This window comes from Carassius carassius, chromosome 27 (genome assembly GCF_963082965.1).
Source record: "Carassius carassius chromosome 27, fCarCar2.1, whole genome shotgun sequence".
In the NCBI taxonomy this organism is placed as follows: Eukaryota; Metazoa; Chordata; class Actinopteri; order Cypriniformes; family Cyprinidae; genus Carassius; species Carassius carassius.
In genome coordinates, this window is record NC_081781.1 from 29,504,276 (window position 1) to 29,560,637 (window position 56,362).

The window sequence follows — 56,362 nt, forward strand, 5'->3', positions numbered from 1 at the left end:
TAATGTTGTTCAGTTGCTTTGACGCAATGTATTTTGTTTAAAGCGCTATATAAATAAAGGTGACTTGACTTGACTCTATAGCTCTTAGGAATTTCATACAATGATCGAGCTGCACAGCACAAACAGCCAAAATCTGGATATTTTAGGCAATATAAAAATCCTGGCAAGGACGCATCCTGGGAAAATGGCTCATATGGTTACCCTACTTTAGCAAGTGTTCTAACAGGTGACAATCTCCTCTCCTTTTACCCTGAAGCATGGTACAAGACAGGGGTGTCCACTCTCGCCACTTTTGTTTTGTCTGTCTCTGGAACCTCTAGCACAAGCCATTAGGCAATCTACGGCCTCCCCTATGAAAACTGTTTCAATGGATTGGACCATTACTGAGTAGACCTTCTGTCTCTTTAATATATAGCGCACTGATTCAGCATAGCGCTAAGGGTTTACCAACTGAATCCATATGGAACAGGGAGTTGGGGAGTTTAAATATAAACCTAGATTGGGAGAGAATATTGTGCAATCTTCTAAGAACCTAGCCTAGCTCACCAACTAATTCACTTCAAAATCATACATAGAACCTACATCACACCTTATAAGAGATTACAGATGAAATTACAACCTATCACAACTGTCATATGTAACACTGCTTCACCTGGAACATTTTTACACATTTTAGGATTGTCTCAGGCTTTTAGGATTGTCTTTAGGATCTCTAAGTTCTGTTTGCATGTAAATTCAGTTTTAGCGGATATACTTGAAATTTTTTATGTTCCCAATCCTGGATTCTGTCTCTTTAAGGATAATTCGGATATAAATCTAAAGCAAATCCAGCTCAAAATGGTATTTTCTGGGTTTACCTCTGCAAAGAAAACAATTTAGAAAATCTGGTTCTTTCCGGATATGTATGAAATCATTCTTGATCCATAGTCTTGTCAACATTGTCAACCTTGAACATACAACTGCGCGGCTTAATAAGGCGCAACCAGTGTCTCTAAAAGCTTGGAACTCTTTTTCATCAACAGGGTCAACACCTAGACCATCATTGTTGTGAAACACCTTTTATGTATGGATTTTATGTATTGTCTTACAAGTGTTTTTTTTTTTTTTTTCGTAGTCGCATATGATTTTGGATATGTCTGTAACCCCCCTCCCCCCTTCATTTGGAAAACAATAAAAATGAACACCAGATTCAAGGACTTTATAAAGCACTATTTTATTAAATCAAGCACCTTTGAAATTCACACCCCCAGCACATAACATCATGAAAGTCCTTACTGTACTTACCATTTCACTTACACTTAATATTTACATAAAGAAATGTCAGAGTAATAATGATGTTTTGAATGTGTAGGTTTTAAAAAATTTAACCGTTTTAGACAGTCGTGTTTAATGGACTTGAAATCCATTAAATTCAATACTGGTAATATTCAAATGCAGTTTCTGAAATATTGATAAAAAATGCATTACACTGGTTTTTAAAGAGTTTTTAAATTAAGAATGAATTTGTCTCAGCTTTTCTTTTTTAATAAAACCTGTTAAATGTTTTAACATAGTAAAACCTGTTAACATTAAACATTTGCACATTCACTCAATAGAGACGTGCAGGGGCATAGCCATCTTTTCAGAAGTGAGGGGGACAGAAATTACGCGCACACACACACACACACACACACACACACACACGCGCACAAACACACACACACATATATATATATATATATATATACACACACACATACACACATAACATTACAAAATAATATAAAACAATATAACAATAAAACAATATAACATTTCTGTAATCAATATAGCCTACCAGTCATCAGTGTTTTTTTTATATAAGATTTTTAATGTTTTAAAATAAGTCTCTTCTGCTCACCAAGCCTGCATTTATTTGATCCAAAGTACAGCAAAAGCAATTGTGAAATATTTTTACTATTTAAAATAACTGTTTTCTATTAGAATTTTTTGTAAAAAGTAATTTATTCCTGTGATCAAAGCTGTATTTTCAGCATCATTCCTCCAGTTTTCAGTGTCACATCCTTCAGAAATCATTCTAATATGATGATTTGCTGATGATCAATTTTTAAAACAGATGAGTAAATTTTTCAGTATTCTTTGATGAATAGAAGTATCCAAAAATCTGCATTTATGTGAAACAAAAAGCTTTCACAACATTATACCATATACCATTCAAAAGCTTATACCATTCAAAAGTCTATTTTTTTAACGATTTAACAAATAAAGAAGGAGTCCCAAACTAACCTGAGCACAATGAGTAACGCTAAACAGAAAAACGTTACATCGCAATCTAAAAAGGCTAGCGCAGCTAGTAAATTAGCGAGCATGATGGCGACTTCGTCTCAAGAAGAAAATCAAGTTGAGGAGGGAATGATCAACGACTCCTTGTCAATGACTAAACTTGTTTCTGAACTGGCCAAGCAACGAGAAGTACTTAAGGAGGACATGGCTGCCCTGATACTGAACTCAGTAAAACCTCTGCAAACGTCGGTTGATGCCTTGCACAACACGGTAAATTCCTTCCAGAGTCGACTGACATCAACAGAAGTCATTGATGGTGAAAATTTTGAACGTCTTGTGGTGGCGGAATCTAGCATCACCTCCCTTAAAGTTCAAAACAGCCTGTTAATGGAGCGTTTGACGATCTGGAGAACCAATCCCGCCGTTCTAACCTGCGTATCTTGAACGTCCCGCAGTGGAGCGAGAAGGACAAGGATTCCACTGTATTTGTATCGGAGATGTTGGCTGAAGTTATGCCTGAGGTATTAACAAGTCCACCACCCTTAGAGAGAGCACACCGCTCTCCCGGTCTTAAACCTGCGGCCGGTAAACCCGCGGGTGCATTTGTGCTGTGTTTTCAGCGTTATCTTGACCGAGAGCTAGTTATGTGTCGTTCGTGAATGAATCGTTCTTTTTGAATGAATCTTTTAGGTGAACGAATCGTTCTCATTCACGTAATCCACTGACTCATATTTCTCGTTCACTGAAATTCCTTTCTCCACAGCAGCGCGGCGCTATTAGCAGCGCTATTAGCATTAGTTTCATCCTGTCAAAGAGTTACTCAACCTCGAGCCAATAGCCTTCGAGTATGAGATGTGACGCAGCATGTGATTTGTTGAATGTAGTGAATGAATTCGCCCTTCATTGAACAGTTTCTTATGAGTCTGAACGAGATCGTTCGTGAACGAAATGACTGAACTGGTACACGTCGTTCGCGAAACGAATTTAATGAACTGACAAATGCCGTTCGTGAATGAAATGACTGAACTGAAACCCATGTCATTCGTGAACGAGTTGAATGATTTAGTACGGTACACATGTCGTTCGTGAACAAGTTAAATGAACGGATATATGTCGTTCGTGAATGAAATGAACTGGTACATAGCTTATCTCGTTCGTGAACAATATTAATGAGAGTAAACCGGGTCAGTTGGCCATTTAGCATGTCAATCTCGTGCACATACGCTTGTTTTGATATTTAGCATAAAGAACTCCACGTTTAATCCCCGATTTATGAATGTGAATATATGATATATGAACTGTCTGACCAAACAATTAAAATGCTAATTATGCAAGAAAACCTTGTGCTTTATTCATTTGAACAACTTAAATAGACTTTATATATTAAATACGGTTATGCACACATTTTAATAAAGCCAAATCAGTTTTTGTAACAAGTGAATACGTTTGTTGACTTAAGACACTCTTTTTCACCATCTGCTGGCATATTTTGTGTCATACGAAGAAATGGTCACTGAACGAATCAGTGAACGAATCTGAACGAATCATTTTGGTGAATGAACTGAAAATGAACGAATCTCTTGAAAGAATCATAATTTCCACCACTACCGGGAGCTCACCTTATGATGGGCCAGGCAACATGAGGTTAAGTTCAAGGGGATTATGTTGAGGATATATCCAGATCTGAGAAATGCCCTTGCTAAGAAGCGTGCCGCATTTAACCCGGTAAAACAAGCGTTGTATAAGGAGGGCATTCGGTTTCGTCATTTCGGTTTTCGTCATTTCGGACAAATTTCCTCTTTTCTATAGCTATAGACTATATGGTTAAGTCACTACAGTAAGTATTCGTTGAACTGCAAAATGTTATTATTTAGTTATGCTTTCTAAGTTTGTGGAAAAATAAGTGAAGTATCAGAATCGGGAGACATCCACAGGAGAGTGAAGTGTTAACAGAGTTAACTCGATGAGTAAGTCCACGTAATTAAACGTAAAAAAAAATTCTCACATATCTCAAACAAAACAAATCAGATATAGCTATGCTGCAAGAAACCCACCTCAGTGCTGAGGAATCTGAGAAATTTAAACGGGGTTGGATTGGTCAGGTATACTCAAGCACATTTAATACGAGGAGTAGAGGTGTCGCTATTTTGATCAAAAAAGGCCTAGACTTTAAAGTCCATAAAACACATAATGACCAAGACGGCAGATTGATACCCTTAGACTCTAGCCTAGAAGGACAGAAATATACTATAATGAATATCTACGCCCCTAATGTAATGTCTCCAGATTTCTTTAATGAAATCTGCAAAATTATTAGAAATATTGGCAATTATAACATAATACTAGGTGGTGATTTTAATCAAGTTAGAAATAAAGACCTTGATAAGTCTAGTAACAAACAGGCCACTCCAATATTGCACTCATCAATAGACACTGTGATGGTTGAATGTGGCTTGATATATATATGGCGTACACTGCATCCCCCAGAGAAAGATTTCACATTCTTCTCCCATCCCCATCAGTCATACTCAAGGATTGACTATATTCTAATTTCAAAACAATTGGTGAGTCAGGTTCAGTTTGCTTCAATTGGGAATATTGTTCTCTCAGATCACGCTCCAGTAGACGTAGTCATTATGGCCGCGAACAATAGGAAAAACACAAGGTGGCGCTTTAACAATTATTTATTGCAAAATGAGACCTCATGTTCCTTTATATAAACAGCAATGGATGAATATTGGTTATATAATGAGGGCTCTGTTTCTGACCCTGGTATAACATGCGATGCCTTTAAGGCTTTCTTGAGGGGCAGGCTTATTCAGCATTGTTCGCCACGTAAGCGTTTGGAAAGTGAAAAACTAATTAAATTGGAAGAAACAATTAGGTCTCTGAAAAAACAACATTATAGTCATCCGGATCCTTTAACTTTTAATAAATTGAACAGTCTGAAATTGGAGCTAAATGATATTATACAAAAAAAAGCTGAATTTGCCCTTTTTTGTACAAAACTAAATTATTATGAAAAAGGTGAGAAAGCAGGAATATATTTGGCACACAGAGTCAAGCAGCTTAGTATAGAGAACTTTATTCCTTCTATTTTTGGCGATAAATCGGGTCGATAGACGATAGATCTCAAATCGGGTCGTTCCCCAGGGGAAGATGGCTTCCTTTCCGACTTCTATAAAAAAAAAATCAGATTTTTTAGCACCTAAATTACTCTTAGTCTTTCAGAATGCTTTGATAACTGGTAAACTTCCAGAGACTACGAGAACCAGTGTAATCACTCTTATTCACAAGAAAGGGAAAGACCCGCAATATTGTGCAAACTACAGACCCATTTCACTCGGTAACGTGGATGGGAAAATCTTGGCCAAAGTACTCACAAAAAGGTTAGAAAACATATTACCAACTGTAATGAATTAAACTTCCTAATCGTCGGGAAGAAGGAGGCGGGAACCGGCGGACAATCAAATAACATTTAATAATTCAAAAATAAACACAAAACAGCGCACCAGCCCCTCACGGACGACTGGTGCGCACAAAATGAAACCAAAACCTAAAATAACGCCCAGGCCTGGTCCTCTCTCGTCCTTCATTGTCGTCGCTCCAGTTTTATATCCTTCCATCTCCTCCGTGGGCCTCGAGACCGGTGGGTCGAACAGGTGTAGCTCATCTCCAATCACTCCACCGGCCTCGCTCCCATGTCCCTCGGCCCCGCCCCACTCGTCACACCAACCATTATACATCCAGACCAAGTTGGATTTATTAGGACTAGGTCTTCGGCGGATAACATGAGAAAACTATTACATCTCATGTGGAAAGCTAGAGATGTCTCAGACCCTGTCATGGCCTTATCCCTGGATGCGGAGAAGGCCTTTGACAGGGTTGAGTGGGGTTTCTTATTTGAGACCCTTAGAAGATTTGGGTTTGGATCAGTATTTACTAAATGGGTTAAATTATTATACACTGGACCCCAAGCCTCAGTGTTGTGTAATGGCATAACATCATCACGATTTAAGTTACATAGGGGCACAAAACAGGGGTGCCCCCTTTCACCCCTCATTTTTGCGTTGGTATTAGAGCCTTTAGCTATACGCAGTAACCCAAATATTAAGGGCATTGTGGCTGGTCAGCAGGAGCATAAAATACTTCTGTATGCTGACGATATTTTACTTATCTCTAGTAACCCACAAATAACAGTACCCACAATGTGCTCTTTAGTTGATAACTTTTCCCAAATATCAGGTTATAAAATTAATTGGAGTAAATCAGAAATAATGCCTCTGTCTAAAAACCATAATAATATGTTAGATGTACAATGGCCATTTAAGTGGGTCTCATCTGGGTTAGTTTATCTGGGAATCAAACTTGTACCTGGATTAGATAAAATTATGCAAGTTAACTTTCAACCAGTTATTCAAGAGATCCAAAATGTATTACAGAATTGGAGCAAACTTACAATTTCTATTTTGGGTCGAATTAATCTTGTTAAAATGATAATTGTTCCCAAAATTAACTTCCTGTCATATATGGTCTATCACTTCTGAAGGAATACAATAAAAATGTTGAATCCTTTATTTGGCAAGGAAAGAAACCCCTTTTTAATTGTACCAAATTATATTCTGATAAAAGCTCGGGTGGGCTCTCTCTGCCCAGAGTTGATTGGTATCATTGGTCGTTTTCACTTTCGCAGTGGACTAAAATGAATATGGCGCCTAATGTGGTCCCTATTGAAAAGGAAATGTTGGCCCCTTTTCCAAAAGAGGCTTTCTTGACACAACTTGCCCGACCAATACCTGACCAGAATCCTGTTCTGAGGTTTGTTAGAGAAAGCTGGAAATTGTATCACCAAAACTTTAAACAAACCCCATGGCTAACATCTAAAGCCTCGATCTGGTATAATACTAAATTACAAATAGATAAGAAGCCTCTCTACTGGACACAGTGGGCCAATAAAGGGATTTGGTTCTTGGACAATCTTTATGAAGGAGAGAGAACATGTGGTATCATTTAATCATTTGAAACAAAAGTATAACCTGCCTAACAATGACTTTTGGAAATACCTGCAAATAAGACATTGTCTCCTTGTGACTATTAGAAATGCGCATGACCCACCAACAGATATGCAATGCACCTTTGTTACAATTAGTCATAAAAAAGGAGGTTGTTCAGCTTTCTATGCCTTAATTAGAGATGCTAATGCACCTAATTTAAGTGGACTTAAAATTAAAAATGGACTTAAAAAAAAAAGAGATCGGGGGGAAACAATTAAGGATGAAAGGTGGAAGCAGGTTGTATCTAAATGGCATACTTGTGTCCGTGAAATTCAGTCCGAACTTATAAGCTATAAAATTTTTAACAGATGTTACTGGACTCCAACCAGGATGGCTAGACTTAAACTAAGAAATGATGATCTGTGCTGGCGATGTAATGCCGATACTGGTACTATGGTTCATATGTTGTATGAATGTGATAAGGTTAAAGAACTATGGGAAAAGATTGTACATCTCGTTAATAACATCTTCAGCCTAACATTACACAAAAATCCTGGTCTCTGTATGTTGGGTATTTTCCCAGAAGATACGGGCCTCTCCTGACAACAAAAGAAATGGTGTCGTCTAGCTATGGTGTCCGGATGTAGAATCATTCTGAGACATTAGAAATCTGTTACGCCCTCTTCGTTTGATGAATGGCTGGAACTCATGTGCAATATTGCTAGCTATGAACGTGTGATATTTAGAGTCTCAGGACGCCTTGATCTGTATATGAAAATATGGGGTTCTTTTCTTGCATTTATTGAGAAAATGGTATAAAGAGATAAATATAACGTCAAACATTCTTTGTCTCCTTAAGTGTGAAGGTAAAGTCTAGGATATCTCATGTGTCTAAACCCTAAATATGTATATATTTAATTAGATTTTTATTTGTGTATTTTATTTTATTTTTGGGGAAGGGTGGGAGGGTCATTTGTTACTGTCAATTGTTTTAATCGAGATTGGATTGTTTTGTGTTCAAAAAAGCAAAATAAATATAAAAATACAAAAAAATAAAGGATTCTTTAAATTGAACAAAAGTGATGATAAAGACATAATTTTACAAAAGATTTCTATTTCAGATAAATGCTGTTCTTCTGAATTTTCTATTCATCAAAGAAACCTGAAAAAATTCTACTCCACTGTTTTCAACAATATCATAATGTGTTTTTTTTAGCAGCAAATAAGAATATCAGAATTATTTCTGAAGGATAGTGCATGTGACTGGAATAATGATGCTAAAAATTCAACTTTAAAATCTCAATAAATTACATTTGGAAATATATTCCAATAGAAAAGTTATTTTAAATAGGCTAGTAAAAATGTTTCAAAATTGAACAGAAGAGAAAGTGCAGGGGACAAATTTTTGTGATATAAAGTGGGGTGTCATGTCCCCCGCGTAATGAAATCCATTAAATTCAATACTGGTAATACTCAAATGCAGTTTCTGAAATATTGATAAAATATTGCATATGCCTAATTCTCAAAAAATCAAAATAACAGCTGAAGTGGTTAAGAAAAACTGCGCTATTCACTGCACCTAAAATATATTATATTACAAAATAATACATACAAAATAATAAATAAAAAATATAATAAAAAATGTTTGTATTGACTATTAATGGAGAAACTGATTTAAATTAATTGGTGTAAAATAATTCAAGTTATTTGTTTTGTTTAAAAATCCTATAAATGTATGAGGTGGCAAGAGGGGCCTTTTACCCCACACACGGGGTAAAAGGCCCACACAGCCCCATAGATAATACTTAAAGGTTTAGTTCACCTAAATATCATAATTATGTCATTAATGACTCACCCTCATGTCGATCCAACCCAGTAAGACCTCAGTTTATCTTCTGAACACAGTTTAAGATATTTTAGATTTAGTCCGAGAGCTCTCAGTCCCTCCATTGAAGCTGTGTGTACGGTATACTGTCCATGTCCAGAAAGGTAAGAAAAACATCATCAAAGTAGTCCATGTGACATCAGAGGGTCAGTTAGAATTTTTTGAAGCATCGAAAATACATTTTGGTCCAAAAATAACACAAATTATGACTTTATGCAGCATTGTCTTCTCTTCCGGGTGTATAATAAACCAATAAACCAATATCCCGGAGTAATTCATGTACTCAAACAGTACACTGACTGAACTGCTGTGAAGAGAGAACTGAAGATGAACACCGAGCCGAGCCAGATAATGAACAAACAGACTGACTCGTTCATGATTTTGGTGGCCACCACCTCTGTACTTGCTCTAGGCCTGCTTCACATGTGGCCTCTCAAATTTGGGCTCAAAGCCTGTGTTCCATCCCACGCCTGGCACCTGGGATGGCTTTACGTCAGGATAGACCAGAGCAGTGGCTCCCTGGACAACTTCTCTTCTGTTTCAACCAGGCGTTCAGTTGGGATTGACCCCCAGAAGGAAGGTGGTTACAACAGATGCCTCCAACTTGGGTTGGGGCTCCTGGTCAGCCCCAGAGCAATACCTGCATATCAACCGTCTCGAGATTAATTTTCTTAACGCTAAAATAAATTATTAGGATACAGCTTTGAGTTTTCTGAAATTTAAGCGTTTATCCGTGGTGTGGTGCATTACCATGGGATGTGCGATATTTTCCAGTTTAAATTCAACCTGAAGCCAGAAGAACAGCCCTTGTTAAAATCTAAAGAAAAACGCCAGCAAAGGAGACGGTGTTTATTTCTTGTTTCATTTTTTATTACATTTTTTTTTTTTTTTTTTTTTTACAAATAACTTATCTATTACAAAGACAGTTTTCCCAACTAAGATCAATGATCTTCTCCCCCTTTTCTTTAAAATCCATAAACAATTGACAGACAAATCTGATTATTTCTTTGGTTTTCTCAAATGTAAGCACAGAGAGTAATGTCTTTGGAGACAAAAATAGCCTCATCTCAGAAACAGAGAGCAGAGCAATAAACATTCTCCACAGCCAAGTTATTTTTAGCCTGGATACCAGAAACCAGCATTTGGAAATTGTGTATTTATTGGTTTTATAAATAACAATCTCATTCAGCTTTTCAATGCACAATTTATGCATTAGCACTCTAATAACGATGGATGACAAAACATTTGTTTTAGTTCAATCAACTAATAAAGTCACAAAACTGCAACTTTATTACAGTTTAATAATAAAGTTTAAATTCTGTAACATCTGTAAGTTAAGGCACTGTGCATATTGCCACATACCATGATCCGTAACAGAGAACCACATAAAGACCGAAGGCACATCGTGAGATATTTTGCTGCACTCAGAGATGCGACGTCTCCTGTGCTTTGGCAATTTACAACACCTGAACCATGAAAGCCAGTGGCGAGTACTCGGTGTGTCAAAGCCCTTGTGAACACTCATCCGCTGACACAAACCCACCTTACTGCAAATAATGGGGAAAAGCTTCATCAATGCATGGCAAAGAAACATTCCTTTCATGGCACAAAGGCATCAGTTCCTCTAATAGTAAACCTACATTCCAGTTGTCACATAGGAAAGAGTTTGTTATCCGAGGGCTTTGTGAACTAAATGTGAACTGTGAACTGTTCACATTGTGAACTGCTCTGAGGTCAAGTACCTTGTTAATAAAATCTAGATTTTATTTTATTTTCTCAGTTAAGTTTTGCTGCGTCTGCAGCTCGTACGCTGAATAGAGTGCTTGACAGAGCTTTTTTTTTTTTATTATTCAAGGTTACGCGGTTTTAGCATCCCTTTAGGTTCTCACAAAAGCTCCATACACATCTGAGAGAAACAAACGAAAACAACAGCATAGAAATAAATGAAGTCTATAAAGCTATACTTACAGGAAATACATGTGAATTCTTGAGAAAGAAATGCTTGTTCTAAAACTATGTACAGTAAAATCTGTGGCGGAGACTCCTCTGTAAACTGTACATCTAAAACATGCAGGGTTTTTTTCTTTCTTCTTTTTTGCATTTCATTGATCAAACAAAAGAACTGTTAGTTGAGCAGATTCTTCCCATGATCCTTTGGGAACAGCATGGACAAAGCAGTCACAATCAGTTCCCATGAAAAAAAGGCACACTGGCATCCAAACCCACACTGTAAACCGTGTGTGGATGTAATAAATGTGTTAATATCACCGGCAACACCAAGCCTCTTCACGGATCAAGCGGGGGAAATTTCCCTTGATCTCCCACATGACACACACACACACACACACACACTGTACAGACACAAAGAGCTGTAAACATCATCCAGTCTTCAGTGGACATCACAAGACACACACACACACAATGACACTGTGGGCCGAGAGGACAGGCGTGGCTCAGAAATGCCGGGGGAATTCACACTCTTCACAGCGGATGAGGGCAGGGTGGTTGAGGAAGGTGCAGGCGGTGCAGCTCCACTGAACACCATCGTCCTCCTCAGGCTCCGACACGAGCCTGGCGCTCCGGCTGCCCTCTGAAACACACACACACACACGAGAGAGAGAGAGAGGGATGGTCAGAGCGGAGCGGGGCGGGGAGAGAGGGAAGAGTGCAGAGACCCACCGGTGGGAGGGACAGGAGGGAGAGATGGGTCTCTCTTCAGCTTGGAGCTGACATTGATCCTGCGCCCTCTCCTGTCGAGATCCACACCTGACCAGAGCACAGATCCAACAGAAGAAGAGGAAAGAGCCATCACAAACAAATGCAGAGGTACTATTTAAATAACTAGGGCCCCACGAATTCAGTTTTATTTTTCCCAAATTCAGTTTTTTGCATTTTACATTTTTTTTGCACTCATTTTTAATGGGTAAATTAAATTTCATTAAATTATATTAGTCTAAGCAATTAAAATCATGAAACATACAATTTCGTATCAATATATGAAAAGTTTTACAAATACTACGTTTAGAGACCTATGAAATGTTTTAGTTTTTTTTTTTTCACAATATGTATTATTGTCTAATGTCTAATTATTTAAATGCATAAATACAACTTAATTTATTCAAATATATTCTTAAAATAGCCGTATGAATTTTTTTCTCCTCAGAAATTATGTTATGTATTAAAATTTTTCTGATTATCAAATGAAGGCATAAACATTAATTTAATTTATCTTTGAACTAAAACTTATTTTTATGGCAAATAAAGGGGATTTACTATTACAATAATTTACTATTAAAATTAAAACATGGAAAGAAATGTTGTGATTATTTCTTATAAAGGGGTTAAAGCAAAAAAAAAATAATAATAAATAAAAATAAAAAATCCCTGAGCCTGAACTTTGAACTGGGGGTTGAGGGGCAGACACATACACAGGCTTATTTGGCGAACAAAAAAAGAAAATGATTTTCCTTGAAACTGTAACATATCTTCCATTGCCACTAGCCCTTCACAGGCTCAGACTACAGGTTATTATTATGGGATATTTGGAACAGCAATAACAAGAAAGGTTACTCACTACAATATGGTGCAAACACATGTAAGATTTAGGATGCTTTTGATATCAAGTTTTTCTGCTTAGCTTTGTCCTTGACAGGGTACAAGATGAACTACAATCTAAAACATGACATTTCTGAAATTGATTTGTTCAAGAGAAATAATGGTAAATGAAGTACTAGGAAATTATAAAAAAGGAAATATACAACTGTGTGTATATGATATGACACTAGATTTACTCAAATGAAATGGTAAAATGCTTCCTCATTTAGCGAGATGACAGATGCTGAAATCACCGCGAGCGTGAGTCACGCAAGCTTCAGTATGTGTGTAGTAAACAAAACCGTGCATCTGCGCCATGCGGTCATACTAGTCCATTTAACAATGTAATTTAAGTGTAATGACCTACTTCTGATTAATTTGTTTAAAGTTAGAAGTTTATTGGCATTCAGCGTTAAACTGTAAATTCCGCTTTTATGACTGGATTCCACGATTACGTCTGATTTTTCCACATCGCAGAAATCATAGGGCCCTAAATAACACTGTTTCATGAAAAAAGCAGGAGATTTTAGGGACAGAAAATGAAATAGAAAAGAGGAAGCAAAAAATGTGCCAAGATCGCATCAAAAGATTAAAACTAACCTGGTTTCGTAGGACCTTTGGGAGGTTTAGGAGGTACAGGACCCAAGAATCCAAGGTTATCATAAAAATTGTGAATTGCAATGGGATTGAAGTCTGGTCCTAAAAGTCAGAAGAACAATCGGTCAAAACATTTGCAGAGAGCACAAGATGAGCTGCTAGCATTTTAACGTCACTAATGTGTGTGAAAGAAAGGGCACTTTATAACAGGGCTGTGACGGTCGGCGTGTTGTCTGCTGTCTCCGGCGCTAGTGCACCTGACGTCACAAACTCTATAACAAACATAGCACCACGTGTTGTATACAAGTGTAATAACAGCAATAGTTGCAAACAGTTGTATTTAGACTATAAGTCTATGATCATTCACAAATGACCTCAAACGCCGGACACTGTTTCCTTTAGATTGGCAGGTTTGAGCGCAGGAAAATACAGATTTGTCATGTGTCCTGCCGCATCCAGTGTAGCATCACGGATTGTGATGACTTCAACAGTATTTGGTCATGTCCCGCCGGTAGACAGGGTGTATTTAACTTTCTTATTTGGGCTAATTTATTTATTTTAGTGTTTTGAAGGCTGCGTACTCACTGACCTAAGTGCTCAAATAAACACACACGTTTGTTAATAGATGATTAGCCTCATTTATTATTATTATTATTTGTGTTTTACATTTAGTAATTTAGCAGATGCTTTTATCCAAAGCGACTTACAAATGAGGAGAGTGCAAGCAATCAAAACTAACAAAAGAGCAATGATATACTGTATAAGTGTTATAACAAGTCTCAGTTAGGTTAACGCATTTTAGTTTAACACATTTTAAAATTATATAAGTAATATTAATGGTAAAAATCTGCCACCGTCACAGCCCTACTTCATAATTAATAACTGATAAATACTGCTGTGTGGAGTGCGTGCTGGCATTTCTTCACACAGCAGAGATCTGACTCACACACACACACACACACACACACACACGTCTTCATTTGAATGAGTCAGTCACAAAGTCTGAATCAGGCTGACAAACCACAGCATCACTGAATATGAAGTCACTTCCGGCTCGGTCCAGTTCATGAGACTTACATTACTCTGATTACAGAACGGTTCTATGAGTAGTGTAACTATTTCAGTTACTTTATTAATGCAACTGATTACATTTGATTACTGTTCTTAATTTCTAATGTTTTTAACTGTTAATGATTTTGAAACATGTAAAGCAGGCAAGGGTTAATCTTACAGCAGTGATTACTCAATATTGATTCCTGTCAGACTTTCACAATCCTTCATCACTTTAATTAAGATTTCATTTAAAGCACAGCCAGCAAAATCAGACTTTATCACCTCTTTTTACTTTGAGATCTTTCTGAAGTTTAAAATAATAAATTATCATTTAATAGTTGTGATACAGTCAAATATTTGCAAAGGAAACAGGAAAAACTGGAATCTAACAATGCCTTGGGGGAAAAAATTATAATCATTTATAAAAATAAAGCATTCACATAAACCTAAACCAGAACTAAAACGGTTATGGAATAAATGTGTCCTATTCTGTCTTAAACTCCAGGAACACATTGTCTCATATTTTACAGCAGTCAATGCACTTTATGAAAGTCCATTAAATCTGATCTGATAATATTCAGATGTAACCCCCTTTGTAATTGTTGAAATTTTCGTAAGTAACTGTAAATGAATTACACATTTTATTCTCAATAACTGTAACAGATTAGTTACATTTATTTCTAATTAAATCACACAATTACATGTAACTACTTACTCCCCACAGTGATATTTGGAAGGGGGGAAAAAACTACATTACATAACATATATAAAAACAAAACACACAAGATGAATTTATAGAATTGAAACCTTTAGTCTATAAACTAAAGCATGTCTGCCGTTAAAGACACGAGAGGCTCAAACTACTCCGACCTTCCAGTCATTCTGTCATTTATCAATTAAGCATAATTTGCCGTCTGATTTAACTTTGGAAATATTTTGACCTATAATGCCACACACACTTTCCTTTCACATTTTTCCTGAACGGCTGCAAAGCAAACAGCTCAATATTGGAAACACAAACTGCTGGTAAACCCAGAGAAAGCAAGTGTAAGCTCTCTATAAACTCACCTCGTGTCTGAAGGAGGTCAATCTCTTTGGTTAAACAATCAATATCGATCTGTAGAAGTCTATTCTTACACCTCAATTGCTGCATCTCCTCAATCTAAAAAATACATTTAGATAAACATGTCAAGTGTGTAAAAGTGAATTGAGCTGTTCTATATTTAACAGTGTTTGCTTTCTTTGCATCACGTCCAGATATACTCCCTATATGTGCTAAAGATTACAGACATCTAGAAAAAAAACATGCTCTGAGGCAATTTACATAGATTAAACATAGCTTATATATGGAGAGAGAGAAAAAAAAAATCACAACTTGCACCAATTTCCTAAAGAATCATACTCAAACTGTTGTCAGAGCAAATATGCACTAACATAGAGGAAAGTTTTCCTAAAAGCATTAACGTACAGATGGTATCTGACAGACGGAGTTGGAGCGCTGCATTCGTCTCCGTGTGAGGTCATTCTCCATCTCGTTGACTTCCTCTTTCAGCTTCTCCAGCTTCCTCTTCTTCTGCTCTAACTCGTGCCACAGTCGCTCCATACGAGCTCTCTGATGCACCAACAGAGCTGCAAACACACACGGACCACTGTCAGACACATGTAGAGTGAAACTAATCACACAAAAACAATACTGCAGAACATCTGATCAACAGTCATTGATAGTCTGAAAGTTAATACTGTGTATTTATATTTAGAGATTCTAGAGCACATTGGTCAATGTTACGTTGTTTTAGGAGTCATATTTCCTTTATCATTGTAGACTACAATGCCGGCTGTTCTGACTCACAGATTGTAAGTACGTTTACATGATTCAATTGTACTTCATTCCATGTGTAATAAGACATTATAAGTCATAATAATCAGTAATTATGTCTCTACTGGATGCTATAAATGCCTCGTTTGTAACGGGTTTTATTGTTTTTGTCAGTATGGTGAGGCCCGTAACATTTCCATCACACGCCTGAGGTATTCAGCCAATCACATCACACTGGATAGCTGGCCAATCAGAGCACACCTCACTTTTCAGAATGATGAGCATGTTTCAGAATGCGGGGCATAGAGGAGAAACATTAATGTACATTATGTGCAAAATAATGTGTTTTTTAACCTTAACCGCATAAAACACATTACACCAAATACACAAAATAATGTTCTTTTTAGCAGCATCATATGACCCGCTTTTTTGAGCTTTGTAAATAAAAAAAAAACTTTATTTTTAATTTAGCTGGTCACTCATAAACTTGGTTATTCAACAGACCAATGTGAAATCTGGAAGATTTTTTTTAAACTAACAATAGCTTCTCTAATCTTTTTATATTCTAATTGTTTTCTTTTATATTTACAACCCGAATTCCGGAAAAGTTGGGACGTTTTTTAAATTTTAATAAAATGAAAACTAAAAGACTTTCAAATCACATGAGCCAATATTTTATTCACAATAGAACATAGATAACATAGCAAATGTTTAAACTGAGAAAGTTTACAATTTTATGCACAAAATGAGCTCATTTCAATTTTGATTTCTGCTACAGGTCTCAAAATAGTTGGGACGGGGCATGTTTACCATGGTGTAGCATCTTCTTTTCTTTTCAAAACAGTTTGAAGACGTCTGGGCATTGAGGCTATGAGTTGCTGGAGTTTTGCTGTTGGAATTTGGTCCCATTCTTGCCTTATATAGATTTCCAGCTGCTGAAGAGTTCGTGGTCGTCTTTGACGTATTTTTCGTTTAATGATGCGCCAAATGTTCTCTATAGGTGAAAGATCTGGACTGCAGGCAGGCCAGGTTAGCACCCGGACTCTTCTACGACGAAGCCATGCTGTTGTTATAGCTGCAGTATGTGGTTTTGCATTGTCCTGCTGAAATAAACAAGGCCTTCCCTGAAATAGACGTTGTTTGGAGGGAAGCATATGTTGCTCTAAAACCTTTATATACCTTTCAGCATTCACAGAGCCTTCCAAAACATGCAAGCTGCCCATACCGTATGCACTTATGCACCCCCGTACCATCAGAGATGCTGGCTTTTGAACTGAACGCTGATAACATGCTGGAAGGTCTCCCTCCTCTTTAGCCCGGAGGACACGGCGTCCGTGATTTCCAACAAGAATGTCAAATTTAGACTCCCACAGGACACGACGGCGCTTCTGGACCATGTTCACAAAAGGCTTCCTTTTTGCATGATAGAGCTTTAGTTGGCATCTGCTGATGGCACGGCGGATTGTGTTTACCGACAGTGGTTTCTGAAAGTATTCCTGGGCCCATTTAGTAATGTCATTGACACAATCATGGCGATGAGTGATGCAGTGTCGTCTGAGAGCCCGAAGACCACGGGCATCCAATAAAGGTCTCCGGCCTTGTCCCTTACGCACAGAGATTTCTCCAGTTTCTCTGAATCTTTTGATGATGTTATGCACTGTAGATGATGAGATTTGCAAAGCCTTTGCAATTTGACGTTGAGGAACATTGTTTTTAAAGTTTTCCACAATTTTTTTACGCAGTCTTTCACAGATTGGAGAGCCTCTGCCCATCTTTACTTCTGAGAGACTCTGCTTCTCTAAGACAAAGCTTTTATAGCTAATTATGTTACAGACCTGATATCAATTAACTTAATTAATCACTAGATGTTCTCCCAGCTGAATCTTTTCAAAACTGCTTGCTTTTTTAGCCATTTGTTGCCCCCGTGCCAACTTTTTTGAGACCTGTAGCAGGCATTAAATTTTAAATGAGCTAATTAAGTGGATAAAAGTGTAAAATTTCTCAGTTTAAACATTTGCTACGTTATCTATGTTCTATTGTGAATAAAATATTGGCTCATGTGATTTGAAATTCCTTTAGTTTTCATTTTATTAAAATTTAAAAAACATCCCAACTTTTCCAGAATTCGGGTTGTATTACACAATTAACAATAGCAAAAGAGGCTTCGAACACTAGCCTGCGCTATTCTTTTTTTTTATTCCATCTGTTCTCTTTTTATTATATAATAAAATATTATATACTTGCTACAAGTACTGTGTTTAACTGAGAATTGTAATAGCATTTGCCTGTATCATTGCTCTTTTGTTAATTTTGATTGACAAATCAAAGCCGGATGCCTCCCCAGGCCTCTGAGTATTTTTCCCTCTGAATCCCGTTTTGGTGGGTTTGGGCTGATTACACTGCTCCCCCTCTTCAGGGCTTAATGAACAGTCCCTACTCAGGGTGTAGCTGTCTGTGGATGTTATGCTCCAGCTCAAGTTTACTTTGCTCTGGAATATGGCAGTCTGAGGGCAGCTATGTCTGTCTTGGGTTTCCCTTGGCACAAACACTCAAGCGCTGAAGTAATCTCGGACTGTGTTCACTCATAGCGAATTATTTACTGATGGCCCGGACCACCTCTTGTGAGTGCTCCTTCTCAATGACACAGTGCTTTGCTAGCAATTGTGGGACTGACATGGATTGGGGACCTCCTGAGTATACCCATCTGAGGGTGGTTATATTACACCCATTGTTATGGCAGGACGGGCTTACTTGAATACAGCTATCTGAGGCTAGCTGTGTTCTAATGCAGTTGTGGTGAGCCCTCTCCTGGAGAGTAGCTGTCTGAGGATAGCTATGTGCTAGCGACTGCTCCCCTGCCTAGGGTTTCAAATAGCAGTCTCTTGAGCCCTTACCTAGACAGTGCCTTCTCCCCTGCTAGGGTTGTAAGTGGATAGCCCACTCTCTGTGGTCTGGGGAGTTCTGCAGGAATGTTTTGCCTGGGTATCTAGGCTAGCTGTGTATGGTTATTCTGGTCTACAAGCCTTCATACAACCTTTAGGGCATAGGTATCTGAGGATCGATTCATATTGTGCTCTATCATTTATTTAGTGGTGCCGTCAAATACAAACCCGATTCCAAAAAAGTTGGGACACTGTACAAATTGTGAGTAAAAAAAGGAATTGAATAATTTACAAATCTCATAAACTTATACTTTATTCACAATAGAATATAGATAACATATCAAATGTTGAAAGTGAGACATTTTGAAATGTCATGCCAAATATTGGCTCATTTTGGATTTCATGAGAGCTACACATTACAAAAAAGTTGGGACAGGTAGCAAAAAGAAGCTGGAAAAGTTAAATGAACATGTAAGGAACAGCTGGAGGACCAATTTGCAACTTGTTAGGTCAATTGGGAACATAATTGGGTATAAAAAGAGCTGGGTTGGGTACCGATATTGACAAGAATGGGACAACATTCCTATTCCTAAACTTGAGCCACTTGTCTCCTTAGTCCCCAGATGTTTGCAGACTGTTATAAAAAGAAGAGTGGATGCATCACAGTGGTAAACATGGCCTTGTTCCAAATTTTCTGAGATGTGTTGATGCCATGAAATTTAAAAATCAACTTAATTCTCCCTTAAAATTATACATTTTCTCAGTTTAAACACTTGACATGTCATCTATGTTGTATTCTGAATATAATATACTGAAATTAGAAACTTCCACATCACTGCACTCTGATTTTATTCACAGTTTGTACAGTGTCCCAACTTTGTACATTGTTTACGGCAATATGTTTTCATTATTATAATGACGGCAGTCTTACACACATTACACGGGGATGCAGGCAGACGTGTGAACAACAGCATGCGCACGCTCACGTCACGATGTTGTGCGTGTGGTCACGAAAACTTAATGTTTGCTTGTGTTTTTAAGCACTGAACAACTAAAACAACTGATTTTAGGCCGTTGAAACAAACAACAGAGCTAAATGTGTGTGCTGTCTCTGTTTCTGTGTGAGAGGAGTGTGTAAACCGTGCATAAGCTGCTAATAGAGCTCGTGAGCATTTCTGCTGCTTTATTGGCTTTGAACGATTGCATAAACTCTTATATGCGTCCAAATGCAAGTATCCTCAAACACAGTCATTTAGGTCTTAAGGGAATGTAAACAGTTGTGAGAGAAAGCGCATATGTAACAGTATATTAGATCCGGACTTCAGTCTTAAAGGGGAAGCTGTCCAATATTCATCTGTCTGCCATTCATAAAAATCTCTCACTGCTCTTGACTAAATCCCTTTTGTAACCAGAATAAGAAAATATTCTAGTTTGATATTGACATTGGTGACAAGGTTTATGAAAATGCTATGGTATCAAATCTTAAGATCATAAGAAACCTTATTAAAAGAAAAAATAACTATATCAAGATATATATCGTTATCGGAAAAAGATAAGAGTGAAAAAAAATTCTACATGTCTGTTATCTTTCTTATGTCATATGACTATGACCATATATTTTCTATGTGTGTTTTGTATGCAACTCCTGTTTTTTTATAACAAGAAAAATGTTGACAAATGATAAGCAGTGTAGCATTATGAAACATACAAAGTGCAAGTCTGCCTATTATAGAATCAAAATCAACTGTAGATCACAGTCGGAAGTTATTAACAGCACTTGATGGATTCTTGTAAGCATTATAGATTTGTTAGTGTTTCTGGTGTAGAACCAAACTTTATCTAAATTCAATGCTGTATCAATATACAGCAGATGACATTAAATCCATATAAGAGATACATATCAGAGGAAAAAAGCATTGTTGGTCAGTGCCACCTAGCTTTAATGTCTAGCAACCTAAAAACAGAAAGACCACAAAAGGTAAATATCTTAAAATGTAAAAATATCCTACAAAAAAAAAAAAAAAAAATCACCAAATATTGTATTAATGGATAAGTTTACTTCCAGAATGGAAATTTCCCAATAGTTTACTCACCCCCCGAGTCATCCATGATGTTCATGTCTTTCTTTCTTCTGTCACAAAATTGTTTTTTTTAGGAAAACATTCCAGGATTTTTATCCATTTAGCGGACTTCAGTGGTGGTCAATGGGTTAAAGGACCAAATTGCAGCTTAAAAAAAATAGCAAATTTTATTGTGATGCGCATTAAAAGAAATCACCTTGCAAAAATCACAAAGTTAGTTCTCTCTCTATGTACTCTGGTTCAAAATGGTAGGATAGGGCGAAAAACTAATCTTCTCCTCCAGCTTAAAGGGTGTTTGACTTTCTTTGCATGTTCGCTTTGAAAACAGTGGGTCAGTGCTTCCGATGCATGACCTTTCCAACGTGATTACGAAATGCGTGAGGACCAGCTAGTGCAAGATGAGCATTTGTGGTTAAAAGCATTTTTTTTTACTTTTAGAAAATGAGCAATCGTTTGACTAGATAAGACCCTTATTCCTCAGCTGGGATCGCTTAGAGCCCTTTGAAGCTGCAGATTTGGACCTTCAACACGTTGGCCACTATTGAAGTCCACTATATTTAGAAAAATCCTGGAATGTTTTCTTCAACTTCTTCACGACTGAAGACTGACAGACACAACCATCTCGGATGACATGGGGGCGAGTGAATTATCAGGACATTTTTATTCTGGAGTAAACTACTCCTTTAAATCCAAACGGAAGGCATTGAAAAACACAATCAACAAAACACCAGAGCTGAAAGTGCTTGCCCTTATGCGAACGTACCTTGTGTGTATGCGGCATCATCCGCACCCATGCTGAGTCTGCGTGGCTCCGAGCTTTTGTCCCGTTGAGATGAGAGCGGGTCAGACTGGTACAGCGGATCCTGCTCCGTGTAATGGTGATCGCCCGGCAGACTGAGCATGTTTGTCGGCTCGAACGTGGGCGATACCACCCCAGGAGACACAGCCGGAGGTTTATTGGGGGAGACAGTGATTTTAAAGGTGTATTTGGTATTGGGCTGTGTCACCACCACACGAGGAGACGTGGCCGTGCCTCCTGCTCCCACAGAGGGACGGGATTTGGGCGGGTGGTGGTGTATATACGCAGGGCCCATGCTCACCTGACTCCCTAAAGCCCGCAGACCGGCAGAGCCCTGCAGCGTGGGATTGGCTGAGATATAGACCGTTGGTGGGTTCCTCGCCCCTCCATCGTCAGCCGACGCATTCGCAGAGATGTAGAACTTAGGCTGCGAGCGAGGGGTGTTGGGAACGAGGGCACAGTCGTCCGCAGCAGGTGGGGATGGGGAGATGTATACCGTGGGCTGGCTGCGACTTAGCCCAGCGCCGCCGATCGAGATTGGAGTGGAGGGACCAGCGGATGCAGCCAACGAAGACGATGCTGGACAGGATGAAGACGTGGAGCTACAGGCGGCTCGTGGCGCAGAGCCCGAGCGCAGGAGCGTCGCCTTCGACCCTCCGGACACCCTCTGTGGAGACTCCAGCTTTATCTCAATCTGATTTTTCCGCGGCCCAGTCGAGATGTTCTGGATGTTGTACTGGCTAAAGGAGGATGAGTTGGAGGACGGTGAGGGCGAGGAGGTGGCGGCCTGCAAGGCAACGGCCGAGGGAATGGAGGGCGCCTGGGTGTTGGTGGGCGAGCTGATGGGCATGTAGACGTGTGAGGTCTGGTGCTGGCCGGCGCTCCAGGAGCTCTGGGAGGCTGCGGGGTGGCTGATCTGGTAGATCTGCTGAGCAGGCTGTGAGGTGGGGCTGTACTGAGCCCGGCCCTGCACCTGTCGCGTGGAGCCCGTCTGGGTCACGTACGGCCGGATGTAGATGGAGTTTGGGCTGTTCAGGCCCGACTGAGGCCCTCCGTGGATGTGCAGGGAGGTCGGCGTGTTACGGCCAGTGTTGGGGGCAAGTGTCACTGTGATCGGGTTGAACCGTGGAGTGGGAGGCGGTCCGTGACCTTTGCCCCCAACCTGGTAAAGGCCCAGGTGCTGAGGAGGCTGTGGCTTGCGAGTGGACTCCATGGTGGTGAAGGTGCCAAGGTTTGTGGGTGTGTGTGTCAGCAGGGATGTTGTTTCGGGCTGGTAGAACTCGGAGAGAGGGGACGGCACGGTCAAAGGCCCATCACTCGCGCTGGGGGTGACAGTCCTGCTGCCATTCATCCTCACTACATCTCGCTGCACTGCATCATGGGTATTCTGAGAGACACCGAGGTTGAGCTGGGTCATGTGATTGTGAAGATCTGTCGAACTCTGGCTGCCTTCGCTATACAAGAAACTAGGACTCACCTTGGTCAGGTACTCACAACATGCAGCTAAATTGCTCTTATTCTGGGAAGAGAAGAGAGAGACAAGTCTGTCAGCTTCAGATCGAGTGGATACTGTATATATGTCACTTTTGCATACAGTTAGTTTCATATGTTTTTGGACCAGTAGTTGACACAGTAGAACTCGTCCACAATATCCACTGACCGTGCCTCACACCCAGCGCTAGATCTAGCAACTTTCAGACGCTTTTAGCTGCTTTTTTCCCCATAGAATATATATATACTGACAAACCTAGTGACTTTTGGATAAACCTTAACTATGATTCAGTTGGAAGATGTTCTGACTCGTTCTGAATGAATCTCTTCCCAAATTGTCTCTTGCTAACATTTTCATCTCATTTTTATTGGTTAACGAAAATGTCAGTAGATTTACATCATAGTTTTTGTCATTCAAAAAGAGTTTTAGTTCGTTATTGTCTCGTTGACGTCTGTGAAAAATTTGTGTTTGACTAAGATTATTTGTCCACAAAATTAACACTGATTTGGACACAGGCACAATTTTTATTTTAGCTGCTGACCAAAACATATTCAAGTTACAGTTATATAATGAATAGCTGTGTTTCCACTATCGAGCTTAAACCGGGCATGCTAGTGCGTGCCAGGGTCACTCGTGTTTCCACTGTCACTTCCGGGGCTTGATCGTGCCTCGTCGGGGCTTCCTCTGGGCTTCCTCGGGGCCAACAGCTAGGGTTTTTTGGCCCGATGAAATAGTGTTTGAAATAACTCGATCCAATGTGGATTATGATCACCATACAAGGCAAAAATATTTATAAGCGATGTAAAAGATTAGTAGTAAACTTGGTAAATGCGACCGCTTGAATAAATCAGACGTCAGCTTCTTATTCTCTATCACAATCATGTAGTAACATATTTTATCCGTCTTAAGTCTCATCTCGAGTTTAGCTCCACGTAACCCATGTCATAAAAATATAATAATGTTTTTGTTCGGGAGCTTTTATAAAAATAAAGAAATTATCATTCTTTCTAAATGTGACTTATATTGGCCTCTGTGACTACAAATATACAGAAATAGACTCTGAATAGACTGAATAAGCAGGCTATTTTCTAGGGCTGTGCAAAAAATCGAATGCAATTTGTATGCGCAGCTCATCAGTAAAGATGCTCCTGTGATTAGAAGTATATCTCCAGCACGTGCGTTCGGATCAGGGTTGCCAGGGCTTCACAACAAATCCTGCCCAGTTGCTTCTTAAACCTAGTCCAAAACTAGCCCAATCGCGTTTCCAGGAGGTTCCCCGATAAAAATTGCTTCCCGGGGTTAAAATATACATTTTTTTGGAAGGGTTGCCTTGGTAAATTTGCATTTTAGGGGCTAAATATTACGTTATTGGTATTGGGGTTGCTTCAAACCACATACAATCGCAGACTTGGCAACACTGGTTCAGGTGGAGCGGCAGTTACTACACAGAGCCGTAGTCTACCGACAACTAACACAAAATCGTTTTCAAACTCGACAAAGAATCGCCTGCGATTTTAACATCGATTTTGTGTAGATTGTCAGTGAATTACGGCTCGGTGTAGTAAATGCCAACCAGTGTTGCCAAGTCTGTGGTTGTTTTTCATGTCCGCAGGTCAAAGTGACCCCAATACAAATAACATGATATTTAGCACCTAAAATGCGAATTTTACCAAGGCAACCCTGCTAAAAAACTTATATTGTAACCCCGGGAAGCAATTTTTATCGGTGAACCTCCTGGAAGCGCGATTGGACTAGTTTTCATAGGTGTGATTGGCAAAGGACAAAAAAAGCAGGAAACTATACAGTGCACTTACCATGACGCGGCGACAGCCCCCCCCCCCCCCCCACACACACACACAGTGACATAATTTATATACTATAATAATAAATTAATAAAAAATATTGTACTTGTTTTTTGTTTAAATGAATTTATAAATTAAATAATTAAAAAGGGACGAAAAAATTAAATACACATCTAAATTAAATGATTGAACAAAAAAAAAAAATCATAAAAGGAGTAATGTGGGAAATATGCTTCAAAGACTGGGCAAAAATAGGGATGAAATCCTAAAAAAATCTGTCAATGATTTGGGGGGGTGTTCGAATTTACGGTTTCAATTTTTACAGTTTTTTACTGTTTACTGTAACGGTTTAGTTAATTTTTGCTATTTAGTTTTTTTTTTACTATTAAAAAAAAAGAAAAGAAAAAACCCTCCAGTACACTTTTGTATAGGGCTGGGCAATATGAGCAAAAATTCATATCTCTGTATTTTTTTAGCTGATTTGCGGTATACTGTAGCCTATATATCTTGGTATTTTGTATTTGGATTAAACAAATAAAGTGAATGTAAGCATGTAGGCATATATTATGTGCAAAAAGGGTTAAAGTCACATTACATTTTAACATTGCAATCTAAAAAAAAAATATTAAAGCATAAGTTAAAGTTACTAAACTAAAAATGAAAATAATAAAAATCACAGACTAATTTAGTAAAAAGGCTATTTTGATTAACCCATTACACTTGTGCTATCATACAAATACACTTACTTGTAGGTTTAAAATTCTACATGTCACATTTATTGTCCAGCTACAAGTATTTCATCAAAATGTATACTTTAGTTATTGCGCTCCTATTTCATTAAGCGCTGTCTGTTTGGAGCGCATGCGTGCGGCGGCGCTCTTTCTAAATGAAGTCTGTGGAGTTTAGCTGAGAATCGCTAAAGCTGAAACTCATGCACTTCTGACAGCAAAATGTTGCAAATTTTCTATTGGATTTTAACATTTACAGAATATACCTGTGCAATGTAAGTCAAGCATTAAGGAAAACAGCACATCTCAAACACATTAAACAGCACGTCTCTGTCAGCCTCTTCGTCAGTCAACTGAAGCTGTTCACGTGATTAGATGGTTGGGTGTATGCGCATTCAGAACGGTGCGCGTACACTTTGAACTTCAATTGCGGAGTGACACGACGACATGAATCAGATGCACAAAAAACGTTGACAGCGGTGTTTATGTTTACCAATACCCGAACCCACCCCCCAACCCCCGAACTTTTTTTTTTTTTGCATGATTTATGAGAGCATCATTTTCAGGTCGGAAAAGACAGATTTTCGGATTTTTCCGGAAGAATCACACCCCTGAGTTTTGGACTAGTTTTGAAAAGCAACTGGGCAGGATTTGTTGTAAAAACCTGGCAACCATGATCCGAACGCACGTGCTGGAGATACACTTCTAATTACAGGAGCGTCTTTACTGATGAGATGTGCATGAAAATCGCATTCGATTTTTTGCACAGCCCTACTATTTTCATAATGCTTTAGCGTTAAAAGAATAAATAAAATAGAAATGCATTTATTGTGTAACTAATTCTCAATCCTGATAAATTAATTCACTATGATCAATGTAACCCTTATTATAGTAAAACATCGATGCTTTTGGATTTAAATACGCAAACAATATGTTATCGTGTTAGTTTTGTGATCATGCTAGTTCCAGTGACTTATTTCTTAGTTTTCTGATAACTTCTCTTTGTTGGTGAAATGATGGGGTTGCGTGACGTTGTTCCTGAGAGGCATGTAATGGGCGTGTTTTAGTGACGCGCAGCGGTGTTTCAGGCTCAACTGTGGAAACACAGCACTGTTCTGGCCTCGGTGCTACTGGCCCGAGACTATTAGCCCCGCACGGCCCGTTTAAAGCCCTGGCTCGCATTGACCTGACAGTGGACCACTGGCTAATATGGGCTTAAAGTGCACAATCAGATCTTTATTTTTGAGGCTATTCACACCAAAAGTTGGAAGTTAAACCCCTTAAATTAAAACTTAAAGTCTGTACTTCAATTTCAGCTTGATTTCTTCATTTTAATTATATTCTGGTCAAACAGAGCCGAAATTATGAAAATTGTGTCAGTGTCCAAATATATATGGCCCTGACTGTATGTGTCACTTTTGATATCGATTATTGATATCAAACTCCCAAGGCTCATAACAGATTCCCTAGTGCAGCATGTGTTCCTCACCTGCAGGACACACTCGGACACCACGTCCTCGGGAACCTCGGGAAACTTGTGCCGCAGGTGGTGCAGAACCTGGTTGTCAATCTGCTGGTTTCCCTGTGCCATTCGTCTACTGCCAAAACAGAACGGACTTGACCACAGCACTGGCTCACATGCACTATCTTAGCATCTTCTGCAATCAAGAGAGAAGAGGAGAAAAAGAGAGAAAAGAAAACCATTAGTGAGTCGATTATATAAATCAATCACTCTAGGAAAGACTGAGAAGTTGGATTAACAAGAACTACTAATGTGTTTGCCAACTCTAACCACCAACTCTATTTAAAAACTGCTAAATTGTACAGATTACATATGTCTTTAAGAATGTACATTATCATATTTTTCATTTACACTGTATTCTCCATTGGTCAGTCCAAGCAGATGAACCTGCCCCAAACTCACACTACTGGTCAAGCCAAGGCTGTTGTGTTGGGCTGGACATGTATTGAATGTTACAATCTAATTATTTAATTTAAACTACACAAATGCATATTCACAAAAGTTAAAAAATGATACACAGTTCATTATTCAGACACGGTTTGGCGGGGCAAGAGTGACAGCAGATGATATCTCTGCTGATTCTAGGGCAGAGTTTTTAGCAGCTGCTAAAATATAATTCCACGCTTGAAGCAAACCAAAAGAGCAATAGCAGCCAAGTCACATGACAATGTAGAGACATGAGTGGTTTATATTAGCGTTGTCAAAAGTACCGGCCGCGATACCATTCGATACTTAAATTTAAGATGCGAGAGCTGTTGAGCAGATTCTTAAACAGCGCTGATTGGTCATAATGAAGCGTTTATCATTGAAACCAATCACATACATATCTTTCTAATCTGTTAATCTGTTAGTTGATTATTAAATCATAGTAATGTCTGTGTAAAGTGAATTGATGCAGACTGATGTTTAATGTATTTGTAAACATTTCAGAAACACAATATTAATGCAAAATACTTTCCCTAAGTATTTCCCATGACCTAGGTTTGGTTAAGAAGTTATTTAACTCTTTACATATGTCTAATTAAACAGTAATAATGTCAACTACTGTGACTATGAACAAAGAACTCACTATTCATACACAGCACATCCATGTATTAAAAACAGAGAGCATATTTCATAAACTATGAATTCATATTTATGCTAAATGTGTTTAGGTTAAACGTATGTATTAATTAAAACGTGTTTATGATGATTTAAGTGCCATGTTAACTGGACTTTTTATGAAGTGTTACCCAGTTGTATTTTTTTTACATTTGATAATTTGATTTCTATTTCTTACTTCAATGCTGTTGTTAAATTGATCTACTGTACCAGGAGAACTTAAGACAACTGTTTCTGTAATTTGTGTGTGTGCTTCATTGTAAAACTCTTAATCTTAATAACAAATAAAATACAACAAAAATAACTCTATATATCATTACTGTGAAATAAAGCTGCTCATGTCATAAATGAAGACATGTCATAAAACAGCATAAGCCTCACTGATGTGAGTTTATACAGTGGTGACTCTATATTCTGTGTTCACACACACACACTCACACACTCTCTCTCTCTCTCACTCACACACACTCTCTCTCGCACTCTCACTCACACGCACACACACACACACACACAGACTCACACGCACACACACACCCACGCACACACGCACGCACACACACAGACACGCACACACACACGGACACACACACGCACAGACACGCACGCACACACACACACGCACACCCACGCGCACACCCACGTGCACGCACGCACACACCCACACCCACACCCACGCACGCACACACACACACACACACTCATACACCCACACACAAACTCACACACCCACACACACACACACACACACTCACAAACTCTCACACGCACACACACACGCACACTCACACACACCCACGCACAGAAACAGACATGCACACACACTCACACGCACGCACACAGACACACACACACACACACCCCCACACTCATGCACAGACACAGACTCACACGCAGACTCACACACACAAACAGACACGCACACACACTCTCACGCGTACACACACACGCACGCCCACGCACACACACACACCCACGCGCATACCCATGCACAGACACAGACACACACACACAGACTCACACACACACACCCACGCACAGAAACAGACACGTGCGCACACACACATTCACAGACACACACACACACACTCACACTCACACACATGCACAGACACGCTCACGCACACCCACGCACAGACACACACTCTCACGCACACACACACGCACACCCACGCACAGACACACACTCTCACACGCACACACACACGCACACCCACGCAGACATGCACACCCACGCACAGACAGATACAGACACACACTCTCACGCGCACACACACACGCACACCCATGCACAGACACAGACACACACACACACAGACTCACACACACACACTCACAGAAACAGACACGCGCACACACACACACTCACAGACACACACACACGCAGACACGCACAGACACAAATACAGACACACACTCTCACGCACACACACACGCACACACACACGCACACACACACGCACAGACACAGATACAGACACACACTCTCACGCACACACACACACGCACACACACACACACACACACACACACACACACACACATCCACACAGACACAGACACACACCCTCACACGCACACACACACTCACACCCACACGCACACACACACCCACACACAGACGCAGACACAGACACACACCCTCACACGCACATACACACGCACACACACACACACTCACACCCACGCACAGACACACACACACGCAGACCCACGCACACGCACAGACACACACACAAACACTCACACGCACACACACACACACACACAGCTCTGCCACTCTCCATCCTCCATAGCACCTCGGTCTCCTTAACTCCTAAAGTGAGTTGTATCAAGGCCATAAAATGTTTTAAATACATTAAATGGTATAAGAAATGTCTAAATTATAATTTCAAGAGGTCTTACAGTTGGGGAAGAGTCATGATACGGCTGGATTAAACTTCAAAAGACAATAATGTTAATGAATAAATGAGTGCTGCACGTTTCAATCCAAACGCGACGTGATGTCTTTGAATATTTCTGAAGAGAACCGACTGTCCTCAGAAACGGGTCGTTGGCAGTTTTATTTAATTTGACATATAATTCCTGATAAAGCAGTGTTTATGAGCACAATCCAACAAGCCTGGTTTGCAGCTCAGAAGGAATACCCAGAAGATACCAGAAATCAGCGGAAAATATTTACTGTTGACACTTTATAGTTATTTTAAATATATTTAAAAGCAGTTTACAAAAGTTGTTCTTTTCACTTTATTACGTTTGACACAATTGCTCACTTTATAACATCATTACTGTGTGTTGTGTTTAGGGCTGTCGACGAATATTCTAAATTCGAATATGTATTCGAATAGTTTTAAAAAAACTAATTTCGAAGGTGAAAATTTATATTCGAATAAAAAACAAATGTGGAAAAAAAGGCCCGCGGTAGTAGAGGCGTGGTTGTCTGCTTTGCGAGTGGGTGCGCTAGCGCGCCTGAGGGTTCAGGGACAGGTCACAGCCTCACAGGAGTCGCACTGTCTGGCACAGCATCACTGCTGAAAGTTGACGCGTCTTCATGGAAGATGACAGCAAGTGCAGAGCCCAACTCGACCGCAGCAGAGAAAATGAGGTAAAATTGTTGACCCGCGAGATTGTTGTATGCAAGCTATTTAAGATACAGTTAGCATACCATTCGACAACTAGCAACATGAGGTCACATCTCAAAAATGTGCACCCAAGTGAGCATGGCATAATGTGTGGAAGTCCAGCTAAACAGTCACGTCTTGACACTTAACGTTACTTTGCATCGCCCACCGCAAGCTCTTTGTCTGCAACATGACAAGAGGCCATAACGGATAAATTAATTTCGTTCATTTGTAAGGACATAAGACCGATCAGTATCGCGGATGGGACAGGCTTCGGGGAGTTCTGTCAAGCAATGGATCCGAGGTTTGATTATTTATCGTTTCATGTCAAAGAAAAGTTCCATGTTTACTACCACACAGTTCGCTCGGAGCATTCAATGTCAGTTATATATGCTGTAAAACTTCAATTAATATTAATAATATTTGTTTCAATCACTGAATGAAGCCTGCTATATTTGGGACAACAGTCGCGACCTTAATTTGCTTGCACAAAAATGTGTTTGTTCATTTAAACCATTATGCGCAGAGAGCGTGAGGGTGAGAGAGCCTTGTTTTTGTGTAGGTAATACGTTGTCATATATGTTTAAACTTAAATAGACTATCTATACAAGTAGTTATGTCTCTTCGTATTATTTTGGCCTGTTATTGACATAATGCGCGTCATTGACAACATGCGCAACCAGATGTTCGAATATTCGTGTATTTTTTAGAGGGAATATTCGAACGTCATTTTTGAGCAATTTTGACAGCCCTAGTTGTTTTCTCTATATTTATTTGTATTTTAATGTTTGAGGTACTCGAAGTTATTATTAAAAGGATAAAACTGAAGTTTTTGTCTTCTCTTGTTCAGCATAAGCAGGAGCGGGATTCGATTCAGTTTCAGCGGTTTTCCTGCGTTATAAATTTATTGGTGGCTGCCAAAACAAACTTTTGTCCTGCCAAAGCGTTTCTGATCAGTTAATATGAGTGCTGCATGAGAGAGAGAGAGAAAGAGAGAGAGCGAGAGAGAGAGAGAAAGAGAGAGAAAGAGAGAGCACCGTTGCTCTCTCAGACATGTTACAAAACGATCAGAAGACAGAATCCTTGTTTAATTTTATTAATTTTTCCTGAATTATCGCTGGGTGTGGGTTGTGCCCAAAAAACATGTCACCTTATCCTCTCTGAAAGCGTTCCTCACATGCAGCTGACACAAACCACACTTTCAGTTAACAAATAAAAATACTGTGCAGTGATGAAGAAAAAAGCATCTTATCTTACAAAGCTATGAAGAACAAAAAACTAAAATTCACAGCTTTTTTAGCAAAGAGGGCAAGAAAGGATGAGAGTGAGAGAAGAGACTGAAAATTGAATAATTCTCAGACACCGTCTGGAGGAAAATGGGGCCAATAAAAAAATTAATAAAAACAGGGAGCAACCAAGTGTAATACATGACCAGTTCCTTCTTTGGTAAGGGTGATCTTGCATGTAAAGTAGTTGTAAGCACATTGTTTTATTATCTATCCTGCAGTGATTGTTCTTTATTTAATGAATAAACAGGATAAGTGACTGTTTGTCTGTATTTAATCTCGCAGTCAGTGCTGGGATCATGAGGATGGGCCCGAGTTTGTCTGGTATTAGTGATGCTTGGACATTAGGTGGATTCACAACAACAAAAAACACCTAAACATTCATTCACACACTTAAAGCAAGCGATACCTTGAAACATCAGTCTGAAGATCATTCTGGTGGTACAGTGATAACGGCTTGCATTTGTCTCCCAAACGGATGGAAGTTCAACAAAAATAAGTGTAAAAAAATCCAATGAAATAAAGCAGTTTGCACCAATCTGGCAGAGAAGGGTGAAATTGTACTGGTATTAGTACCAGCTACTGAAACGTTTCTCCACAAGATGAGCGAGCACTCAGAAAGACGACAGCACGCTGCTGCTGATGTTCCTGATTGTGTTCTTATCTCTAGCTTCATATGCGGGATGTTTTCATCACCTTCACAAGCAGAACTGCTGTTGATGATTACATCCGAGTGAGCAGAACAGCACACTGAATAAACTCATCACTTCATCAGAAAACACAGCGTCTCAGCTCATCTTCACACACTGCGTCTGTGAGTCCAGGAGATAAATGCAATCCAAGCTGAGCTTTCGTTTGTCCAGTGTTGGGTCTCTGTCCATCTCTGGTTTCCTGTCTGAATAAAAACTTTTATGGATTTAACATTTGGTGGAAAACCAATGATAGCTAATAAAACCTTAACAACAATATCCAAATTACTATTGTACAGTAGAATGTACTTCTCTGTTTATTAAAACATTGTGTTAGTAAGTGTCAGTTTGTCTGCACTTGTTTGTCATGTTATTTAATTTCTTTATTAAAGGTGTATTAGTAATATTTTGCTCGATGCACCCTCTTGTGGCCACAGTAGAGAAGCCAAACACTTTTTTCCCTTCTAACTGAAATCATGTCTTTTAAATTTAAATACTAATAATTAGGGATGTCCAGATCCGATCACGTGATCGGAAATCGGGCCCGATCGCGTGGTTTCAGACTCGATCGGAATCGGACGTTACCTCCCGATCAGGACTCGGATATATATATATATTCTCATTAATTTTTAACACATCTTTTGTTATGCGGTGGCACAGAGTTAGACCCTTTTGACTCCGCACAGAAACAGCAACGCGTGCGGCATGACATCACTTTGTTTTCAAGAGCTGGTGTGAATAAATATAGATTCAAACTCAAAGAGACATGATAGTTTGCGCATGACCTGATATTTCATTCGGACCCAGGATACAGCGAGATGAACATCACAGAGCGCTAAACTCTCATGCAGTGTGTGTTTCATTCATACTCGAAGCCGGAGCGCGCTCTCGCGCTGATATCAGGATATTCCTAATATGGACAAAAGCGTCCAGCTATCGATGTGGTGCTCACAGGAAAACAGAAACTTATGCAAACACGAAGATCACGACAATAAATTGTTCTTCAAGTCATCTCCAGCAGGTGATAAATAAAGTATGAACAATGCAGTGCTGATTGACACAGCAATTATTACAGTATAGAAACTATTCTGCATTATGTGATAAACAGTGTTTGTAGTATATAAACAAATCATTATTATTTGTTATTGTCCAGCATTTATAGATTTCTAAGCCAATTAAAAGCTAGAAATTAGAGAAAAAATAAAGTTGCCTATACTACCAGTCAGAAGTTTTTGAACAGTAAGCTTGTTAAGGTTTTTTTTTTTTTTTTTTTAAGAAGTCCCTTCTATTCACCAAGCCTGCATTTATTTGATCCAAAGTACAGCAAAACAGTAAGATTTTGAAATATTTTTACTAGCCTATTTAAAATAGCTGTTTTTTATTTGAATATATTTCAAAATGTAATTTATTGAAGATCCTGGATCTGTTTTTTCGCTCTTCTTTATTTTTTTTTTTATGTATTATAGAAGTATCGGATCGGGACTCGGTATCGGCAGATACTCAAAATCAAATGACTCGGACTCGGACTCGAGGACAAAAAAACCTGATCGGGACATCCCTACTAATAATAGTTAATTAATCTGAATGTAGTTTTTCAGCCATTTAGACAGCGGCAGTGCTCAAGGACTGATCAGTAATTAACAGATAATGTCCAAATGTGCAGAACGAGCCAGGAGCTCCACGTATGCTCTTCATCACTGGAAGCCTGTTCTACACACTGTGCAGTCACCGCCACGGGCTCACGTTCACATCAATCCTGCTTATTATTTTGGATAAATATCAAGTAGGCTACAGTACATGGCAAATTCTCAAGATAAAAAAGAAGAAAGCTCTCATCTAATGCTGAGAAATATACATGAGTCAGTTTGCCCTATATTACTCTAAGACTGAAGGTAACAATTAACTGGTTTATATGCAAACACTTAGAATGCACTCAATAAAGTTGTGTGCTTATTTGTAATGAGTTTATGGTCCCCAAATGTAAATGTGAGGTTACGTGACATTGTTTCTGAGCTGTTCTACTGATGTCCTTCCGTGGCTGAAACACTGATTGAGCGATTACATGAGACAGGACATGGATTTCAGCCAGTTCTACTCTTTCTTTTACCTTCAGACGTTCATTCGGGTTTATTTCAAGCTGAAACGGTTATTAAAGTGGAGGAGATGATCAGCTTCAGCGAACTGTCACTCCACATATTGTAACATAACACACAGAACTTGAAATCCGAGACATAGTTTCATATCAAAAGCTTATTGTGATTTACTGGATGGGAGGTGCACTGCATGTTTCCTTGCTCTGCCAAAACAAAAGTAAAGAAGAAGAACCACTAGACCGTATACTTCACCAGCTCCTCGACTGATATAACCCTACACCTCAGGAATGACTCAAAATGTTTCAGCATTGGAACACGACACGTCCTTTTGCTTTAAAGCACGTTCAGGTTCCTTCTACAGCATGTGTTGTGAATTGCTCTGTTTGAAGACGAAAGGCTTTAGAGTCTTTGCTGATTGCAGTTCACTTTCAAAGACCTTCCCTCTCTATCTCTTCTCTACTTAGAAAACAATCATGATCACAGTTAAGGTTGCCATGATTAAAGGAACAGGTTACCTGAAAAATGTAAATTATGTCGGCATTTAGAAATGCCAACAGTACATGAAAAACGCACAAGGTTTGTTTCTAGAGCCGATGGCAGGAATTAAAAATGCCAAATATCAGCCAATATATCACTCAGCGACTCTATAGAGTCACATCATTAAAAAATGCAGCTTTTTCTAATGTGAGCGCAGTGTTTTCAGAATGTGTGCTGCTCATCCTTTTAACAAATCAAACTGTGTCTATGACAGCATTTTATGTTGGTCTTCCGCTGTCAAAGGTGTCAAAGGTTTCACCTCTCAATGTGTGTGTGCAGCGCTGAGATTGCACTGACTGCGTGAATGCAGGGATGTTTCTCACGCACTCATGACTGAAGAAATGCATTCACATGCATCCAGTGGCACACATGAAATACCCCCAGTACCACAAAACACCAGACTGACAGGAATGACATTCTCACACACACTCCTATCATATTCAACAAGGCAAAGCCACGGCGTAAAGACGGCTTCAAACTGATGTAAGAGGGCAGACTGGACATTGACACAACACAAACAATGTTAACCCCATTTATCACATTCTCTAACACACGTATTTTAGATTCAAATTCATTTAAAAGCACCTGGTGTTTAAATATCTCAAATGTAAAATATCATCATGTCTTCCTGTTTTTTCACCCTAATAAAAGTAGGAGCATTAAATAGTTAATAAAGAAACTTCATTCTAATGCTCATTCTATTAGCATTAGCCGGACGCATGCTAACGATGAACTACTCTAGTACCAGCCTTAATTTCAATCCTATGGAAGCACATGGGTAGCGATATTCAATTTGCAATGTAATATGCAAAATGACAATGCAATATGTAAAATGGCAATGCATTTTTGTATTTACATTTACTTTTTCCAATACATTTGTGCAACGTTTGGTGCAAAATGAAAATGAAAATTAAATTACATAATTTTCATTTACCATTTCATACACCAGTTTTAATATGTAAAATAAAAACTAATTTTAACGCTTTATAAGTTGCAAAATTAAAATGAAAATGTATTACAGAAATGATTAGATATGTATAACATGTTCAAGCAAAAACTGTGGCAAAATTGTCATTTAAATGCTATTTTTCTTAAATGCATTAACACTCACAGTCAAGACACTTACGAGTGCATTTTCTTTCAATGTCCCGCAATGAATGTAGCAAAATTCAATGTGCACATTGAAAATGCATTCCGAGCCGATCACGTCTCCGCCCCCTCGTGCCATGTCAATCACTGCGTGAACAAGGCGGGGCTTGCAGAAGGTCAAGAGACTCAAATCTCAAGAAGAGGATTCAAGTGAGAGAACATGGACAAGACAGTTGGTCCATGTACGCTTTGATCATTTCAGTTTATGGCTTTAATATTTCATTCGCACTGGTAGGCGGGGCTGAAACGCTGCTTTCATCTGATTGGTTGAATCGCTCCACCTTCAGCTCGGTCTTTTCATTCTTTCAGGCAGAATAAGAGTCAGTGCGAGTGAAGCACTGTAATGTCTGAAACTACACTCACTGTTAATTAGCATAATATTTGAATCAGATGTAGCTGGGCACATAATTCATGCTGCTGCGACTTGCAAGAGACCCCGATAAATTATTTCTAGGTTATAGTATTGTATAAATATTGTCCCACTGATAAAAACAGTGCAAATAGTTCGGTCTCCTTGGATAACAGTGAAGTGGAAATAAATATAGTTAAATTTATGAAATAAAATTAAATAGGATTTTTTGGGAAGGTAAGTCTGGCCAGTTATACAGCAACACGAGTCAGACGAGTCTGAAGATCTGAGCTGAATTTGGTGAAACATTAAAGTTTAAGTCTGTGTCAGTTACTCTCATAATAAATAATAATAATAATGTTACCCGTATTTTTCGGTATAAGTTGCATCAGAATGGAAATACCAGACACGCAGCGTACGTCAAGAAGAGCAGTTCGGTGAACAAAGCAGCAGCATCTACGGTGAAAAATTTGTCCATGAGCCTGTAGCTGCAGCCATAACAGGAAGTGAAGTCACTTCTGCTAAAGAGTTTTTCACAAGTTCATCAAACAACCGCAGTAAGAATTTTCATCAAGCACGGTGAGTAATGGCTTCTCCTATCATTGTTTCTTGCACCTCTTGCCACATGTACAGTTTATCTATCTCTGTCGCTGATGAGGGATTCACATGTGATAAATGCAGGGAAATAGTTAGGCTGACAGAGAAGATTTCAGAATTAGAGACATGCATCCAAACTTTAATTGAGGACAGTAAAAATGTTAGGGCTCTAGATACGGCTTTGGATGCGTCTAGCTCAGGGATTCCTGTACATTGTTCGGTTCCGGAAACAGAGCCCTTGCAGCAGGGCAACTGGGTGACGGTGAGGCAGCGTAGTCGTGTGTCAAAACACCGCTCTTCTGTTCCGATCAAAACATTAAACAGGTTCTCCCCACTCAGTGATGCACCCACTGAGAAACCTGATGAAAGTGCTCTAGTTATTGGTGATTCTATTGTATGGAACGTGAATATAGAGACACCAGCCACCATAGTCAAATGTTTACCGGGAGCCAGAGCGCCTGACATCTTGGCAAATTTAAAAGTGCTGGCTAATGCTAAACGTAAATACAGTAAGATTGTTATTCATGCCGGTGCTAATGATGTTCGACTTCGCCAGTCGGAGATCACTAAAAATAACATTAAAGAGGTGTGTGAACTTGCAAGCACGATGTCAGACACTGTAATATGCTCTGGTCCCCTGCCTGCTTACCGTGGTGATGAGATGCATAGCAGATTGTCATCACTCAATGGCTGGATGTCTAAGTGGTGCCCACAGAATAACATAGGTTTCATAGACAATTGGACGAGCTTTTGGGGCAGACCTTTAATTGAGGTTCAACAAATAAAAAACAGAAGCAATATGGATAAACAAATGATAAAGCTTGGCTTATTGAATATCAGATCCCTTTCTACGAAAACACTTTTTGTAAATAATATGATCACTGATCATAATATAGATGTACTCTGTTTGACAGAAACCTGGCTAAAACCTGATGATTACATTATTTTAAATGAGTCCACCCCCCAAGATTACTGTTATAAACATGAGCCACGTCTAAAAGGCAAAGGTGGAGGTGTTGCTTCAATTTATAACAACGTTTTCAGGATTTCTCAGAGGGCAGGCTACAAGTATAACTCGTTTGAAGTAATGGTACTTCATATAACATTATCCAAAGAAACAAATGTTAATGATAAATCCCCTGTTATGTTTGTACTGGCTACTGTATACAGGCCACCAGGGCACCATACAGACTTTATTAAAGAGTTTGGTGATTTTACATCCGAGTTAGTTCTGGCTGCAGATAAAGTTTTAATAGTTGGTGATTTTAATATCCATGTTGATAATGAAAACGATGCATTGGGATCAGCATTTATAGACATTCTGAACTCTATTGGTGTTAGACAACACGTTTCAGGACCTACTCATTGTCGAAATCATACTCTAGATTTAATACTGTCACATGGAATTGATGTTGATGGTGTTGAAATTATTCAGCCAAGTGATGATATCTCAGATCATTATTTAGTTCTTTGCAAAATTCATATAGCCAAAATTGTAAATTCTACTTCTTGTTACAAGTATGGAAGAACCATCACTTCTAACACAAAAGACTGCTTTTTAAGTTATCTTCCTGATGTATCCAAATTCCTTAGCATATCCAAAACCTCAGAACAACTTGATGATGTAACAGAAACTATGGACTCTCTCTTTTCTAGCACTTTAAATAAAGTTGCTCCTTTACGCTTAAGGAAGGTTAAGGAAAACAGTTTGACACCATGGTATAATGAGCACACTCGCACCCTAAAGAGAGCAGCCCGAAAAATGGAGCGCAGCTGGAGGAAAACAAAACTAGAGGTATTTCGTATTGCTTGGCGGGAAAGTAACATATCCTACAGAAAAGCATTAAAAACTGCTAGATCCGATTACTTTTCTTCTCTTTTAGAAGAAAACAAACATAACACCAGGTATTTATCCAATACAGTGGCTAAATTAACGAAAAATAAAGCCTCAACAAGTGTTGACATTTCCCAACACCACAGCAGTAATGACTTTATGAACTACTTTACTTCTAAAATCGATACTATTAGAGATAAAATTGCAACCATTCAGCCGTCAGCTACAGTATCACATCAGACAGTGCACTATAGACCCCCTGAGGAACAGTTCCACTCATTCTCTACCATAGGAGAGGAAGAATTGTATAAACTTGTTAAATCATCTAAACCAACAACATGTATGTTAGACCCTATACCATCTAAGCTCCTGAAAGAGGTGCTTCCAGAAGTCATAGATCCTCTTCTGACTATTATTAATTCCTCATTGTCATTAGGACATGTCCCCAAAACCTTCAAACTGGCTGTTATTAAGCCTCTCATCAAAAAACCACAACTTGACCCCAAAGAACTAGTTAATTATAGACCAATCTCGAATCTCCCTTTTCTGTCCAAGATACTAGAAAAGGTGGTATCCACACAATTATATTCCTTCTTAGAGAAAAATGGTATATGTGAGGATTTCCAGTCAGGATTTAGACCGTATCATAGTACTGAGACTGCTCTTCTTAGAGTTACAAATGATCTGCTCTTATCATCTGATCGTGGGTGTATCTCTCTATTAGTTTTATTGGATCTTAGTGCTGCGTTTGACACAATTGACCACAACATTCTTTTGCATAGACTTGAATACTTTGTTGGCATCAGTGGAAGTGCATTAGCATGGTTTAAATCGTACTTATATGACCGCCATCAGTTCGTAGCAGTGAATGAAGATGTATCCTATCGATCACAAGTGCAGTATGGAGTACCTCAAGGCTCAGTACTAGGGCCGCTACTCTTCACGCTTTATATGTTACCCTTGGGAGAAATCATCAGGAAACATGGTGTTAGCTTTCACTGTTATGCTGATGATACTCAGCTCTATATTTCTTCGCAGCCCGGTGAAACACACCAATTTGAAAAACTAATGGATTGCATAGTCGATATAAAAAACTGGATGACGAGTAATTTCTTACTGCTAAATTCTGAAAAAACAGAGGTGTTAATTATAGGACCTAAAAACTCTGCTTGTAATAACCTGGAACACTGTCTAAGACTTGATGGTTGCTCTGTCAATTCTTCATCATCAGTTAGGAACCTAGGTGTGCTACTTGATCGCAATCTTTCCTTAGAAAGCCACGTTTCTAGCATTTGTAAAACTGCATTTTTCCATCTCAAAAATATATCTAAATTACGGCCTATGCTCTCAATGTCAAATGCAGAAATGTTAATCCATTAATTTATGACCTCAAGGTTAGATTATTGTAATGCTTTATTGGGTGGTTGTTCTGCACGCTTAGTAAACAAACTACAGCTAGTCCAAAATGCAGCAGCAAGAGTTCTTACTAGAACCAGGAAGTATGACCATATTAGCCCGGTCCTGTCAACACTGCACTGGCTCCCTATCAAGCATCGCATAGATTTTAAAATATTGCTTATTACTTATAAAGCCCTGAATGGATTAGCACCTCAGTATTTGAATGAGCTCCTTTTACATTATAATCCTCTACGTCCGCTACGTTCTCAAAACTCAGGCAATTTGATAATACCTAGAATATCAAAATCAACTGCTGGCGGCAGATCCTTTTCCTATTTGGCGCCCAAACTCTGGAATAACCTACCTAACATTGTTCGGGAGGCAGACACACTCTTGCAGTTTAAATCTAGATTAAAGACCCATCTCTTTAACCTGGCATACACATAACATACTAATATGCTTTTATTATCCAAATCCGTTAAAGGATTTTTAGGCTGCATTAATTAGGTAAACCGGAAACACTTCCCATAACAACCTATGTACTTGCTATATCATTAGAAGAATGGCATCTACGCTAATATTTGTCTGTTTCTCTCTTGTTCCGAGGTCACCGTGGCCACCAGATCCAGTCTGTGTCCAGATCAGAGGGTCACTGCAGTCACCCGGATCCAGTACGTATCCAGACCAGATGGTGGATCAGCACCTAGAAAGGACCTCTACATCCCTGAAAGACAGCGGAGACCAGGACAACTAGAGCCCCAGATACAGATCCCCTGTAAAGACCTTGTCTCAGAGGAGCACCAGGACAAGACCACAGGAAACAGATGATTCTTCTGCACAATCTGACTTTGCTGCAGTCTGGAATTGAACTACTGGTTTCGTCTGGTCAGAGGAGAACTGGCCCCCCAACTGAGCCTGGTTTCTCCCAAGGTTTTTTTCTCCATTCTGTCACCGATGGAGTTTCGGTTCCTTGCCGCTGTCGCCTCTGGCTTGCTTAGTTGGGGACACTTCATCTACAGCGATATCGTTGACTTGATTGCAAATAAATGCACAGACACTATTTAACTGAACAGTGATTACATAACTGAATCCAATGATGAACTGCCTTTAACTCTCATTTTTGCATTATTGACACTGTTTTCCTAATGAATGTTGTTCAGTTGGTTTGACGCAATGTATTTTGTTTAAAGTGCTATATAAATAAAGGTGACATTGACAAAGGTGACATCAGTCCAAAAATACGTCATGACGAGGAAAAAAACATATATAAGTCGCATTTATTCAGAACCAAGAGAAAACATTACCGTCTACAGCCGCGAGAGGGCGCTCTGGGGAAGGCTACAGGAGCACTGAGCAGCATAGAGCTAATTTTAATATTTTTTTTTTTAGAAATGTAACTATATTCATTTTTACAATTATTTATTAATGTCACACACACATACCTAGTGTCTTATGACTTAAAAGATGAAAGTGGTAAATGTTACAGACATGGAACTGTTCAGTCTATTATTGATTTTTATTTCCACTTCACTTTTTTCCAAAGAGACAGAACTATTTGCACTGTATTTACCAGTGGGACAATATTCATACAATACTACAACCTAGAAATAATTTGCAGGTCTCAGCAGCACGAATTATGTGCCCAGCTACATCTGATTCAAATATTATGCTAATTAACAGTGAGTGTAGTTTCAGACATTGCAGTGCTTCACTCACACTTACTCTTATTCTGCCTGAAAGAATGAAAAGACCGAGCTGAAGGTGGAGCGATTCAACCAATCAGATGAAAGCAGCGTTTCAGCCCCGCCTACCAGTTCGAATGAAATATTAAAGCCATAAACTGAAATGATCAAAACGTACACGGACCAACTGTCTTGTCCATGTTCTCTCACTTGAATCCTCTTCTTGAGATTTGAGTCTCTTGACCTTCTGCAAGCTCCGCCTTGTTCACGCAGTGATTGACATGGCGCGAGGGGGCGGAGACGTGATTGGCTCGGAATGCATTTTCAATGTGCACATTGAATTTTGCTACATTCATTGCGGGACATTGAAAGAAAATGCAATCGTAAGTGTCTTGACTGTGAGTGTTAATGCATTTAAGAAAAATAGCATTTAAATGATAATTTTGCCACAGTTTTTGCTTGAACATGTTATACATATCTAATCATTTCTGTAATACATTTTCATTTTAATTTTGCAACTTATAAAGCGTTAAAATTAGTTTTTATTTTGCATATTAAAACTGGTGTATGAAATGGCAAATGAAAATTATGTAATTTAATTTTCATTTTCATTTTGCACCAAACGTTGCACAAATGTATTGGAAAATGAAAATGTAAATACAGAAATGCATTGCCATTTTACACATTGCATTGTCATTTTGCATATTACATTGCAAATTGAATATCGCTACCCATGTGCTTCCATACAATCCGACATTCAGATTAAAATAATTAATAATACTCATAGCGGTGTTATGAGCCTGAGCCTGCGCTCTCAAACGCTGCTCAGGCATTACAGGCTTGATGAAGTGAAAATGACATCCATAACTCTCTGAAGACAGTCAGAATCCTTCAGACAGGGGTGTAGCTGGGGTCAGCGGGTCATACCGGTGGACCCTGTTTGAAAGTGTTTAATCTTTATGTTCGTTTCAAGCTTGTAGGTGTCCAGGCACAGAAACCCAATAATTAAATGTAAAATAGCACTGCATAGTCTTCACTGTAAAAAATAAATATACAATTAAAACAAAATGTATTCAGACACCTTCAACATTTCTCACATTATCACAGTTTATTTGTTATAGTTGAGAAAATGGTAATAATAAGATAACTCGAAACTTATGTAATGGATAACAATCAACCAAAACTTCAGATAACTTTTAGTATGACAATATTTACACTATCAATACTTTGTTGAACAATTACCAAGCAGTCTGTGGTGTGAACGTTGCATTAGCAATTTGATTAACATTACAGCAGCTGGTAGCTAAATTAGGCACATTCACTTTAAGAGACAATGAATGCATCCAATATAATACACATCTGACAGTTTCTCAACTGTTTACTTTCACTTAAGACATAACCGACAGGTTTTTTTTTTTATGAACATACTTTCCAAGATAGGAATTTTAACATATTGTGCACCGAACACAGCGCACAAGTAACCAGATACTCAGTTCAGCCCTGCCTTCAGAAATACAGTGATATAAAAACACCCGCATCGTTTTTCGACTGTAACACATGCAGTGCTCATGTTTAATCAAAGTCAAAGCCTTTTGGAGAATCTATTTGTGGTGGTCAGTTCTGATCTTGTGGCAGGTGCCACAATTAAATTAATGCATGGGAAACAAAACTAACTTGCTATAACTATTTCATTTGATCTGAGTGTCTGTCTTTAAAGTATTTGGCGTGTTTCCTCCTTTTGATGTGTTACGCACCCAGCGCATCAAGAACCGTGTTGACTGGGTACTCTGTACCACCGGTACTTTTAAAAAACCTGGTACCGTAACATTTTAATTTTTTTAGTACCAAACTACCAGGTCTTTTGAAAACAGTATTGTGTGTAGTAAATAAAACTGCGTGTCTGCGCCATTCATCAACAGACATGCAGAGTAGGGCAACAAACGATTATTTTGATACTCGATTAATCTAATGATTATCAGAACGATTAATCAACTAATCATCGATTATTTCCTAGAAATCCTATAAATCTTCAGGAATTACATAGTATTCAAAAGGAGATTAAATGTGAAATCAAAAGGGCTAAATGGGACTATAAACTTAAAGTGGAACATAAACTGAGAAATAATCGTCTAGGCTCAGCATGGGACAGTATTAAAAAAATGGTTGGCCAAAATGATAAAATAAAGAATAAGGTGGCATTGGAAGTCTTCACCTCTGACATATCTTTGGCCCAAGAACTGAATCAATTTTATTCAAGATTTGATAAGTATGATTTTAGTAATGGAATACTTGACCAAAAAGAGTCTTTACTGTCCCACCCCCAATCTGCTGTGTGTTTCTCTGCACAAAGTGTTGTGAACACCTTTAAATATTGCAAAGCCAAAACAACTCCGGGGCCAGACAATATTGGTAGCCGTGTACTTTCTAGTTGTGCGGAACAGTTAGGCCCTATTTTTTCTTATATTTCTAATCAATCTATTTGCCAAAAGAAGGACCCTGAATTATGGAAACAGTCAATTATAGTTCCTGTTGCAAAGAATAGCCACCCAAAGTCTTTAAATGATTATAGACTCGCCCTTACGTCGATTGTGATGAAATGTTTTGAAAAGCTGATCAAAAGAGAACTGTCATCTATGACGAATTGCCTCCTTGACCCACTACAGTTTGCATATAGACTAAACAGCGGGGTCCAGGATGCAACTGTAACAGTACTTAACCTTAATCACCTTGAGGGCAATAGAAAACATGCCAGACTACTGTTTGTGGATTTCTCGTCAGCTTTTAACACCATTCAGCCCCACCTGCTGGTTGAGAAGCTCTTAGATCAGTTCAAACTGGAGGCCAATCCTGTGGGCTGGATATTAGATTTCCTCACAAATAGATCCCAGCGAGTGAGAGTAAATGGCCATCTCTCAGACTGGGCCCTTACATCAACTGGCTCACCACAGGGGTGTGTTCGTTCCCCCCTTTTATATATTCTGTACACTAACGACTGTCTGACTGAGGACAGATACTTTGTGAAGTTTGCTGATGATACGGTTATTGTCAGCTTATTGAACAATGAGGAAACTTCACATGGTTTGGTCATTGATCACTTTGTTACATGGTGTCAGGATGCCTTTCTTGAACTGAATGTCTCTAAGACCAAGGACATGTGTATTGATTTTAGACGCAATGTCACTAACACTGAAAAAACTAGTATAAATGGTCAGGAAATAGAGGTTGTTACAGAGTATAAGTACCTAGGATGCATTATTGACGATAAGTTGTGCTTTGACTCAAATACCAGTTTGCTTTGCAAGAAAGGCCAGCAGCGCCTGTATTGCTTGAAGAAGCTGGCAAAGTTTAACATGGATAAGACCCTGCTGACCCTTTTGTTACAGGTTTTTTGTTGAGTCAGTATTTACCTTCTCCTTAATCTACTGGTATGGGTCCATCACTGTAAAACAGAAAAACTCCCTTTCGAGGTTGATTAAGGTGAGCAGCAGTATCACAGGTTCTACGCAGAAAGGTCTGGAGGAACTATATCAGAAACAGATGTTAAGAAGGGTTGAATGTATCCTGCTAGATAATTCTCATCCCTTACAGGCTGGATATCAGATGTTGCCATCGGGATTACGCTTTAAACTCCCAAAATTCAGAACCAACAAATATAAACACTCTTTTGTGTTTATATCAGATGTCAACACTCTTTAACTGTTGTCTTATATACTTCTATACAATTAATTTATACAAATAAATATTTGACACAAAATGAGATGACAAATCTTGTTATTAAACATGTAATTCATATATTAATTACTTAAATTTAATTACTAAAATTAACTGAATGACACCTCACTCTGCCTAACATCTCCTTTCGTAAGTATATTATATGCATAAGAAACAAAATAAAGCTAAGTGATTAGATGTTTTATTTTTGGATAAACAATTTTATCCACAATATACAGTACCATTCAAACATTTTTGAACAGTAACATTGTTTTTAAAGAAGTATCTTCTGTGCATCAAGCCTACATGTATTTGATCCAAAGTACAGCAAAAACAGTGACATTTTGAAAGGTTTTTTACTATTTAAAATAACTTTTTTATTGTTATTATTTGAATATATTTTAAAATGTATTCCTGTGATTTCAAGGCTGAATGTTTAGCATCATTACTCCAGTCACAAGAGCAGCAAATCAGTTTCTTGAGCAGCAAATCAGTATATTAGAATGATTTCTGAAGGATTGTGTGACACTGAAGACTGGAGAAAATTCAGCTTTGATCACAGGAATAAATTACATTTTTAAATATATTCAAATAGAAGGCAGTTATTTTAAATCGTAAAAATATTGCACAATATTACTGCTTTTGCTGTATTTTGGATTAAATAAATGCAGGATTGGTGAGCAGAAGAGACTTCTTAAAAAAAAAAAAAATACATTAAAAATCTTAACGTTACCATTCAAAAACTTTTGACTGGTAATCTCTCTTATGATCATCAAAACAGTCCTGAGCTAGATTAAGCTTTGATCTCTGCAAACCAAACTATCACTTTAATCAAATATGTAATAATAATGTTAACCGTAAAACTGCTTGATTTAAGGTGTTGCATAAAATACTAGACGTGACGTGAATACTTTACTGAGCTCGTGCAAACATCCACATTAGTGTAATAAGATGCATTTTTAACTGCTGCTTTCACACTGCTGAGATTGTTTTATTTTTGTTTACTTCGTTATTGAGAGTAAAGCGTGCGTCATATTTTTATTTGGTTAAATCGATTTTTGCGGCTTAAGATTTACAGATACTAGTCCATATCGCAATTTGATTAAAGTATAATGACCTACTTTTGATTAATTCATTCAACATTTGACAAATTCCGTGACATTCCCCACTTAAGTGTGAATTCCGTTTTTATGACTGGATTCTGCAATTCTGTCTGCGTTTTCCACATTGCAGAAATCATAGGGGGCTAAGAAAATCTCTGAATTTATAGCTGGAGGTGCATCTATCACACGTCTAACGAGAAGCGCTCAACAACCTTCAGAGGCTCCCTCGAAACAAATGTTACATGTTACATGCATTTTTAGGTCTCGCCGATTTTAATCGTTCAAGTGAAAGATTTAGTTACTAATGCTGCCAGATAAACAGCATTCTGACTCCAATGATTACGAAAACACAGTACTCGAGATAACTTATGCAAAAAGAGACGTGCTTAATTTATTAAAGTAGATTCATTCATGTTTTTAAAAGCGTGAAAGAGAACTTGCACTGCACACAGGTAGTCAACTTTTAGCACCTTAAAGGTCACGGCCACGGACCCTGGGTGCATCCACAGTGGAGGACGCGAGCCAGGCCCCGGGCGACGACTTCTCCCCCTCCGATCTTCGAGATCTCCACCCGGAACCGCTTCGCTCCCCTCCGCGAGATGGGAAGTGACGCTGTGATCATCGGAGACTCCATCGTCCGACACGTCCGTGCTACGTTAGCCGAAGGTAAAGTGCACACTCATTGTTTCCCTGGTGCTCGTGTTCTCGATGTTTCTGTGCAGATACCCGAGATCCTGAAGGCCGACGAGAGCCCCAGAGCAGTCGTTAACTATATGTCTCAGCGTTACCATCTGGGCAAAACTATTGTTCCAGCCACCAAAGATAGATTCGCAAATAACCTGCCTGATCTATCTCAACTGCTATTTGTACCCAAAAATAAACATGAACTTGATGAAATAATTGGCAACATGGGCACTATTTTCTCTAATACATTAGAAGCTGTTGCCCCCATCAAATTGAAAAAGGTTAGAGAAAAACGTACTGTGCCATGGTATAACAGTAATACTCACTCTCTCAAGAAAGTAACTCGTAGTCTTGAACGCAAATGGAGAAAAACTAACTTGGAAGTTTTTAGAATTGCATGGAAAAACAGTATGTCCAGGTATAGACAGGCTCTAAAAACTGCTGGGGCAGAGCATATCCACAAACTCATTGAAAATAACCAAAACAATCCAAGGTTTTTATTTAGCACAGTGGCTAAGTTAACAAATTACCAGACGCCACCTGATTCAAATATTCCACCAACGTTAAATAGTAATGACTTTATGAATTTCTTCACTGATAAAATAGATAACATTAGAAATACAATAGCGAATGTAGATTCTACAGCGTCTAATACTTCAGTTTCATCCATCGCACCCAAAGATAAACTGCAGTGCTTTACAAATATAGGACAGGAAGAGCTAAATAAACTTATCACTGTATCTAAACCAACAACATGTTTATTAGATCCTGTACCCACTAAATTACTGAAAGAGTTGTTACCTGTAGCCGAAGAACCGCTTCCCAATATCATTAACTCATCGTTATCTTTAGGTCACGTCCCAAAACCATTCAAGCTGGCGGTTATCAAGCCTCTTATTAAGAAACCAAAACTAGATCCTGGTGAACTGGCAAATTATAGGCCTATTTCAAATCTTCCATTTATGTCTAAAATTTTAGAAAAAGTTGTGTCTGCTCAATTGAGCACCTTCCTGCATAAAAATTGATCTGTACGAAGAATTTCAGTCAGGTTTCAGGCCCCACCATAGCACAGAAACTGCACTTGTTAAAATTACAAATGACCTGCTTCTTGCGTCAGATCAAGGCTGCATCTCATTTCTAGTCTTACTTGATCTTAGTGCTGCGTTCGACACCATAGATCATGACATACTCATAGATCGATACAGGTATTCAAGGGCAGGCTCTAAGATGGTTTAGATCCTACCTGTCCGATCGCTACCATTTTGTTTACTTAAATGGGGTGTCATCTCATTTATCATTAGTAAAATATGGAGTGCCACAAGGATCCGTCCTAGGTCCCCTTCTATTTTCAATATACATGTTGCCCCTTGGTAATATTATTAGAAAATACAGAATTAGCTTCCACTGTTATGCTGATGATACTGAGCTATATATCTCAACGAGACCAGATGAAACTTCTAAATTATCTAAGCTAACAGAGTGTGTTAAAAATGTAAAAGATTGGATGACCAATCATTTTCTCCAATTAAATTCGGATAAGACAGAGAGATTAATTATTGGACCAAAAAACAGTCCACAGAATCTTGTAGATTACAATCTGCAACTAGACGGATGTACTGTTACTTCCTCTACAGTCAGAAATCTGGGTGTTATATTAGACAGCAATTTGTCTTTTGAAAATCATATTTCCCATGTTACAAAAACTGCATTCTTCCATCTTAGAAACATTGACAAGCTACGAAACATGTTATCTGTTTCTGATGCAGAAAAGCTAGTTCATGCATTCATGACCTCTAGACTGGACTATTGTAATGCACTTCTAGGTGGTTGTCCTGCTTCGTCAATAAACAAGCTACAGGTAGTCCAAAATGCAGCAGCTAGAGTCCTTACCAGGTCAAGAAAATATGATCATATTACCCCAATTTTACAGTCTCTGCACTGGCTGCCTATTAAGTTCCGTATCAGTTACAAATTATCATTACTTACCTATAAGGCCCTAAATGGTTTAGCTCCTGCGTACCTAACTAGCCTTCTACCACGCTACAACCCATCACGCACCCTAAGGTCACAAAACACTGGACTTTTGGTAGTTCCTAGGATAGCAAAGTCCACTAAAGGAGGTAGAGCTTTTTCACATTTGGCTCCCAAACTCTGGAATAGCCTTCCTGATAATGTTCGGGGTTCAGACACACTCTCTCTGTTTAAATCTAGATTAAAAACGCATCTCTTTCGCCAAGCATTCGAATAATGTATCTCTTAAATTGTGAGTGTAGTTGCATCTGCATTTTTATTCTTTAGCTTGGGTTAAACTAATTCATTTTACTTTGTTGGATCAGCAGCTATGTTAATGATGTCTCTATTTGTTTCTCTGTTTCAGCTGTGATTTACATCCCGTGGTAACTAGGATTTACACAAGCTCCAGTCTGGATCCAGAACACCTGAGAAGAGATGATGCTGACCCTCAGAGGACCCCAGATGATGCTAACCTTGAATCAACAAACAGAACTAACAAATATTGCTACAAGTGTGACTGCATCATATAATAATTGCTGTTAATAGTATTCATCGTCTGGCTGACTACTTCTTGTATAAATTTTTCTAAAAATCCTGTCACAAACGTACACAAACTGACAGTCACCACTTATAAGCTACTACTAAATATTGTAGAAACATAATTTTCTGTAAAGCTGCTTTGTAATTATTTGTATCGTAAAAAGCGCTATACAGATAAAACTTGAATAAAAATAAACTTGAATGTAATAATTGAACAAAGGGTTGAGATTGATAATATGAGTGTAACAGATCTGTGCTGTTCTTAGAGTGACAGCAGCCTAATATTCCTGCCGACTGTGTGCTTTATATTAATCAAACAACCAAAGACAAAATCACTCACTGCTCCTGACTCAAAGACCTTTGTAGCTTTAATAAGAAACAAAAGAAGTTTAATTCTTAAAGTGAAGACTATGCTGATTTATTTCTCAATAGGTTACTCAATTTCTCTAGTAGATTGTTAACTGAATACTTCAGACTTGCTTAAAAAAAAACTTTAAAGCACAGTTTGTTTCATTTGTATCTTTTTTTATTCTATTGTTTTACTTTGCTTTTTTTTATATATAACTGGCAGTTTAATTATTTTTAATAATTTTGAGGACTTTTTTAATTTCGTACTAATATGAGTTACTCTAATACGGAGTAGAATTGAGACATTTTGCTGGTTTGTAAAATGTTGAAGTCTTAGCAACCTTATTTACAGAAAATACATATTTAATATATACCACGATCTTGAAATAAATCTTTCATTAGAGATGCACGATATTTAATGTGCATCTGGTCAGTAAAGCCGGATCTGTAATCAGCAGTAAACCGAGGATTCACGTGGAGCAGCATTAACTACACAGGGTTCACTGATAAGCTGCACAAAACATGATCGTGTCTCTGTGTAGTAGATCCTGCTCCACGTGAAGCACACAATCCGGTGATATTTACCGTGCATTACTAGCTTTCATATAAAGTTTTGGTCACATTGCCCAATAATAATCGTGTTAAATAAACGTGATTACAATATTGTCCAGAATAATGGTGATTATGATTTCTGCCCTAGTTCTGTCTGCACACACCGAATCTCTTCTCCGACAGCGCACCAGTTTGTGTCTTAACGTGACTGAACGGACAAATGCACAATAAAGCATGTCAGAATTATTACTCCAATGTACAGTAACATACATATATAGTGATAGTATTTTATTTTACACCTGATCACTTAATTTCAGCAGTCTTACCTAAATATTACCGATCGAGCTATCTGAAAAACTTAAAGCACTCTTTATATGAACAAAGCATACAAAGATACTGTAAGATGGCCATTCAGCACATCAAGCCCAGCATTATTCTGTTTCTTTACTGTAACTGTCGTGGTCATTTACAGCATCGATAAGAAAAGAAGAGAGCAGTGTGTGAATATAATGCACATTAAAGACAGACTGAATACACTTCCTGAAACAGAGCAAAGCACACACAAGACTGCTTTCACTCCTAATACTGTCGTTTTACCTCATTCGGAAATCTTTTTCAGGTTAATAAATCACACAACACCATGTTTTGACAGCAGGATTTAGGTTTTGTTTGCCCATAAGCATGTTCACCATATAATCAGAATACACTTACTGCTGTCTCTGAAATGTTGTGATATAGTTGTGATCTGAAATAAATGTGAAATAGTACACATTTTGCAACATTTAAGTGTTGACTGAACATTGATGTTGCTTGACGTGTACGGTACAGTGCATTATGGGATATGATATCACAGGCAGTGTGCTCTGTTGTGAACGCGCACACACCAGACACAGTATAACTCATACGAGTCAGAAACAGTGAGCAGTATATGCTGTTATAATACACGGCATGTGATTATTACACTAGTATTACTATAAAAGCAGCTTATAGGTGTGTTTGATTAAAGTCTCCTGGTTTGTTTTCATCTGCCAGTAACAAATCAGGAGTTCAGATGTATTTGTATAAAGTTACAGATTTGAAACACTGTAGTGTCTGAAGGTTTCTGACTGAGATGTGGCTCATCTTACACCTTTATATCCTGAGACTTCTTCTCAAACATTCCTCTTCAGCTATTCGTGATCGGCAGAGCTCTGCTCGCTCTGGAGGCCTGCTTTTATCTCCTTCATCAACCAACTGTCAGATCAAACACACCCAACTCGAACGATACGCTGTTTTTACCCCTGAACGAGAGCTCAATACCGCCACTGGTCGCGTCGACTAACATTAGACGTTTAACGTCAACAAACTGGGCAGAAGACAAATCGCGACGCGACGGGAGCCACCGGATGCGCGAGCGCAGCTGCTTTTTCATCGCGTTCTCAACCAGTAAAGCCAGGACGGGCACTCTGTGACGATCATAACCGAGCAGAATCAGCGAAAGCCCGGTCCAGCCGAGAAGGCCTGCTCGGAAGCGCTTTTCTCACCGTGTCAGCGCCGCGGATCTGCGGACAGAAGCAGGCCCGACTCCGCACGCGAATCCCGCGCCGTTGCCGCTGCTTTGCTCTCTTCTGACAGCTATTCTGCGCTTCCTCCTCTGCTCCCCCTGGTTTTTTCTCTTCCTTTCTCTCTTCCAACAGATAAGAATCAAAATAGTGTCACACAATATGGCGGCCGTACAAGTGAGCTCCTCTCGCGAGACTCTGCGAGACCTCTCGTGCGTCTCGAGGAACGCGGCACTGTGGAAGAACGCCCACACAGAAGATTAATATTAATGAGCTCATGCTTAAATTAGGAAAGAGTTTATATGCTCTACGTAGACGGAATTACGCAGAGAAATTAGCAACAAGTCTTTTGTAATTTAGATAAATTATATGACAAATTTATGTTTTGGACCAACGGGATATTTGCATTTACCACGGGTAAAATTACAATGAATTAATGTGCAAATTATGATTTCTATTTCAAATCGTTGAGAAAGTCTCCTCTTGCGGCAGTGTCAGCAGAGCAAACTTGGCCACCACAGTCAAATGGGCCTTAATGATGCATAAATCTCTTTTTGTTTTATTTTATTTTTATTCTTACATTCAAAGCATCAATATTCATAAATATCATTTGTGACCCTGGACCACAAATCCAGTCATAAGGGTCTATATACATAAAGATAGTTATGCATTATTCAGGCCCACTCACATCAAGCCGGTTTTAGTGTTAGTTCTGGCTTGTTGTGTGTGGGCCAGATGTGGCCTATACAGCTGACCAACCAGATGTGCCATTTTCCGGAGACAAGCCCTGGCAGATTTCTAAACTGCCTAAAATAACCATGTGTTGGCTGTTTGCATGTGCAGATCAATTGTTATATGATATTTAAGTACCGTGAGAGCTATGGAGGGCAGAGCAGATGGCTCCTTATGCTTTCAGATCACTTTGATGTTGAACAACGATCGATCTGTGCAGTGCATACAGCCAAAATATGGTTATTTTAGGAAATTTAGAAATCCTGGCCAGGACGTGTCCCAGGAAAATGGCACTTCAGGTCACTTTACTTTACCAGCCAGTGGTTCTCAAACTTTTTTGAGTACTGGACCCCCATAATATTTCAGGACATCTTTATTTAATATATTTATAAGTTTCTTTGTCCTACACAAACCTGTTATAAAGCTGCAGTGCTATTCGATTTTTTACATTTTTGAGCCAAATCTTAAAATTGTTCTGTGGTGTGACTGTCTCAAGCAAGGTTAAAAAATGACAACTTTTATAAATGAAATTTACATAAATTTTTGCAATCTTTTTTTTTTTCATCCATACATTTCTGAAAACATAGGAACTTGACACATTTTGTATCTGAAAACTATGCCCTCTGGTGTGACACCATTTGAAATTGGCCAATTCCAGAGAAAACTGTAATTAGTTGAAGGACCCCATTCATGGTGGTGTTACTGAAGCCCCGTCAAGCCTGTGACATGTGCACATGATAAACTGTTGTCTCTGAATTGTCAAATGTCCATCCCAGGGTTATTAGAAACTGCACGGCACCAGGCCTTGTAAGGACTTCAGATGATGCCAATACTCAAAAAGACCTTAGATGGTGGCAACTATAGATGGACATACTAACTACTGCCACTGCAACAGACCAGGAAGTTGAACACTGGGTTAAAAGATGGCTGCAGCTTGCCAGAGATGAGATGGAGGCCAGAAGAGAAGATTTAAAGGTGCATTATGTAATATAGACAGCCAGTGGTTGAACTGGGTGCTGCAAACATTCTATATCTGCAAACATAATTTATTTTTTAATGCTTTAATACTGTCAAAAATACATAAAGCACCTTTAAGATGTTGTTTTCTCCTGTCTCCAGGTTGTTGGTATCAGACTGCTTTTAGGCTCTGACCCTCGCTTGCCCCTGACCTCGTGTCTGAATTACTCTCTGGATTGATATTTTCTTTGGACTGCTTTCTGGTTTTGACCCCTACCTGTTTCATGGACTCCCCTTTTGTCCTGCTCATGGTTAGTTAGCTATTCTTCATTTCTTTGACTCCTCTTGCAGATTTGTTTGTGCTCCTCTGGTTAACAGTGTATCAGTTCAGTGAGAATAATTGAATGTATGTACTTTATTGGAATTCTGTATGTATCTGTTATAGGGTCTTTGTTATTAATTGAAATTGAATAGTAATCATGATTTGATTTGCTAATCACAAAACCTGCGATGTGGATGTGATATTACTCTGTTCCAGTGCATATGTATGACTGCCATCCTAACAATCAGAAAGCGGGAGAGAGAGAGAGAGTGTGTGATAGTGGCATCTACAGGGTGAAAACAATAGTCAGGCAAATTAATATTAATGAAAAAAATTATGTAATATGAGATTACTTCGGCTATGAAATAAAAAAAAGGGTGTTCCTGTGGCTCAGTGGTACAGCATTTTGTTAGCAGTGCAAAAGTTTGTGGGTTTAATTCTCAGGGAACAAACATAGTGTTAAATAAAATTATAGCCTGAATGCACTGTAAGTTGCTTGGGATAAAAGTGTCTGCTAAATGTAAATGGAATGACAGACACCAAACAAAAAAGGTAATGTTAATCTTCAAGACTGTGTCACAACACATATCAAGAGCTCCCTTATCAGTTCTGCTTTCAGTACTGGAGAGTTAAAGATACAGATTCTAGATGTTTTTATTAGTACATATACGTTATCTTGCACATTCTATCTCCCCAATAGATTCTATTTTGAAATAAGTTTATAATGCATGTCCTCTATTCCCAATTCAGAAGAGCAAACACACAGTCTGTGGCTCTGAATGCTTCTCATACTCACTCCTCTCTGCCGCGTCTCATGGAGGAGCAGTTTACACTCGTCGTACATACGCAGCTGATTTCGTAATACTCATTTATACTCGGTTTACTCACACTGCAAGTCTCTACGAGTACATCTGGCAATATGGACAAGGCTTGACACATGGCTGCAACCTGTTTTAACTCATGCCTGTCTCCGTATTTAATCCAAATGTAATTCAGTTTAACTGCTTTGCCCATTTCAA

The 56,362-nt window shown here is 38.7% G+C and overlaps 1 protein-coding gene across 3 annotated transcripts; it reads right to left on the reverse strand.

Annotated features, from left to right (window-relative positions):
* Positions 1-11,143: 11,143 nt before the first annotated feature.
* On the reverse strand, positions 11,144-53,527 carry tab2 (TGF-beta activated kinase 1 (MAP3K7) binding protein 2). 3 transcript variants are annotated; one of them, XM_059513341.1, is made up of 9 exons: positions 53,315-53,526; positions 27,475-27,643; positions 23,441-23,482; positions 21,928-23,350; positions 15,854-16,014; positions 15,454-15,547; positions 13,336-13,434; positions 11,821-11,907; positions 11,144-11,731 (listed from the first exon to the last, which is right to left on the reverse strand). In XM_059513341.1, the coding sequence occupies exons 2-9, from the start codon at positions 27,574-27,576 to the stop codon at positions 11,595-11,597; spliced, it is 2,145 nt and encodes a 714-aa protein (XP_059369324.1). In that variant the 5' UTR covers positions 27,577-27,643; positions 53,315-53,526; the 3' UTR covers positions 11,144-11,594. The 3 variants fall into 3 exon arrangements, with proteins under 3 accessions (XP_059369324.1, XP_059369322.1, XP_059369323.1); XM_059513339.1 differs by having other exon boundaries at positions 21,928-23,482; positions 53,315-53,527; XM_059513340.1 differs by lacking the exon at positions 11,821-11,907 and having other exon boundaries at positions 21,928-23,482.
* Positions 53,528-56,362: the final 2,835 nt, after the last annotated feature.

What these genes read in the sequence shown, in the direction of transcription:
- tab2 (XM_059513339.1), bottom strand. Translation starts at nt 27,576, where the DNA reads ATGGCACAGGGAAACCAGCAGATTGACAACCAGGTTCTGCACCACCTG. An exon ending in TGTCCGAGTGTGTCCTGCAG is followed by an intron (nt 23,483 to 27,474) that starts GTGAGGAACACA and finishes TTCTCTTCCCAG; the next exon opens with AATAAGAGCAATTTAGCTGC. An exon ending in CCCTCCTGTCCCTCCCACCG is followed by an intron (nt 11,732 to 11,820) that starts GTGGGTCTCTGC and finishes TGTGTGTTTCAG; the next exon opens with AGGGCAGCCGGAGCGCCAGG.